This window comes from Chrysemys picta, chromosome 17, assembly GCF_011386835.1.
Source record: "Chrysemys picta bellii isolate R12L10 chromosome 17, ASM1138683v2, whole genome shotgun sequence".
NCBI lineage: Eukaryota > Metazoa > Chordata > Testudines > Emydidae > Chrysemys > Chrysemys picta.
In genome coordinates, this window is record NC_088807.1 from 21996839 (window position 1) to 22065416 (window position 68578).

The following is a 68578-nucleotide window of genomic DNA, read 5'->3' on the forward strand; positions in this document are numbered from 1 at the left end:
CGATCTGTGGGTCTGGAGGCTGCAGGGGCCAGGATCTCGGGGGGTGGAGGGGAGCATTTTGTGCAGGGGCCAGGATGGTGGAGCTGAGGGGACTCCTCCGCACATCACTGAATGGCAAGAAAGCCTCATTCAATGGAAAACAGCTCCCACCCCCTACCCCTGCAGGGGGGATTCAGAACTGCTCCACTCTGTGTCCTAGCCCCCGCACTGCTCACAGCAACTGGCGATTCCCATGTCGCCCCAGAGGCAGGGCCTGGGGGCGGGGACCAGGGCCCTTGCAGGGAAGTCCCAAGCTGGGGATTGGCTGTGGGGCTCTCTCTGTGCCCACGTTGTCCGGCCTGGGGTCCTGAGGAGGGGAACATCAGGATCACTGATCTCTCCTTTGGGCACCGCCCAGGTGTTATACCAGTAAAAACTAGCAGGATCTTATTAAAGGGGACAAGATAAAGATGTCACATTTATTATGATAACAATTTGATTTATGACCAATAACTAATATCTTAATCCTTATACACACACATTATACCTAATACCTACACACACACACACACACTAACACACACACACACACCCATCAGATGTTCTGCAGCTGCTGCATAGTTACCAGTCCTGCTTGAGTCTGTGGCTTGAGTTTGCAGCTTGGGTTTGTAGCTTGTGGCGGTAACTGGCCAGGAAAGCCGGGCACAAGGACGAGCTGGGTCTCTGTTGGGCGCACCGATTCCCTTCCATGTTGGCAGCAGAATGTTACCGTCCTCCGAAGTTTTCCATCTCACCCATCCTTTTTGTAGGCTTTAGTTTGAATCCAGAGTCTATAGGTCTTGCTGTGTCACGCTGCCTCTGGGTTTGGTGATTGATCACCCGTCAATTGCAGACATGACTTTCAGCCTGGGACCGGGCTTTGATCTTCCTTCTATTGTACCTTTTCTTTTTAGGGTGGATTCTTCTTACTTTGTTAGGGCTCTTGTCTGCCTCTTCAGCCCTTGGTGTTTGAACTCTATTTCATCAGGACAGGCTGGGGCTGGAGGTTGATTCCATCATCCATACATCCCTCATTCACACATCTAAACTAAACTAATAAGATTACAGCCGGGTTTGCAAAAATGAAGGTTGCAGCAAGCCCTTACAAAATGGAGTCAGCGTTTTAAAATGGGGTTTGAATTACAATATGGCAAACAGTGAACAGAAGTTACAATATAGACAAGTACAATGGATGGCAAACAGTGAACAGAAGTTACAATATAGACAAGTTTCAGAGTAGCGGCCGTGTTAGTCTGTATCCGCAAAAAGAACAGGAGTACTTGTGGCACCTTAGAGACTAACAAATTTATTAGAGCATAAGCATAATATAGAGAAGTACAATGGATGGCAAACAGTGAAGAGAAGTTACACTGTAGGCAAGTGTAATGAATGGTGAACAGAAGTTCCAAGACTGAAACAGTGCAAGTCTCAGTGATTTAAGCAGGAATTGGATTGATAGTGAAACGTACAAAGGCAGCTGACTGAACAGCTATGGCTCTTAACAAGCATCTTAACTGTTAATTAGCCAGTTATTTAGGGTTACCATTCGTCCGGATTCCCCCGGACATGTCCGGCTTTTTCGGGTTAAAAATAGCGTCCGGGGGGAATTTGTCAATGTCCGGACTTCCCCTCCTCCCCCCTCCCATACAGAGCGTGCGCGCGGCTTACAGAGCAGCCGGTGCTCCAACAGCCAGAGCCAGAGCCCTGCCTTCACTTCCCCCTCCTCCCTCCTGAAACTTGACACCCCCCCTCCTCTCCCTCCCTCCCTCCCTCCCTGCACTCACAGATCGGGGCTGTTCCTCTGGAGCTCCGACCCTGCTCCCCTCCCCCGCTGTCGAGCGCGCTGCTCTGCAGCACAGTAAGGGGGCCGGGGGCCAGAGAAGCGGCAGAGAGGTTCGGGGGGGGGGTAGTCAAGAGACAGGGAGCAGGGGGAGGGTTGAATGGGTCAGGGAGTTCGGGGGGGGCTGTCTGGGGGTTGGGGGTGTAAGGTTTTGGGTAGTCAGGGTACAGGTGGGGGGGTCTCAGGAGGGGGCAGTTAGGGGACAAGGAGCGGGGGGGTGTTTGGGAGTTCTGGGGGGGCTGTCTGGGGGTTGGGGGTGTAAGGTTTTGGGCAGTCAGGGTACAGGTGGGGGGGTCTTAGGAGGGGGCAGTTAGGGGACAAGGAACAGGGAGGCTTAGGTAGGGGGTGGGGTTCTGGAGGGCAGTTAGGAGCAGGGGTCCCAGGAGGGGGGGGACAGGGAGCAGAGGGGTTTAGATGGGTCAGGAGTTCTGGGGGGGGCTGTCAGGGGGTGGGGGTGTGGATAAGGGTTGGGGCAGTCAGGGGACAGGTAGGGGGTAGGGTCCTAGGGGGCCAGTTAGGATGCGGGGGGGTCTCAGGAGGGGGCAGTCAGGGGACAAGGAGCGGGGGGAGGTCGGGAGTTCGGGTGGGGCTTTCTGGGGGGGGTGTGGATAAGGTTTTGGGCAGTCAGGGTACAGGTAGGGGGTAGGGTCCTGGGGGGCAGTTAGGGAGAGGGGTCTTAGGAAGGGGCAGTTAGGGGATAAGGAACAGGGAGGCTTAGGTAGGGGGTGGGGTTCTGGAGGGCAGTTAGGAGCAGGGGTCCCAGGAGGGGGCAGTCAGGGGACAGGGAGCAGAGGGGTTTAGATGGGTCAGGAGTTCTGGGGGGGGCTGTCAGGGGGTGGGGGTGTGGATAAGGGTTGGGGCAGTCAGGGGACAGGTAGGGGGTAGGGTCCTAGGGGGCCAGTTAGGTTGTGGGGAAGGTCTGAGGAGGAGGCAGTCAGGGGACAAGAGGCAGGGAGGCTTAGGGAGGGGGTGGAGTCTTGGGGGGCAGTCAGGGGACAAGGAGTGGGGGGGAGGGTTGGGGGTTCTGAGGGGGCAGGAAGTGGGAGGGAGTGGAAGGGACAGGGGCGGGGCTAGGGTGGGGCTCCTCCCGTCCTCTTTTTTGATTGTTGAAATATGGTAACCCTACAGTTATTGGGGTAAACGGTTTTATGAATGAATGTTGTTTCATTCATAAAACTTTACTTATGAAGTTACATTAATAAAGTAAACAATTAAAAACTATTTCATTCATCAGTCCTACACAGGGATCACTCTCCCTTCGCCCCCCGGCTCACGATGATGGATCCCTCAGCCCAGCGGGGAAGGGACAGGACGACCCCATGGAGGGGATGTAAACAGCCGGCGCCAATTGGTCACAGGCATCAGACCCTTCTGCAGCTTCACCCAGAGTCAGGGTGTGAACCCCGGCGCCCTGCCCAACTGATGCCCTTCCCCAGAGGGGCTGCAACCCAGTGCTGGGTGAGGGATTCCCATATAACCAGCCCACACCCCCCACCCCATCTCCCCCAGGTGTTACACACATTCCCGGCACGGGCACAGGGAGGCTGTGGAGTGCCCAGGTTGGGCTGGTTTGTGGGTCTGTGTTTATTACAAAACTGGAGATTAATATAAACATAAACAGCCACCTCGGCACATCCCCTCCCCCTCCCAGTGCTGAGCCCCTCCGGCCCCTACATTTGGGTCTGGGTGGGGCAGGGGGACAGCAGCTCCATGGGATGGGGCTGTAGTGGGGGGAGGGCAGCGTCCCCCCTAAATCTTCCTTAGAAGCAGTTCTCAGGGCTGGCGCTGCAGGGGGGTGAGTCTGTCATGTCCCATAGCTGCGGGGGGCTCTCACTGCGGGGCCCCCTGGCTCACGTTGATCGCGGCGTACACGCTGGGCTGGGCGGGCGCGGGGGCAGGGGCTGGGTCACCCCGCTTGGCCTGCAGCGTCTGGCCGTCCAGCTCGGCGTAGGTGAGTCCATCAGCAGTGGGGTCGGGCTCCTGGGGCTGGCAGGGGAGAGAGTCACTGGGGTGTGAATCCACTAACCCCGCCCCCCCACACACACACCTGGTGATCCCATAAGCCCACCCCCCTCCCAGCAGCCCGAGCTCCACCCTAAACTACTGAGTATGCCAAGAAAGGTGTGGGGGGGGGGGGCTGTGAGGGGGCTGCTGGGGCCCATGAGAGCCAGGGTTGAGGGTCAGGCCCCATGGGGGAACAGGGGACATTTACCAGGGTCTGCAGCTCTTTCCCTTCATCGATGGAGGCGTCTGTGGAACAGAGACACCCGCTGAGCTGCACCCCTGGCTGGCCCCGAGCAGAACCCCACACCCAGCTCCGACCCCTCTGTCCAGCCAGGGGCTCAGAGCCCTGCACAGCCAGCCCCGCCCACCCCACAGCATGGGCCAGGGTCATTAGCCCCATGTTACAGAGAGGAAAACTGAGGCACAGAGACGTCTGGGGAGTTACAGCGGGGGCAGGGGTTGGGAGTCCGAACACCTGTGTTCTCGCCCTGGCTCGGGAGGGGAGTGGGGTCTAGACTAGTGGTTAGAGCAGGGGGCTGGGAGCCGGGAGTGGGTGGGGAACTAGACCTGGAAGGGACGGTGGCCCCAAGGAGCTCCTGGGAGTCCGACACTCTCAGCTGACACCAGCTACCTCTGGGATCCTCTCCTTAGTCCCACCCAGTAGCAGCTGTAAATCAGGCCCCGCCCCATATGGGTGGAGCCCCCACAAGCCCCTCCCCTCCCCAGGGGTCCTGCCCCACTATGATACCCCCTTGGGTGTGTTACTCACAGGTGGGGTCTTCCTGAGTCGGTGTCTCTAATGCCACCATAGGGCTGGTGCTAAAAGAGAAAATTCCCTTGTAAAGGTCACGATACAGACTAACACGGCTGCTACTCTGAAACCTTGTAAAGGTCATATCCCCCCAACACACCCAGAGAGCCCCCCATCCTGCCTCACACACTGAACCCAGTTCCCTAAGCCCCCCTTCCCCCAACCACCAGACCCCACCCCACCCCGCTCTAACCACTAGACCCCACTCTACTCCCAGAGGCAGATATAGAACCCAGGACTTCTGGTCACCCCCCCACACACACACCTCCCTGCTCTAACCACTTCTGGTCACACCCCCATCCCTGAGCTGGGAGAGAACCCAGGAGCCCTGTGACCCCGGCATGTCCATCGGGACGGGGGAGGAGCCGGGTTCCTACCTGCTCGGTCTCCGTGCAGCTCCTTTTCCTGCAGAGGGACACAAACCAGAATCCCCCATGAGCCGATTGGGATCCCCCGGTCCCAGCGCCCGGCCACTCACCCCCACAGGGCAGCAGGGATGGGGGAGCCTGGGGGGTCCCCTCTGCTGCTGGTGCTGAGCCTGGATCCCTGCTGGGGTGGGACGGACCAGCAGGGGGCAGCGCAACACCATAGCATGTACTGGGGGGAGGGGCAGATTAACTCGGGGGGCTTTTCCTGTCCCCAATCCTCCCTCGTTAGTGACTCATTATAACGAACCTGATCCAGGCCGGACGGCTCCTCTGTCACCCCAGGTACCTGAGAAGCACAGTGCCAGCGGCTCGTTATATGGGGACCTTTAGCCCGGCACTGAGACGCAGCCACCTCTGGGGCGGCACAGCTGTGTGTACAGGGATTACACATGGAACAGCGCCCTCTGCTGAGCCCCCCCCTTGGCTTTCCCGGCACAGTCCCCCATCCAAGCCGTGACCCCATCCAGCCCTGCTTAGCGGCAGGTTTAACCCTTCCCTCGCTGGGTGGGGCACTTACTGGCTTGGGTTATTCTGAAGCAGACGAAGGCCACAAGGAGGAGGAGGAGGACGAAGCCGGCGGCTGCCGCACTCACCCCGGCGATGATGGGGCTGGTCAGACCCGGAGGTGCCGGCGATTCCGATCCGCCTGGGAAACAGCAGCAGCTGTGAGTGCCGGGAGCGGCTGGTCTGTTCCCCCCACAGCCCCTCCCACCCCAGGTGGCACCCAAGGGGCTGGGACACCGCAGGGCGCAGGCAGCAGAAAATTCTATGGGGAGGATTTGGGGGGCCCAGGGCATCAAGTGGGGTCAGAGCCAGCAAGATTTGGGGGGTTGGGTGCACTAGAGAGTGCTGGGTTGCAGGGCGGGGGCTCGGTAGGGGGCTCTCTCCCCATCAGTCAGGGCTGGCCCCACTAGCGCAGCGCTATGGGGCGCTGTCTGATCCAGCCTGGGTGTCATTTCCAGTCCCCTCCCATATGGTGCAATGGCACCAGCCAGGCCTGACCGCACCATCTCTGGCCAATGGGCCCATCTAGCCCGGTATCCCGCCTCCCATGCTGGCTGTTCCTGGCTGCTTCGCAGGGAGCTCCAGCTCCCCACACCCTGCCTGTGGCCACTGATGGGCCCAGCTGCCCCCAGAGGAAGCCTCTGGCTGCCACATTAGTGGCGGGTTCGTGTCGGAGCAGGAGGCTTCTCTCCCCTCCCAGATCCATTGGTGGGGAGGAGTCACTGCCCTTGAGAACAGCCTCTGTCTCTCCCCCGAGCAACCACTGGGGGAAGCTGCCCCATAATCTGACTCAATAGATTCCCCCCGGCCCTGGTACCTGGCCCCGCGCTGCCTGGGCGGGTGGGATTCGGTGCCGCTTCAGGCTGTGTCGGGGCAGTTCCCCCTGCAGGAAAGAACAAGCGTCCATCAGGGCAGGGGGAGGGGCTGAAACTCCAACTCAGCGATCACCCCACCCCTACCCCGCAACTCAGCATCTATCCTCAGGGTCATTCTGGGTGGGGGGAGGGAGATTTTTATGGCCAGAGCCAGTGCTGTCTGGGCAGCCCCTGTGCCCCAACTCTCCCGTGCATCCCCAGAGCAGGGGGAGTCCGGGGGAGCCTCCCCTGGCAAAAGCCCCCTGCTCTGCAGCTCCAGATGGGGGTGGGGCTGGGAGCAGGGATACTGAGCTGGGCCCCTCACCTGAAACCACCAGCTGCCCGGGGTCGCTGGGCTGAGAGGAGACGAAGGGCTCAGATCCAGGCTGGGTTGGGTCGGTTCCCCCTGCGGGAATAGAACCAGCGATAACTCAGCATCGAAGGTCAGGGACATTCTGGGTCAGGGGAGGGACCTCTGTCCTCTGTCTGCCTCCTCCTGTTCCTGCCATCTCTGCCCCTTCTCAACGGGACTTTCTCCCTGCCAGCTCTCTACCAGCTGTTTCATCTGGGAATGCTGGGGGCGGACGGAGGAGCTGCTGGCTACTGTCCCCTGCTGTTTTCTTTCTCTCCCCACCACAAAAAAATACCACCCCAGGCTCGAGCTCCCCGCACTTCCACTGCCCGGGAATCCTTGGGGGTCTCCCCACAGCTGTTGTTTCCAGGCTGTTTCTGAGCAGCCAACGTGTGCAGCTCCCACTGCTCTTTAACCCGACAGCCCCCAGCCCAGGTGGGTATCACACAGCCAGCCCTGGAATGTTTCTCCCCACTGGGAACCCCCCAGTGACTCCGTCCCTGCTCCCCGGCCGGGTGTCCCCTCGGCTGGGCTCAGGGCAGAGCCTGGCTCTAAACTGGCTGGCTGGGGGTGGGGCTGGGAGCAGGGATACTGAGCCGGGTCCCTCACCCTGGCCACAGCAGTTTAGAGGGAACTTAGGGGCAGGCTAATCTCTCCTCCCTCCACCCCAAACCTCCAATGGCTGGCTGCTGCTCCCTCCTGGATGGGGACCCCCCAGTGACTCCGACCGGGCATCCCCTCTGCTGGGCCCAGGGCTCAGGGCAGAACTTGGCTCTGAGCATCCCATTGGTGCAGAGGGTCTGGCTGGGTGTGGGGCTGGGAGCGGGGACGTTGAGCTGGGCCCCTCACCTGCTACCACCAGCTGCACGGGGTCGCTGGGCTCTGAGGAGACGTAGGGCTCTGATCGGTTCCGGTAGCTGCAGCTGTAGTTCCCTCCGTGCTGCCGACCCACGGTGGGGATGCGGAACTCGGCCCCGTCCCCAGCAGGGTCCATCTGTCGCGGCGGGTTCAGGTCTCCAGCCTTGTGCAGGAAGAACGTCACATCCCGGCGCTGCCCCTGACACCGGATGGTGACCGTGACCGAAGTGAGGCTCAGAGAGATGGAGGGTCTGGGTAAGCTGGGATCTGCGCACAGGAGACAGGCTGTGAGAGCCAGACCCGGACACCCAGCCAGCCCCGGCCTGCCCGGCCCACCCCAGCCACGGGCAGAGATTCTCTCCCAGATCCCAGAGTTCCCCCCACCCAGAATCCTGCCCTGCAAGCTGGGCCCCCAGCCCCACAGACACCAAGCCGCGGCTCCCTAGTTCTTGGGATCCTCATATGCCCGTGTGTGGCCCCTGCCTCGTTCACTGCATCCGGCCTGCCCTGGGGGCGCGTGGGCACGGCCAAGTACCTTCAGCGCCACCGGCTGGCCACTCGAGGACAAGCCGTCCAGGGCACCAGGTGCACATGCGAGTGGCTAGTCCTGCCCGGCCACGGCTCCATTGTTATTTTCAGCTCAATCAGATCTAGCCCGGGTGCCGCACGCCGGCCCCCAGCTGCAGGGCAGACACCCGACAACAGCCCACAGCTCTAGGGGGACCCGGGGTGACGGTTCCCTGCCTCCGGCCCGGCCACAATCAGGGTCAGGCTCTTCTGGGCAGGGGACAGAACTTCCTCTGGGGCCGGGCCCAGGCTGCAGAACAAGCTCCCCCAACAGCCAAGAGCTCCCCAAACCTCCCCACCTCCAGCGCCCAGACCCTCTGCGGTGAGCACAGACCTTCCCTGGGAAGAGGACGAGGGAGAACGACCCACCCATGACAGATGGGGCCCCGTCGCTAAATGCTTGACTGGCAGGCACCTCAACACCGCTGTGACCAGGGCAGCGTCAGACCATGTGCAGGGTAGAAAGCTGGTGTCCCGTCCCCTCCCAGCTGAGACCCCCCAGTGACTCCATCCCTGCTCCCCGGCCGGGCATCCCCGCTGCTGGGCTCAGGGCAGAGCCTGGCTCTGAGTGGCCCATCGATGCGAGCCCCCGGGGATCTAGCTGGGTGTGGGGCAGGAGATGCTGGGCTGGGCCCCTCACCTGCTACAATGATCTGCACGGGGTCGCTGAGCTCCGAGTAGGTAGCTGGGTGTGTTCTGTCGCTATAAGAACAGGTGTAGCTGCCACCGTGTTGCCGTCTGGCGCTGGTGATGGGAAATTCAGCCTCAGAGCCAGCAGGGTCTGTGTAAGTCAGATAGTTCCCATTTCCAGCCTTGTAGAGGAGGAACCTCATGCCCAGGTACTGATGCCAACATCGGATGGTGATGTTTCCCCCCACGGGGATCACCCCACCGGGACTGACGGAGATGGAGGGTTTGGGGTAGGACCCCTCTGGATTCACAAACAAACAGGCAGTAAGTGGGGGTGACACAAACGGCCTCCGTCTGATTCAATCCTCTGCCCATCTGTCACTCAAGCGTTTTACCCAACGCCCATCCCTGTTGGGGTGCAGGATGGGGAGAGACACAGCGGGGAGGGGGGGGGAGAGATTTCCAATCTCGGATTCCTTCAGTTCTCCAGGGTCAATTCAGCCCTGCCCCCGCTGCAGTCAACGGTGACTCCCGATTGACCCTGTGGGGCTGAGATCAGAATCACCCTCCTTCTGTATTTCTAACATTGTAGCCAAGCTGCAGCTCTGCTGGAGTTGTGCTGAACACAGATTATTCTTTAAAATCTTCTAAAATCCATGTTTACTCCAATTGTCCGGCAATGTGCTGTATGCACAGGAGTGTGGGGTGGGGTTCGTGGGAGAAATCTTTAAGCAAGGCTCCGAAAACCACGTTTGCAAAATCCCCCGGTTGTTCAAACGTTTTCCTGCCCACCCCTGGGGCTCAAACTCTGGTTCTGCTCCGCCCCAAACCGCTCCCAGCCGCTGGGGATTTAGCTCCGCTCTGCACGGTGCCGGGGGCCCCTCTGGGGACGGGATATTCCCAAAGCTGTTCAGGGGACGTTCCGAACGCCGGGCCGGGCTGAGCCGGACCCACGAGCAAAGCAGTGACACGCGCGTGTGCAGCAAGCCGAGGGTGAGACACAACAGTGCCTTGCTCCAGTCCCTCTGCGTGTCAACGTCTTACAGCCTTGCTCTGCCTGACCCGTTCCCCGGGCTCCTGCCAGCTCCCCGGGCACAGTTCGGGGGAGCTGCGGGGTGCCTTCACTCTGTATTTCCTGGGGGCAGAGCTTTGAGTGATGGTGAATTCACCCTGTGTGGTGCCCATCCCTGTAATGAGTGGGGCGAGGTCTCAGTCCCCACCTCTGGGTGTGGAGGGGAGCAGAGGTCTGACAGGATCATGCCTTTGGGGGATCTGCGCCACTCACCCCCCACCCACGTCCCTGATGTGGAAATTCCCTCAGCTGCCCCATTCCCCACAGATACTCACGTCCGGACACCCCGCTCCGCCCGGCCAGCCAGCAGCCTGGAAAGGAGATGGGCCATTAGGGACCAGATCTCAGAACAACTGGATCCTACACCGTGGTCTCAGATCTCCCCCTCCGCCATTGGCATACGCCCCGGTCTCAAATCCCCTCCCGCCCCCATGGGCACATGCCATGGTCTCAGATCCCCCCTGCAATCCGGGAACACGATCTTGTCTCACAACCCCCACCATGGGCACACATCTGGGTCTCAGATTTCCCCCCCATGCCATGGCCGTAAGCCCTGGCTATCTCCAATACTCACCGAGGAGGAGGACAGTGCAAACAGGTGCCATGATGGGGGCAGCGAGGGGCCCCTCAGCGCTGCCGCCAGCACCCCGGTGTCCAACTCCACCGAGCCCCAAATAAGGAAGTCAGCTGCTGGCTGCAGCTACAGGAAGTCGACGTTGTCTCATATGTCCATCACACGTTGTTGCTAATCTGCAGGCGAAGTCTACTGCGGTCAAAGTAAGCAGAGGTCTTTGCAAAACCCAGGAAACCCAGGGACTGTCAGCCTGGCCAGGTGTCATGCAGCTCACAGCTTGTCTGTGTCTCTGTGGAGAGCGGGGACAGGTCACCTCAACGTACCCTGCAGCCTTGAGGAAGGTGCATCAGGCTGAGAGCCAGGCAACCACGGGGTCTGGTCTTCGACCTTCCACTGACCACGATTTCCATGAAAATTCCATCCCCTTTTCATTCTGGGTTCAAGCCCGGCTGATGACTCATGTAGGTCAAATTAATACCTGATCATGCAATTAAAGGCTGGCTTCATAATACACGTGCAAAAGGGAGTAGAGTTAAGGATGTTCGGAAAACCTTAACTGTGGCATTTCCGGTGCTGGAGGGTTTGACTCTGCAGCCTTCCCTCTCAGTCTGCCAACCTGCCCCCCTGCGACACGAGCCGTGGCACCACATGAGGAGTGGGCACGATGGGGGACGCCTGGGTTTGCTTCCCCTTGCGCCATAGCTGAGCGGTGATGATGGGTTTACACTGTAACGCCTGGTTCTAAGGGGCTTTTCTCAGTGTGTGAATTAAATAAACCAGATTCAAAAGAAAATCAGAGAAAGAGAAATTCCGTCCCAGGCCCCCCAACAGGTCACCAACCGGGAGAGACCCAGGGACCTGCTAATGCCCCTGCAGAGACCCTGCCCCCGAGCTGGAGGAGACACTGTCAGTGGTTATGTGGCCAGGCCCCTAGAGAGGGACGTGACACAGGCTTTGTTTATACGCCATTGGCTAGAGGGCAGGAGGAAGCTGGGAGTCAGGGGGCTCCATTCCCGGCTCTGGGAGGGGAGTGGGGTCTAGTGGTTAGAGCAGGGGGCTGGGAGCCAGGACCCAGGTGTGATGGCTGTGCCATCGCCCGTCCGTTCTCACCCAGCGCTGGGTAATGCCGGGGGCACCGCGACTCGGGGGCAATGCTAGAACATGGCTCAGGAGCCCGACTTCTTAAATCCCCCACCCCCCTGCTCACCAGCTGTGCCCCCAGCTGCTCTCAGCCCCACGGAGCAGGAGGGGAATGAGTAGCACCCCCAACACCACCAACCTCTGCCTTCCCCACGTCTCCCATCCTGCCCCCTGGCCTATCCCCCTTCAAATCCCCCCCGAGCCTGCCCCCCGCACACCCTGCCCCCTCCACAGCCCCTCCCTCCTCACACCCCCATCCCCTGCCCTGTTTCCCCTCAAATGCCCATCCCCTGCCCTCAGTTAAGATGGCCGCTGTGACGAAGTGGGGGGTTTCTTGTTTTCTGTGGAGTTTCAATGGTTTGCATGCGGAGGGGGTGGGACTCAGTTTCCCTGAGGGTTACCGGTTTAATGAGGAGAGGGGAGAGGAAGTTTGTTTTGTAAAGGACCGGAGAGAAGACTTGGGGACCCCACCGATGGCCTGGAGGATGGATACCCCAGCGACCGGTGACCTAGTGACCCGGAGGCCCAGCTGAGGAGACGCAGCCGGTTCTGGCCAGTGGGCGGACAATGGGCTGCAGAGTGAGGACCCAGTGTCCTAACCAGCTGGTTCCAGCCAGAGAACAGAAGCGAGGAGAGGAGGCCCCGGTTTACAACCCTGTTTACCTGGAGAGAAGACAATGGACAGAGGTGGGACTTGGGGCCGGTGATCTCAGATGCCCAGCTGGGAAGCAGGGGGGCTCTGGGCGGGAGAGAGGGAGCAGGCAGAGCCCACCTGGATGCAGAGAAACTGGGATGTGCTGGGCTGAGGGAGGCCAGGCCTGAGGCCCTGAGAGTTTCCTGTGCTGTGTTCAACTCTCAATAAATCCTCCTGTTTTATGCTGGCTGAGAGTCACTCCGGTCTAGAGAACAGGGTTGCATCAACCCCTTTGGGGGTGGAGGCCCCAGGGGTCCAGAGCGAGTGGACTCCCTGAGGGGGCCCACAGGTGCGGCTCCAGGAGGTGGAGGGGCCTGACCCCGAGAGAGAGTGGACCCCCGAGAAGGGCTGTCGCACTGAAAGGGGCACCCCCCACGGACCGCACGGGGCCAAGAGTGGGCACGATCTGTGAGTCCGTGACAGATGCCCCTTCAAAGTCATCAGACAGGTAAACGAGGTGAACTGTGTGGTGGAACTGTCCAACCGGGCACACAGCCACCGGGTGTATGATGTCAACATGATGAAGCCGTACTGGGACAGGGAGAAGTTGGTGCTGGCTGTGTGTGGGCAGTGGGAGTAGAAAGGAGAGGATCCCCGGGTGGGACACCGCCCTGTGACTGGGGCTAACCCCTCGCTGGAATCAATTCCCCTCTCAGACCAGCTAACCCCTGCCGAGCAGGCAGAGATCAGAGAGGTGCTGCATTCATACCAGCAGCTGTTCTCCAACCGGCCTGGGTCTGGCTGTCCACTGGGTGGAGACGGGAAACAACTCGCCCATCAGGTGTTCCCCATTCAGGGTCACTGGAAAAACAGCCCAGGACCTGGAGAGAGAGGTCGGGGACATGCTGGCTTTAGGGGTGATCCAGCCGTCCGCCAGCTCCTGGGCCTCACCTGTGGTGCTGGTCCCCAAGAAGGATGGGTCAATCCGGTTCTGTGTGGACTATTGGAAGCTCAATGCCATCACCCTGTCCGATGCCTACCCCATGCCTAGGACCGATGAGATCCTAGACAAGTTGGGGGGTGCCCGGTACCTCACTACCCTGGATCTTACCAAAGGCTACTGGCAGGTGCCTTTGGACCCGGAGGCCAGAGCGAAGTCCGCCTTCACCACCCCAATAGGGCTCTTCGAGTTCCTGGTCCTGCCTTTCGGCCTCAAGGGGGCATCTGCCACCTTCCAGCGCCTGGTGGATCAGTTGCTAAGGGGGATGGAGGACTTTTCTCTAGCCGCTGCGTATATTGACAATATCCGTGTCTTTAGCCAGACCTGGGAGGAACATGTGTCCCAGGTGAAGAGGGTGCTGGGTCACCTTCAGGATGCAGGACTGACCATAAAAGCTGGAAAGTGCAAGGTGGGGATGGCAGAGGTGTCATACCGGGGCCACAAGGTGGGGGGCGGCCACCTAAAGCCGGAGCCGGCCAAAGTGGAGGCAATCAAGGACTGGCCCGCTCCCCAGACTAAGAAGCAGGTCCAGGCTGTTAGCCTCAAACTGTCACAATACAAGAAGGCCCTTTTGCAAACAAACAGTAATTTTAATTCTTTCTTTTATACCTCTATAACTAGCTAAGTAATAAAAATACACCTACATTCTTAAAGTATAGGCCTTTACAAACAGGCCTCAATATCTATATCCTAACACAGGCTTTCATTGGGATGGCAGGGTACTACCGGAGGTTTGTGCCCCACTTTAGCTCCCTGGCAGCTCCCCTCACAGAGCTGTGTCGAAAGGGAAAGCCGGACAAGGTGGTCTGGACCGAGCAGTGCCAGAGGGCTCTCTGTGCGCTGAAGGGGGCACTTATCCAGGGCCCGGTGTTGGGAAACCCGGATTTTAACAAACCCTTCCGGGTGTTCACCGACGCCTCGGACACAGGGCTGGGGGCGGTACTGAGGGGAGAGACACCCCATTGTGTACCTGCCCCGGGAGCAGCAGTATGTGGCCATAGAGAAGGAATGCCTGGCCATGGGGTGGGCCTGTAGCGAGGCGGTGGGATACCCCACAGCCCCGCTGAAGGACGAGCCTCCCCTAACACCAACGTGGGCGGAGGCAGTGAATCCTGTGTCCGCCCCACAGAGGTCACGGCGCAGGACAGGAAGTAGAAAAGCCCAACTGCAGAGCTCACTTGAAAGTCAGACCGGCTCCAAGTCTCGCTCATTCGGGAGTCACCGGAGCAGAGCCGCTTGTTCCCAGACCAGCCGGGCTTTGGGGGGAGGAACCGATTCATTTCACTCTCCGGACGGACAGGCAGGGCGGCCGCTGACCCCGCTCCTAGTGTAAGTGGGGGAATGGTCCCGCTATTGTGGGGAACTTTCCTGGGTTATACACGCCCCGGTGGGATTGGCGAGTGAAAGGATCTGAGTCCTCGCTCCCACTCCCTTTACCCAGAGGCCTGCCTGACCTCGAGGGCTCCCCTTCCTCCCTGCCATGCGGCAGAGTCCTCGTAACCCCGGCCAGGCTGGGCCCCGGATCCCTGGGGGCTCGACCTAGGCCCAGCCCCTGGGGGGAGTAAGGGGCATAAGGGGGGTCACCTCACCTAGGGTGCGTCCCTCGGACGGCTGTAACAGGCCTCAGCAAGGATCAGCCCCAGGACGAGCAGGACCACGGCACCCAGCGCCAGGCGGGCGATGTTGGCGTGGGTGAAAGCCGGGCGCCCCGGGGGGGCTGATGTGGGGGAAGGGAAGAGTCACTCAGTGGCTCGGACGGGGAAATCAGCAGCTGGCGCTGCCCCGGGAGCGGAGCCCCCAACCCCCCGTCCGGCAGGTCCAGCCCAGCCCCCTCTGGGGGTCTCCCAAGTGCTGCAGCTCTGGGGCCTTCCCGGGGCCGGACCCCTCAGGGGAGGCTGCATCCTACTGCCCAGTCCTGGGTTTGCAGTGGCGCCATGGAGCCAGGCCCATGCTCAAAAGGGGCCCTGGCCTGCTCCGCTTGCATTTTGTCCTGAGACCCCGCTAGCTGCTGGCTCCCCCTCCCCCATCACCTTGCTCCTCTCGGCTAGGGTGAGCAGACAAGAAGTGTGAAAAATCGGGATGGGGGTGGGGGGTAATAAGTGCCTACATAAGACAAAGCCCCAAATATCGGGACTGTCCCTATAAAATCGGAACATCTGGTCACCCTACTCTCAGCCTGCCCACCGGCTGGCCGAGAGCTCCTCTCCGCCCCCTGCCCCCACCTGCTGGCTTCCTCTCCAACCCCTGGCTGGATCCCAGTGCACCTCCGTTTCCGGGCAGTCTCTTCCCACCACTTGTGGGGCCCCACCTGTCTCCCCAGAGATGAGCTACCTGGGACTGGTGCAGAAGCCTGGACAGTCTTGCTCAGTTTGGTGTGTGTGTGTGGTGCGGGCTTGATTGGTAGCGACACACCCTGGTCTCAGATTCCCCCCCATGAAGACACGCCCTGGTCTCACATCCCCCCCCATGGACACACACCCTGGCTATCTCCGATACTCACCGAGGAAGAGGACGGTGAGAGCAGATGCCATGAGAGGGGCAGACAGGGGCCCCTCAGCGCTGCCACCAACACCCCAGTGCCCAGCTCCGCTGAGCCCCAAATGAAGAACTCAACTGGTGGCTCCAGATACAGGAAGCCGGGGATGGCTCATCTCTTCCTGCATCCCTCACACATTGTCTCTAATCTGCCAGACAAATCTATTGGAGCCAAAATAAGCAGTGGTCCCTGCAACGTCCAGGAAATCCTGGGGCCATCAGCCTGGCCAAGTGTCACGTAGCTCACAGCTTGTCCTTGTCTCTGTGGGGAGTGGGGACAGGTCACACTCAATGTACCCTGCAGCCTTGGTGAAGGTGCACTGGGCTGGGAGCAAGGAGACCACCGGGTCTGGTCTTCAATCTTCCACTGCAGATCCCTCCCGGAACCCATTATTACATTCTGGGTTCAAGCGGCTGGGGACCCAGGTAGGTAAAAGTAATACATGATCATGCAATTAAAGGATGGCGTCATAATGCATGTGCTCAAGGGGGCAGAATTAAGGGTGTTCAGGAAACCTTAACTGGCATTTCCTGGTGCTGGAGGGTTTAACTCTGCAGCCTTCCCTCTCAGTCTGCAAAACTGCCCACGTGCGACACGCGTTGTGTCACCGTGTGAGGCTCGTCCGTTGAGAGATTCTCTTCCCTGCACAGGCTCTTGGAGGGTGCAGAGAGACGGCGGGTTAGACGGGCCCGTGTTGTCAGGGCCCAGCCCCTGGGGGGAGCAAGGGGCACAGAAGGGGGGGTCACCTCACCTAGGGCACCTCCCTCAGGAGGCTGTAATAGGCCTCAGCCAGGCTTAGCCCCAGGACGAGCAGGACCACAGTGCTCAGCCCCAGACAGGCGATGTTGGCGTGGGTGAAATCCGGGTGCCCTGGGGTGGGTGCTGCTGGGGGAAGGGAAGAGTCAATCCGCAGCTTGGACGGGGAGATCAGCTGCAGGCGCTGCCCTGGGAGCAGGAGGAGGCTGGCTCCCAGAGTCGAGGGCTGGAGTGACCGAGCAGATCACCGGCCGGATAACACCAGGGGAACGTCACAGGCTGGTTTGTGGTTCTGTGTTTATTACAAATCTGGAGATGAACAGGATACAAAATAACACAAACAGACGCCGTGGTGCATCCCCTCCCCCCTCTCGGTGCTGAGCCCTCCTGGCCCCCTACCTGTGGGGCTGGCTGGGTCAGCACCAGCTGGAGGGAGGGCTACGGAGGGGGATATAAGCCGAGCCCATTCTCTGTGGGGGGGAATCACTCTGTCACCCCCTAGTGGCTGACGATCCCTGCCGCATCGCTGTGATGGCTCCCCCTGGGTTCACGCTATGGGGGTAGGTGGGGAAGCCCCTGCACCCTGGGGCCCACATAGATAGTACAGGACAGGTTCGGGGTCAGGGACCGGCTCCCCTACTTGGCCTGCAGGGTGCAGTCCAGCTCGGCGTAGGTGTGTTCCTCGGCGCCGGGGTCAGGCTCCTGGGGCTGGGAGGGGAGAGAGACACTGTGAGTGTGTGGGTATGTGTGTGCGCATGCGCCAACACACACACACCAGACAGTTCTGATCCCAGCCAACAGGGGGCAGCGATGTCCCCTCAAAGCCCCTCCCCCATTCACAGTTGCTCTGACATGCTCTGTCCTCTCCAGCAGGGGGCTCCCGAGAGCTGCTTCTCCCCGCCCCCTCCCCCCGGGAAATCCAGCAAACCCCCCCCCCCTCCAGCCCACAGAGCCCCATGGGGCAGAGATCAGGGAAATCCTCCCTCCGCCCCCACTGGCACCTGCCCCCCATGGAATTCCGCCGACCCTTCGCAAATCTCAGACAAATGCGAACGTTTGGAGGAAGGTTTGAGGGGTCAAGGTGAGTTTGGGGGTGCAGGGTCAGGCTCTTATTTTCTGTATTCTGGGTCTCCCGCCTCTCTCAAGGGGGAGCCCGTTGTTGATCCCAAGCTCTGGTGTCTGCTCTGAGAGTACGGGGGCGGGCAGGGAGAGTCTGGGGGGCCAGTGTCAGAACATGGCTGTAGTGGGACCTGTGCAGGGCCAGATGGTGGTGGTGGTGGGGGGAGGCTGGATGTTGCATTGGTGCTGGGGGGGATCAAGGAGTGGGGGGCACTTACCAGGACATCCCGCTGCTTCCCTTCACCCAGGAGGGCGTCTGTGGAATAGAGACACCCCCCCAGTGACCGGATGGGGTCAGATCAGGGCCCCCGCCCAGCCCCTCACCCTCCCATCTGAGCCTTTCACAGACTGGCCCGTCTGCCCCCCAGCACACTAGCCCCATGGTGCAGTGAGGGAAACTGAGGCACAGAGCAGGGCCGGGGTGCCCCCAAAGGCACACAGTGAATCAAGGCTGCACCCCACATCAGCATGCCCCCCCCACAGGACACGGCCCCTTCCAGGGGACACCCACCCCTCCCCCCTGCTCCATGGCTGCCCCCTCAAGTGTGACTTACAGACTGTGGCTGCAGCCTCGGACTCCCTACGGGGAGAAAGGGAGAGAGATAGTAACAGAACCCAGGAGTCCTGGCTCCCAGCACCCCCTGTTGTAAGCAGTAGACGCCACTCCCCATCCCGAGCCAGGGAGAGAACCCAGGAGTCCTGTGTCCTGGGGCAGGTAGATCGGGGGTGGGGAGCGGAGCTGGGGTCTCACCTGCTCTGTCTTGGGGCTGGTCCTTCCCCTGCAGAGACACAAAGTAGAATCGTCCATGAGTCGACTAGGACCCCCGTGTACCAGCCCTGCCCCTCAGCCCTACAGGGCAGCTGGGATGGGGGGCTCAGGAGGGAGTTCCCCCCCCCCGCCGCTCTGCCTGGGGAGCCCCTCCCCCTCCAGCTGCTGAGCCTGGATACCCTAGAGACAAGTCCCTGCCCCCTGCAGCACAGCGCCCCCTGCTGAGCCCCCACCCCCTGCAGCCCAGCGCCCCCTAGTGCTGCCCAGGGGCTTTGGGGCCAGCTCTCACTGCCAGGGGAGAGCGCCCCCTGCTGGGCCCCTGCCCCTGCTCCTGGGTTTCCTTCCCCAGCTCCCATCCAAGCCATGACCCCTTGCCAGCCCGGCTTAGCAGCGGGTTTAACCCTTCCCTCACTGGGCGGGGCACTCACTTCCTCGGGTTCTTCTGTAGCAGAGGAAGAGCAGGAGGAGGAGCAGGAGACTGGTGGTCGCCGCGCTCACCCCGGCGATGATGGTGCGGGTCAGACCCGGTGCTGTGCTTGAGTCCGATCCCCCTGGGAAGCAGCACCAGGCCATGAGCGCCGTGAGCGGCTGGTTCGTTACCTGCTGCCCCAGCCCCTCCCCCCCCAGGGACCCACAGCAGAACATTCCATGGGGCTAGTGGGGTGGCAGGAGCAGAGGGGATTCTGGGAATAGTGGTCAGGGGGTTGACTCCCAATGGCAGAGGGCTGTACTGGGGTGGGGGCAGGGTGTGTGGGGGGGTGTACCACAGACCCCTATGAAACAAGCTGGGCCTGGATCCTGCAACACGCCCCCCGCGCCCACTTGGGTCCTGCTCCTGTCCTGGGAATTTCTCAGCAGCTTCAGCTCACTTCTGCGTAGGAATCATATGGGTGGGTGAATGGCAGTGGGAAGGGGCTCCTGGCCAGGGAGGTGCTTTCAGATCATTGGGAAAACCATCTCCCGCTGAAGTGATCAGCAGTGGAAGACGTAATGGTGCTGTCATTGCAACAGCTGGGGTGCAGGGAGATGTTGGGTTTGGGGTAGCTGGGCTCTGCAGGCAGGAGGAGACAGGCTGTGAGGCACAGACCCCGGCACAGTCACTGCGCCCCGTCCGCACAGCCCAGCCCCAGTGAGGAGGCCGATACAGGGGCCTGCAGGGAGAGTCTCCTGGATGTTTTTCCCCCGAATCCAAGATCAAGAGAGCTGGGCTAGTGACACAAGAGACACGGGGTCCCCCACCCCTCAGCAGGGCAACGGCGCAGATCCATCTGCAAGGAGCCCATGGAGGGGTGGCTGGGGAAAGGCAAGGAGAGGCTGAGGCCAATTGCATTTTATCTCCGTCAGCTGGGGAAGGAGAATCAGAGTTTGCTGGTTTAGCAGGAACTGCTGCATAGGGTCACACTGGGAACTATTGCTGACCTTGCCTGAATTGCAGCCAAGGGCCCCCCAAACCTCCCCGCCTCCGGCTCCAAGGCCAGGTGCCCTCCTCCAGCTGGCCTGCTCCGTTATCGACCCGGGGCAGCGCGGCCATTGACCCTCCCAAACTGCCCCAGACCAGACCCTCCGCGGTGGGCACAACCTCCCCCGGGGAGAGGATGTGAGAGAACGACCCGACCGTGACAGCCAGCCATGGAATGCAGTCACAGGCTGGGGGCGGGGCCAGCTGGGCAGCCCCTGGACCCCGACTCCTCTGTGCGTCCCCAGAGTGGAAAAGGCCGGGGGAGCATCCCCCTGGGAAAGGCCCCTGCTCTGCAGCTCCCCCTCAGAATGAATATGTTTATATATATATATTTTGTTATATGCATAGCAAGGTGATGTGCAGGAGTGGGGCCGAGGGGTTCAGAGTGTGTGAGGGGCTCAGGGCTGGGGCAGGTGGTTGGGGTGCAGGGGATGTGAGGGCTCTGGCTGGGGATGAGGGGTTTGGGGTGCAGGATGCCCCAGGGCTGTGGCAGGGAGAGAGGACTCCCCCCAGCCCTCTCTTGCTGCAGCAGCCCGGGGCCGGGGATGAGGTGCCTCTCCCTGGCTACAGCAGTTTAGAGGGAACTTAGGGGCAGGGATCCCCCCTCCCTCCACCCCAAACCTCCAATGGCTGGCTGTTGCTCCCTCCTGGATGGGGACCCCCCAGTGACTCCGACCGGGCATCCCCTCTGCTGGGCCCAGGGCTCAGGGCAGAGCCTGGCTCCAAGCATCCCATTGGTGCAGAGCTGGGTGTGGGGCTGGGAGCGGGGATGCTGAGCCAGGCCCCTCACCTGCTACCACCAGCTGCAGGGGGTCGCTGGGCTCAGAGGAGACGAAGGGCTCTGATCGGGGCCGGTAGCTGCAGCTGTAATTCCCTCCGTGCTGCCGGCTCTGCCAGCTGGGCTCCCAGTCCCACAGACAAGGAGCCGCAGCTCCCTAGTTCTTGGGATCCTCACATGCCCGTGTGTGGCCCCTGCCTCATTCCCTGCGTCCGGCCTGCCCTGGACACAGAGTGACTGAGCTGTTCTCTGGGGCAGCGCACGGCCGGAGAGCAGCAGCTGAGCTGACCCCTGCATCGGCTTCCCGCAGACGGAGTCAAGTGCGAGGTCTCTGTCCTGATCTCCAAGGTGCCCAAGGGCTGAGCCCAGCGTATTCCCGGCTCCGGCTGCAGGGTGCTGCGAGTGCCGGGTGCGTGGGGCCGGGCCGGCCGCTCAAGGACAAGCCGCTCAGGGTGCCTGGTGCACACGCGAGCGGCTAGTCCTGCCCGGCCACAGCTCCATTGCTATTTTCAGCTCCATCAGAGCTAGCCCAGGTGCCGCACGCCAGCCCCCAGCTGCAGGGCAGACACCCGACAACAGCCCACAGCTCTGGGGGGACCCCGGGGTGACGGCTCCCTGCCTCTGGCCCGGCCACAATCAGGGTCAGGCTCGTCTGGGCAGGGGACAGAACTTTCTCCGGGGCCGGGCCCAGGCTGCAGAACGAGCTCCCCCAACAGCCAAGAGCCCCCCAAACCTCCCCACCTCCAGCGCCCAGACCCTCTGCGGTGGGCACAGACCTTCCCTGGGGAGAGGACGAGGGAGAACGACCCATCCATGACAGATGGGGCCCCGTCGCTTAATGCTTGACTGGCAGGCGCCCCAACACCGCTGTGACCAGGGCAGCGTCAGACCATGTGCAGGGTAGAAGGCTGGTGTCCCATCCCCTCCCAGCTGAGACCCCCCCAGTGACTCCATCCCCGCTCCCCGGCCGGGCGTCCCCGCTGCTGGGCTCAGGGCAGAGCCTGGCTCTGAGTGGCCCATTGGTGCGAGCCCCCCGGGGATCTAGCTGGGTGTGGGGCAGGAGATGCTGGGCTGGGCCCCTCACCTGCTACAATGATCTGCACAGGGTCGCTGGGCTCTGAGTAGTTAGGTGGGTCTGTTCTGTGGCTATAACGACAGGTGTAGTTTCCGCTCTGTTCCCGTCTGGCGCTGGTGATGGGAAATTCAGCCTCAGAGCCAGCAGGGTCTGTGTAAGTCAGATAGTTCCCATCTCCAGCCTTGTAGAGGAGGAACCTCATGCCCAGGTGCTGATTCTGACACCGGATGGTGACGTTTCCCCCCATGGGGATCACCCCACCGGGGCTGACGGAGATGGAGGGTTTGGGGTAGGACCCCTCTGGATTCACAAACAAACAGGCAGTAAGTGGGGGTGACACAAACCGCGTCCGTCTGACTCAATCCTCTGCCCATCTGTCGCTCCAGGGTTTTACCCCACACCTGTCCCTGGGGTGCAGGCCCGGCCCTCAGCTCACAGCCGGGGAGAGACACAGGAGGGGGAAAGGAGATTTCCAGTCTCTGATTCTTTCAGTTCTCCAGGGTGAATTCAGCCCAGCCCCCGCTGCAGTCAGGGGTGACTCCAGATTGACCCCAGGGGCTGAGATCAGAATCACTCTCCTTCTATGTTTCTAACACTAACACTGTAGCCGAGCTGCAGCTCTGCTGGAGTTGTGCTGAACACAGATTATTCTTTAAAATCTTCCAAAATCCATGTTTACTCCAATTGTCCGGCAATGTGCTGTATGCACAGGAGTGTGGGGTTGGGTTCGTGGGAGAAATCTTTAAGCAAGGCTCCGAAAACCACGTTTGCAAAATCCCCCGGTTGTTCAAACGTTTTCCTGCCCACCCCTGGGGCTCAATCTCTGGCTCTGCTCCGCCCCAAACCGCTCCCAGCCGCTGGGGATTTAGCTCTGCTGTGCACGGTGCCGGGGGCCCCTCTGGGGACGGGATATTCCCAAAGCTGTTCAGGGGACGTTCCGAACGCCGGGCCGGGCTGAGCCGGACCCACGAGCAAAGCAGTGACACGCGCGTGTGCAGCAAGCCGAGGGTGAGACACAACGGTGCCTCGCTCCAGTCCCCCTGCGTCTTACGTCTTACAGCCCTGCTCTGCCTGACCCGTTCCCTGGGCTCCTGCCAGCTCCCCGGGCACAGTTCGGGGGCGCTGCGGGGTGGCTGGTGCCTTCACTCTGTATTTCCTGGGGGCAGAGCTTTGAGTGCCGGTGAATTCACCCTGTGTGGTGCCCATCCCTGTAATGAGTGGGGGGAGGTCTCAGTCCCCACCTCTGGGTGTGGGAGGGAGCAGAGATCTGACAGGATCATCCCTTTGGGGGATCTGCGCCACTCAGCCTCCACCTACATCCCTCGTCCCTGATGTGGAAATTCCCCCAGCTGCCCCATTGCCCACAGATACTCACGTCCGGACACCCCGCTCCGCCCGGCCAGCCAGCAGCCTGGAAAGGAGACGGGTCATTAGGGACCAGATCCCAGAGCAGCTGGATCCTACACAGAGGTGGATTTGCAATGAAACTCACAGTGCCGTGGCACAGGGCCCCCAACTACCAGGGGCCCCAGGGTGTAGCTAAGGGGGGGTGCAGGGGAAGCAGCCGCTTCCCCTGAGGACGTTTTCCAAAAGTTGTGCCTTTCTGCTCAGCCAGCACTGGGCTCCGGACTCGGAGTCCGAAGCCGGGTTTTGCGTGCGGCCGCCGGCTTGTTCTCAGCTCCGCACCGCCCTCCTCCCGCATCCCCAGCCCTGCTCGCTCACTCCGGGGCTGCAGGTTGCCTGGTTCCCCGGGGAGGAGGAGGAGATCCCCTTAACCCTTGGCGTTAAACAAACCTTCCTACTAGGGTGACCAGACAGCAAGTGTGAAAAATCAGGACAGAGGGTGGGGGGTAATAGGAGCCTATATAAGAAAAATCCCCAAATATCGGGACTGTCCTTATAAAATCGGGACATCTGGTCACCCTACTTCCTTCAGTCTTCCTAGGGAGGACGTATGAGAGTTTGCAGCAGCCACAGCCCAGGGAGGGAGGGGTGGCGCTCTACTGTTTAAAAATGTTGCAGACCCGTTTTCTCCCAGCAGTAATTTCAACCTGGTCTTTGGGCTGGGCTGGACTCTGGCTTTCTGGCCAGTAGGAAAACCAACTTCCTAGAGATATTTGTCCATGATGCTTCTAGGCTCTCGCTCATGAGGAGGTTTGGAAAAATTAGATTTTTTTTTCTCAAATCGGTAAATGTCAGCAATCGTAGATTTCATCACACATGCACAAACTGACCCAACCCCCCCACGGCTGATAACTGAAACTGACAGGCAAGGTAGCTTGATCACTTCTCAGGGTTTGAGTTAAGGCTCCTGACATTTTGTATAGTTTGACAGGTGATGTTGCCAATGGGTGTTTTAATGGTTTATGAAGCTTTCACTTGTTGAATGTCAGCACCGACTGTTAAATAGATATTGCCTGACCCCCCCCCCGCCCCAATTTCCTGCAACTGTGAAGATAAAAATGGTTTTAAGCATTTTTCCCCTGTCATTTTGCACAACCATGAAAACTTATTTTTACGCTTTTTTAAAATCAATTTATCTGTTGAAATAATAAAAAAATACAAATTGAGTTGTACCACTTGCCTTGTGAGTTTGCCAGTTTGCAGCATTCAGCCTTGAGCTAAATACTTAGGTGGGGGACACACATACTGACCCCCCAACCTCTTTGTAACCAGCAGAGTTGGAGGGCTAGAGGCAGGTCTCTGCCCCAAGAAGTGTAGGGCCCATCTAGCCCTGCAGCGGGGAGACTCGTATTAGCTTAAGCTGATCTAGTGTTAAGAACAGTTCTGTGGATGGTATAGCTCTGCCTAGCCACCTGAGCTTGGATCCCAGTGGGCAACCAGGGGCGCTAGCCCGAACTGCTGCCCACGCCAAACGTCTGCACCCGTTAGCTCAAGCTAAGCGAGCGTGAGTCTGTCTGCTCGGCCTGGGAGTCATGCAGTGTAGACATACCCTTAGAGTTCAGCCAGAGAGGCTGATCCAAGCCTGAGGTGGAACAGAACCAAGGTCATTGCTGGAAGGCTTCCCAGAAACAGCCTGGGCAGGGAGGAGTGGAAGATGGGGGAGCTGCAAATGAGGGAGGCAGCGCCGAGGCTGAGGGGCTGTTTGTGAAAGAAAGGGGCGAAGATGAGAATGATGCATCGGAGTAGCAATGTGTATTGATGAGGAGGAAGACTGTACAGAAATGAGAAGTAATGGAATGGATAAGAAAGAGTCTGGATCTGGAGAGGGAGAGAAACCTTTGCAATGCTTTTAATTAAATAAAATACTGCTCGGAATTGTGTGAGACTTTAACTTCCCAGATGCAGAGTGGAGGACAAGTGCTACTAATAATAGAAGGTCCCAGATTTTCCTGGATGCATCAGCTTTGTTTACCACTGAACCAACAAGAGGTGGAGCCATTTAGAATTGGCTTTGGTGAGCAGTGAGGACCTCAGAGAAGAGCTGGCTGTAGGGGACAACCTTGGCTCGAGTGATCATGAGCTAATTCTGTTTAAATTAAATGGAAGGATAAACAAAAAGACCTCTGCAACTAGGGGCCTTGATTTCAAAGGGGCAAACTTTAAAACATGAAGGGAATTAGTTAGGGATGCGCCAAGCGGACTGGACTGAAGAACTCAAGGATCTGAAGGTGGAGGTGGCTCGGAATTACTTTAAATCAAAGCTGCAGAAGCTCTTTGAAGCCTACGTCCCAACTAGGGGGAAATATTCGTGGGGAAGGGTTGCGGACCAAGCTGGATGAACAAGCATCTCAAACAGGTGATTGGAGAACGCCTGCAAGGAATGGAAGATGGGAGGGATGAGCAAGGAAAGGTATGTAAGTAGTAATTTGATGTGTCGGGTGGCACCTTTTTTTAACGTGTTCACTCCCCCTGATGTTAGAACCTGGCTACACCACTGACAGGGCCGGGCAGCCCAGCACCCCCTGCGGGGGAGAGCAGGGAGGGAGCCATTTAAGAGTCGTGCTGGAGGCGCGGCGTGCGGGGCGCTCTCCCAGCCAGTGATCCGGGCTCCTGCTGCAGGCTGGCGCTGGCGGCCCCGTGCGCCACAGGAGGCAGGCAGGGGAGGGGGTGGCTGGGGGCGCGCTGGAGGGGAGGTGGGCGCGTTCCCCTGGCGGGGCATCCACCCACACCTGTCCTGCTGCCCTCTCCTCTGGACGCCAGGCAGCGCTGGTGCAGTCCCTGGCATGCACTGCTGCTGGCGGCCCCTGAAAAAAAGGCCAGGGGAAGGGAGTGGCAGGTTAGGGCGGGTCTCAGCTCTCACTTTCTGCTGCCACCACAGGCAGGGCCATCTCTAGATATTCTGGGGCCCTACGCAGCCCGCCTGCAGGGGGGGGGGGCAGGCCTCCGCAGGGGGGGCGAGGAGCAGGCCCCAGGCCTCCACGGGGTAGCAAAAAGGAGCAGCGGCAGGGCAGGGACACATCCACCAGCCAGCCAGGTAAGGTAACCCAGCAGCCAACACCCCCCTCCCCCCCCCCACGCACTGCCCCCTACACACACACAAACACACCCAGTCCCCTGTCCTGACTCCTGCACTCCCCTTGTGCACCCCATGACCCCTGCACCCCTACACACCCTGCCCTGACTCCTGCACCCCCCATCCCCACACCCGCCCTGAGCACCAAATGGGAGCTCCTGCACCCCCATCCCCACCTGCACCCCTTGCAACAAACAGAAGCAGCCCCAGGTAAGCGCTCTGCACCCCAACCCTCTGCCCCAGCTCTGAGCCACCTCCCTCACCATAACTCCCTCACAGACCCTGCACCCCCAGCCCTGAGCCTCCTTCTGCACCCTAAGTCCTGGCCAGACCCTGCACCCCAATGTTTTTTTTTACATTTTTTAAATAAAGCGCTCTTATCCAAAGTGCTTTACAATAGTTAGCCAATGGTACAAACAATATTTGGAAAGAACATTGAGTGATCCGCCGAGACCCCCAGCGATTTTCAAGTGGTCTGTGAAAAAACAGTTAGACTACAAAAGCAATCAAGGTACTTCATTTTATTTTCATTTACTTCCTATTACTTACAATATAGGAGGAGGATGAAGAAAAAAGGAATGAAAAACAGGGATGGGGCACATAAGAGAGAATGTTCTTTTTCTTGGCTGGTCCCGGGGGGGGCCCCAAAAAATGAAGCTGAACACAAGACCCCACTAACTCTAAATCCGCCACTGATCCTACACCCTGGGCTCAGAGATCCCACATGGACATACGCCCTAATCTCAGCCCCCGCACCCCATGGGCTCATGCCCTGGCTGTCTCCAATTCATAGATTCATAGATTATAGGACTGGAAGGGACCTCGAGAGGTCATCGAGTCCAGTCCCCTGCCCTCATGGCAGGACCAAATACTGTCTAGACCATCCCTGATAGACATTTATCTAACCTACTCTTAAATATCTCCAGAGATGGAGATTCCACAACCTCCCTAGGCAATTTATTCCAGTGTTTAACCACCCTGACAGTTAGGAACTTTTTCCTAATGTCCAACCTAGACCTCCCTTGCTGCAGTTTAAGCCCATTGCTTCTTGTTCTATCCTTAGAGGCTAAAGTGAACAAGTTTTCTCCCTTCTCCTTATGACACCCTTTTAGATACCTGAAAACTGCTATCATGTCCCCTCTCAGTCTTCTCTTTTCCAAACTAAACAAACCCAATTCCTTTAGCCTTCGTTCATAGGTCATGTTCTCAAGACCTTTAATCATTCTTATTACTCTTCTCTGGACCCTCTCCAATTTCTCCACATCTTTCTTGAAATGCGGTGCCCAGAACTGGACACAATACTCCAGTTGAGGCCTAACCAGCGCAGAGTAGAGCGGAAGAATGACTTCTCGTTTCTTGCTCACAACACACCTGTTAATGCATCCCAGAATCATGTTTGCTTTTTTTGCAACAGCATCACACTGTTGACTTACATTTAGCTTGTGGTCCACTATAACCCCTAGATCCCTTTCTGCCGTACTCCTTCCTAGACAGTCTCTTCCCATTCTGTATGTGTGAAACTGATTGTTCCTTCCTAAGTGGAGCACTTTGCATTTGTCTTTGTTAAACTTCATCCTGTTTAACTCAGACCATTTCTCCAATTTGTCCAGATCGTTTTGAATTATGACCCTGTCCTCCAAAGCAGTTGCAATCCCTCCCAATTTGGTATCATCTGCAAACTTAATAAGCGTACTTTCTATGCCAATTCTAAGTCGTTGATACTCACCGAGGAGGAGGACGGTGAGAGCAGATGTCATGACGGGGCAGTGGGGGCCCCTCAGCAGGGTCACCAACACCCCAGTGCTGCACTTCACCCAACCTGAGGCCCAAGTGAGAGCGGAAAGATGAACTGCGCCGGGGGCTGCAGCCCCAGGAAGCCCGTGATGTGCTCGGCCCCTTTCTCCCCCATCAGATGGTTTCTCTGAAATCTCCAGGCCAAATCTACTGTGGTCAGAGCAAAGCCAGCTCCCTGCAACGCCCAGCAAACCACATCCCCTCACAGAGCTTCCTGGTCCCCCCACCTCCCCCCGCATCACCTCCCAGCACCACATGGGAGCTGCCCAGTCTGTGGACCAGATGGGAACAGGTGAATCTCAGGAGGCATCAAGAGGTGCCCAGGCTGACCTGACCTTTTCCAACGGGCCCATCTAGCCTCCTTGGAGCAGCAGCTCAGAGCAGAGGAGGGCTCCCCCCCGCACACACACACAGTGCCCCCCATGGAGTGACCCTCTCCCATGGAGCAAGGCAGCGGTTCCTTCCTGACCCAGCTGGGCCCAGCGCCTGTCCTGGAGCATGAGGGTGGAAGGAGCTGGCCAACCTCCTTCCCAGGTAGCATTGCTGCAGATGCTATTCTTAGCACAGTGGTGTGAGACAGAGACGGGACAGACGGGTGGGGAGGGTTGTGGTTTCCGGCCCCTGTAAAAGGACAGGGGAGAGATAAATTTAGATCCTAAGTTGCTAAAGCAACAGCCAAAAAATGCGTGAAAAGGGGAAGTGTGTCCAGAGCCGACGCTCGCTTGCTGATTCTGCTACTGCCAGTGAAACTCAGCGTAAATCTGATTCCCCAGCAGGGACCCAATAATATAATCCGGCTTTGGGACAGGTGTGGGGTCTAGTGGTTAGAACTGGAGGGCCCCCCCCGCCCCTCCCCAGAGCAATCCCATCTCCCCCAGGTGTGACACACACTTCTGGTGCAGGGACAGAGGGGCTGTGGGGTGCCTGGGGTGCTGGTTTGTGGTTCTGGGTTTATTACAAATCTGGAGGTGAACAGGATGCAAAATAACATAAAAGCTGCCTCTATGTGTCCCCTCCCCCTCCCGGTGCTGAGCACTCCCAACCCCCACACACGTGGGTCTGGGTGGGGCAGGAGGACAGCAGCTCGATGGATTGGGGCTGCAGTGTGGGGAGGACAGCGTCCCTCCTAAATCTTCCCTGGAAGCAGAGTTCTCGGAGCTGGTGCTGCAGGGGGGTGAGTCTATCACCCCCTAGGGGCCGGCACCCCATGAGCACACGCCCTGGCTGTCTCTGATAGTGAGAGCAGTGCCATGACGAGGCAGTGGGGGGGCCCCTCAGTGTTGCCACCAACGCCCCAGTGCCCAGCTCCACCGAGCCCCAGATGAGGGACTGAGCCAGGGGCTGCAAACGCAGGAAGCCAGTGATGTCTCATGTCTTCCTGAGTACCTCACACCTTGTCTCTAATCTGCCGACCAGATCTAGGGTGGTCAAAATAAGCAGAGGTCCCTGCAACAGCTAGGAAACAAAAGGGCCCTCAGCCTGGCCAAGTGTCATGTAGTTCGCAGCTTGTCCGTGTCTCTGTGTGTGGGGTGGGGAAAGGTCACCGTCAATGTACCCTGCAGCCTTGGGGAAGGTGCACCGGGCTGGGAGCCAGGAGACCACAGGGTCTGATCTTCAATCTTCAACTGACCATTGCGAATATTTCCATGCAGATCCTCCCCCGTGGTACATTCTGGTTTCAAAACCTGCTAACGACCCATGTAGGTAAAATTAATACGTGATCATGTGTAACCTGCTCTGGGAGTCGGCAGCAACCAGGGCCAGGTTTAATATCCAGGGGTTCCTCCTAACAATACAACACAGACCCGGCTCGAGCCTCCATCCAGTCATCTGGGAAAATGAAAGAGCCCCCCCGCGTGTCTGTAAGAGAGGACCCTGCCCCACGCGCAAGCCCTGTGTCTGTCCAGAGCAGAGAGAACTGGGAATAAAAAGGGGAAAGGAACCCAGCATTGATTTGGGGAAACAACCCAACCATGATTCGCTACATCCGACCATGAGCAAAACTCCCGCCCCAGAGTGCGCTGGGCAGCGTCCTTTGCCTCCGTGTCTCCCCCTGCGGGGCGAAGGTCCAACAACCAAATGTCCCTTTAGCACACCGCTCCCCTGCCCCTTCCCTGCACCCCAGTCACAGCTGCTGTCCCTGGTCAGCGGAGACCCCGAGTTCGGAGGTGCATTCGCGAGAGTTCACCTTGTTCATCCTGAGACCGCTCGCTGCACCGTGTCGTCGCCGCTGGCCCTGCGCTGTCACCATCTGCTGCCATCCGCCTCTCCACTGGGACCTCTGCTAGTCGCTTTCCTGATGCCCCCCCCAGCTCCCAGTGATTTCAGCTCCCGGTGGGGGGAGGGGCACCTCACTGCTGGGGCCGGCTGGGCCGTCTCGTCCCCAGGAGCCGCTGTCCTGCTGCAGGTCCGAGCGCTTACACCTGATTCTCACCCATTCCTGCTCTAGTGGTCACTGAACAAAACGCAGGTCGCTCAATGGAGCCGGATCAGCTCTGTCTGCAAACAGGGGAGGGGGCAGGTCAGATGGTGCCTGTAGCTCTTAGGCAGAGCCCACACCACCCGGCGGGGACACCTGCCCCCACCCTCTGTCACTCACCCCCGGGATCCGGCATCTCAGCCCCCTGCTTAGCGAGCCCAGTTCAGATGAGGGGCCCCCCTCAGTCAGGACAGGCTAAGCACAGCCCACCTGCCCCTCCCTCCTGCAATAAGGGGAACGACATTTCACTGCCCCGGCTCTCAGTACTGAAGTGATTTGCAGCGTTGCCGACTCTCGTGATTTTGTGGTAAGTCTCGGTAGATTTTCCCCCTAGCAGCGTCCGTTGGGTCGACCTGGGCCCCCCTTGGAGTCACGTCTTCATGGTGCTCAATATAGAGCCCTGCCGACCCGCCATCCCCTCAGCTGCTCCTCGCCGGCTGCTCCGACAGCAGGGCGGGAGGGTGGGTATTGGAATGGACATGAACAGCACATCTTGAAGAACAACAATTACGAGAACGTGAGTAACCATTTTTCTTCTTCGAGAGCTTGTTCACATTGATTCCCATCAGGTGACTCTCCAGCCCAAGTTCAGGTGGTGGGGTCGGCGTCGTCCACTGATTGCAGCACTGCTCGACCGAAGGCCGCGTCGTCTCTGGCCTGCTGGGGAATCGCGTAGTGCGCGGTGAAAGTGTGGATGGAGGGTCACGTCACCGCCTGCAGATTTCCTGAGCGGGGACCTGTGCCAGGAACACTTCACGAAGCCTGCGCCCTGGTGGAGTGCGCAGTGATCGGGGGTGCGGGAACCCCCGCCAGATTGTAGCACTCACGAATGCAGGACGTGATCCGTGACGAGATACATTGTGACGACACCGGCAACCTTTCATCCTGTCCGCCCCGGCACGAATAACTGGACCAATTTTCTGAATGGCTTCGTTCTCTCGATGTAAAAGGCCAGCGCCCTGCGGACATCCAGAGAGCAGAGCCTCTTCTCCCTGCCGCTTGAGTGCGGCTTAGCACAGAACCCCGGGAGGAAGATGTCCTGGTTGATGGGAAACGGCGACACGACCTTCAGGACGAAATCCGGGTGGGGCCTGAGCTGTGCCTTGTCCTCACAGAACACGGTGTCAGGGGCTCTGATGTCAGGGACCTGAGCTCAGACCCCCTCGTGGCTGAGGTTATCGCTCCCAGGAATGCCACCTTGTACGAGAGGTAGAGCAGGGAGCACGTGGAAGGTGCACTGGGCTGGGAACCAGGCAACCATGAGGTCTAGTCTTCAATCTTTCACTGACCACGATTTCCATAAAAATTCCATCCCCTTTTCATTCTGGGTTCAAGCGGCTGGTGACCAATGTAGGTAAAATTAATACATGAACATGCAATTAAAGGCTGGCATTGTAATGGACCTGCATGCTGGGGAGAGTTAAGGTCATTCAGGAAACCGTAACTGTGGCATTTCCTGGTGTGGGAGGGTTTGACTCTGCAGCCTTCCCTCTCAGCCTGCAAACCCGCACACCTGTGATATGAGCCGTGGCACCGTGTGAGGAGCGGGCGCGATGGGGGATGCCTGGGTTTGCAGCCCCTTGCGCCATAGCCAAGCAGTGATGACAAGCTTACACTGTAACGCCTGGTTCTAAGGGGCTTTTCTCAGCATGTGAATTGAATAAACCAGGTTCAAAAGAAAATTACTGAAAGAGAAATTCCATCCTGAGCCCCCAACGGGTCACCAGCCGGGAGAGACCCAGGGACCTTCTAATGCCCCCGCAGAGACCCTGCCCCCGAGCTGGAGGAGACACTGTCAGTGGTTATGTGGCCAGGCCCCTAGAGAGGGACGTGACACAGGCTTTGTTTATACGCCATTGGCTAGAGGGCAGCAGAAAGCTGGGGGTCAGGGGGCTCCATTCTTGGCTCCGAGAGGGGAGTGGGGTCTAGTGGTTAGAGCAGGGGGCTGGGAGCCAGGACCAGGGTGTGATGGTGGCGCCGTCGCCCGTCCGTTCTCACCCAGCGCTGGGTAACGCCGGGGGCATCGCAACTGGGGGCAGCATTAAAGGTGCTGCAGGAACCTGGCCAGATGGTCTCAATGGCCTTTGTAAATCCTGAAGCCCCCTGCTCACCTGCCACCGCCCAACCACTCAGGAGCCTCCCCCCATAGCTGCTCTCAGCCCCACATTCGCTGCGTAAAGAGTCACTCCCCCAGGCCTGACCCTCTGTCTCCCATCCTCCCCCAGTCTATCCCCCTTCACATCCCCCCCAGCCTGCCCCCTCACAACTTCCCCCCATCTTGGCCTGTCCCTCCTCACTTCCCCCACATCCCCCCTCACTCCCCCATCCCCTGCCCTGTTTCCCCTCAAATGCCCATCCCCCCTACCCTCAGTTAATATGGCCGCCATCTCCCAGTGTCCCCAGTGGGCTTGGTGCCAGGCTGTTCTCGGGGAAATGGGAGGGGCAGAGTGGGGGGCAGGGGAATATGGGGGGTGGGAGAACATGAGGGGAACACTGATGCCAAGGCAATCGCTGATTAACCACTGGCCCAACGGAGTCCCCACCCCATTTACCGCAGCAGGAGCGCTGGGGGGGGGGGGCTGCAGGAGAAAGGGGTGGGGAGGGGCCCCCACTTGCTCTGGCCCAGGGCCCCACAGAACCCTAGTCCGCCTCTGGGCCAGGGGGCTGAGGCTGAGGGGGCAGGAGCTGAGCGAGGGCAGGGCAGTGGCAGGGGGACAATGGAAGCTGCCCCCAATGGTTGGGGGGCGCCTGGTTTCCTCCCTCGTGAGTGTTTCAGGCTGAATTTGCCCCATGGCCATGGGGGGTTGGGGGGCATCGCCTGACCCTCGCTCCTCCCTCCAGCCGGCCAGAGGTGCCTCAGCTCAGCCAGAGTTTTGGCAGGAAATCAAATCCCCCCCCCACGCTCCATCCACCAACCCTGACTCTGTGAGAGGGGAGCCCCACACCCCTGCGCCCGTCCTGTCACGCCTCCATCCCTCGCCTGTCACATCTCCCCTCCGTCCCGTCCCCCTGTCTCCCCTCCATCCACCGCCCTTCCCATTTCCCCTCCATCCCCCGCCCTTCCCACCTCCCCTCCAACCCCCACTCCTCCCATCTTCCCTCCAGCCCCCAGCCCCCCTTCCTGTCTCCTCTCCAGCTCCTGCCCCTCCCATTTCCCCTCCATCCCCCTCCCTTCCCACCTCCCCTCCAACCCCCACTCCTCCCATCTTCCCTCCAGCCCCCAGCCCCCCTTCCTGTCTCCTCTCCAGCTCCTGCCCCTCCCATCTCCCCTCCATCCCCCTCCCTTCCCACCTCCCCTCCAACCCCCACTCCTCCCGTCTTCCCTCCAGCCCCCGTTCCTGTCTCCTCTCCAGCTCCTGCCCCTCCCATCTCCCCTCCAGCCCCCAGCCCCCACACTATCCCATCTCCTATCAAACCTGTGCCCCCTACCCCCATCCCATGTACCCTCTGACCCCCCTGTCTCGGACTCCCAGGCCCCAGGTTCTCTGAGCTCCATACGGCCCCTGGGAGACCAACAGTGTCCAGCCGGGTCTGTCCCAGTCCAGGTGGGCTCCGGCTGCTCTTTGTCCCCAGCCCAGAGCGAGCTGCTTCCAGCCGACCGTCTGATATCACCTCCCCGCAGCCCCTGCTCCGCCCTGTGTCTTCATTCTGGGCAAACAGGTCACCGGGGTCCTCTCTCCTCAGCCCTTTGTCCTCCCACTGGCCAGAACCGGCCGCTCCCAACATGGGCTGGGCCTCCGGGCCATCACTTGCTCGGTTCCACCATGACCAGGTGTTGTCCAGCATCCAGGCTGCTAGGGGAGGTCACACCTGGCCCTCTGCACCAGCAGACCCCCTCTCCCACCACCTCGTTACACACGCAGCACACGGTGGAAACTGAGGGGTAGCCGTGTTAGTCTGTATCAGCAAAAACAACGAGGAGTCCTTGTGGGACCTTGGAGACTAACACATTTATTTGGGCATAAGCTGTCGGGGGCTAAAACCCATTTCATCAGATGCCTGGAGTAGAAAATACAGTAGCAGGTATAAATACACAGCACATGAAAAGACGGGAGTTGCCTTACCAAGGGGGGGTCAGTGCTAACTTCCACCTTAATTGAATTGGCTGAGGTGGGGGACTGAGGTGTGGGGTTGGGTTGAGGGTTTACCTACAGCAGGTCCTGGTCTGCAGTGCAGCGGGGTGCAGAGGCAGCTTCCCACCTGTGCTGGCACCGCAGACCGCGCTGCGCCCCGAAGCAGCCGGCAGGTCTGGATCCTATGCAGAGGTGCGCAAGCAGCTCCTCGTGGCTCTTGCCTGCAGGCACCAATCCCAGGGCTCGCATTGGCCGGTTCCCAGCCAATGGGAGTGTGGAGCCGGTGCTTGGGGAGGGGTCAGTGCGCGGAGCCCCGTGGCCCTCCTGCCTACGAGACGGATCTGCGGCTGGGTAGGGACTACTCGTTTTAGTAGTAGTTTTACTAGTAGTTTTTACTGGCTGGCTCCCAGGGTCCCTGGGGGCTGAGCAAGGCGACCCAGTGCCTGGCATTCCACGACCCAGTACTGGATCATGACCCAAACTTTGAAAACCTCTGCACTAGGGCACAGGACCCATGCGACTGACACGCAGGACAGGGCCCAGCCCCTCCAGCAAGGGGTGGCAGGGACACACACACACAGAGTTACTCCTGGAGGAATTCTGCACATCTGCGGACACTGCGCATCTGTAGAATTCATCTGTCCCACATCATTTTGTTTTTTACCCGCGTAAAATACATTCTGCCCAAGAAGTGCTGTAGTTCCGACTTTTCCCCCCAGAGGCCGCTGTGGCACCAGAGCAGCCAGCAGCATGAACACAGTCTGCTGTCCTGGCGCCACAGCGGCCCCTGGTGAGCAAAAGGCGGAACTGCAGCACTTCTGGGGCAGAATGTATTTTCTGTGGGGAAAAAAATTCTCTGCCTGCCCCGTGGTGCAGAATTCCCCCAAGAGCAGAAGTTCATCACAGCACCTGCCGCAGAGCCAGGTTAGGGCAGAGTGGGGCACCCAGGGCTGCTGGGGGGTCACAGAATGGGGCTCAGAAACTGGTGGGGTGACAGCATTGAGTCTGGGGATGGGGGAGGAGGCTGCAGGGACACATGGGGATGGGGGTTGTGGGGACAGGAACTGATGTGCCTGATTGAATGGGGGATGTTTGAGGCCAACCAGGATCTGCATGAGGGAGACTTCCCAGCTCCCTAACTATCCCCCCCCAACAAAAAACCCAACCTTCTCCCACCTCCCACCCAACACCTTCCAGATTCACTCCCAGGCTCCTTCCCTCTCCCTCAGCTCCCCCGTTACCCCGACTCCCCCAGGCCTTTGCACTGCTTCTGACAGGTGCAGGAAATACAGTTCTGTCGTGTGATTTAAATGCATTACTCAAACTTCTGCGTTAATATGCCTAGTGAGGAAACTATTTTTTTTTTAAATTACTAGAATCTTTTTTTTGGTCTGTATTGTTACAGACACACTCGCTGACAGATATTTTGCAATAAATAACCATAATAATTTAAACTGGCATGATCATATTGTGTTATTGTGACAAATAAAATGTGCCGAATTTTCAAATATTATATGCAGAGTTTTTAATTTTTTAGTGCAGAATTTTTAAATTTTTGCGCAGAATTCCCCCAGGAGTATACAGTTGTCAAGGCTAGTGGGAAGTGAATTCAGTACTGGGGATGGTACTGGCTGGGCAGCCCTTGGGCCCCGACTCCTCTGTGTGTCCCCAGAGCTCAGGTAGCATCCCCCAGGGAAAGAACCCCTGCTCTGCAGCTCCCCCTGGGGGCAGGGATCCCCTATCCCTTAGCCCCAAATCTCCAGTGGCTGCTACTCTCCCCTGGATGGGGAACCCCCAGTGACTCCATCCCCACTCCCCGGCCAGGTGTCCCCTCTGCTGGGCCCAGGGCAGAGCTTGGCTCTGAGCATCCCACCAGGGGGAGACCCCCAGAAGGTCAGGCTGGGTGTGGGGCTGGGAACGGAGATGCTGAGCTGGGCTCCTCACCTTCTACCACCAGCTGCATGGGGTTGCTTGACTCTGAGTAGACGGGCAAGTCAGATTTGGTGCTATATTGGCAGCTGTAGCTCCCTGCATCTCTCTGGCTCATGTTGTGCCTGGGAAACTCAGCCACATCCCTCGCGGGGTCCATCGAGCGTCGTGCATCTGGGTCTCCAGCTTTACTCAGAAGGTCCCTCGCTTCCCGACACTGACACTCACACCGGACGGTCAAGGCTCCCCCAAGGGCCACCTGCTGGTTGGGGTGCAGGGAGATGGAGGGTTTGGGGTAGTAGATCTCTGCAGTGAAAGGGAGACAGGTGATGAGACTGGCCAAGGACTAAATCCAGAGCATCCTTCTATACTCATCTATGTACTTAATGGGCCCCCCGAGCCCAGTGTCCCCCCTTCCCATCCCCGATTTCCCATGGACCCATCTAGTCAGTATCTCCCCCTCCCTGGATGAGTACACAGCAGCCACCAGTAGGTGCTGCATCTCTGGGTCCCCGCCGAGCTCTGGTGAGACTGCGATTGGAATACTCTACGGCTCTGGTGTCCGTGTTTTAAAAAGGACGGTGAAAAATTGGAGGGGGGCATAAAAGAGCGACAAAAATCATGTGAGAGCTCGAGAATGTGGCTTGAAGTGAGATATTTCAGGGGCTCCATCTCATTTGGCTGTGGAAGAAGATTGAGAGGTGATTTGATTACGGTGGAGAAGGACCTTCCTGGAGAGAAAATACCGAGTCCCAAAGTGCTCTTCAATCGAGACGCGAAAGGCAGAACAAGAACCAGCGGCTGCCAGCTGAAGTCAGAGACATTCAGATTAGAAGCCAGGCACCAATTTTTGACAGTGAGGGTGAAGTGGTGGATTCTCTGTTTCCTGATGTCCTCACATCACAACTGGGTGTCTGTCTGGGAGGCGTGTTTTAGTGAAACACAAGCTATTGGGCTGAATATGGGGTTAAGTGTGTGAAACCTCCTGGCCTGTGAAATCCAGGTCAGATTAGGAGATCAAATGGTGACCACGTCAGACCTAAACATCTCTGACTCTATGAAGTGTGCGGGAGGAGGAACAGATCCTGCTGTTTTACTGTTTCGCCTGCTTGTTCCCTAGACTCACTAGTGAGCAGTGGGGTGATTTGGGGAGCAGCTGAGACACCCGAACAGGCTGGCCAGGGGCAGACACCAGCCCTGCGAGGGAGAGGTGGGCGTGGCAGTGACTTCACAAGGGCCTTGGGCAGGAACTCAGCCTATTGGGCAAAGGTGGTGAGGCGGCTGTGACCTCACAGAGCTCCCTTGACATCAGACATGCAGTACAGGGGGGCAGGGCAGGGGGAACCTCGGAGACCCCTGTGGCCTTGCTGCAGCAAACCTTCTCGCCATCTCTCCTGGGGGATTTGTGTTCACGCACCTGAGTGCTAAGGAGGAGCTTCTGTGGGAGTTTTCTCCTTTCCAGCTTGATTCTGTCGAACGCCGACACCCCGTGGAGAAGGTAAGATTCCCGGTGAGGGCTGGAACATTTCAGTCTGATCCAAACATTGCCAGCCGAGCACTGGGCTCGGAAAACACAAGGTAAGTTGGCAGGAAAATGTCCCACCTAGGAATCCGCCCCATAATAACGGGTTAACTAGTGGGTCTCAAAATGTAATTGTAAATGAGGAATCATTCTCGGACAGGTGTCTTCCTAGTAGGGTCCTGCAGGGATCGGTTCTTGGCCCTCCACGATTTAACATTTTGATCAGTGACTTGGAAGCAAATATAAAATCATCTCTGATAAAACCTGCAGATGACAGACAGATTGGGGGAGTGGTAAATAACAAACTGGCACGTCATTGATACAGAGCCACCTGGATTGTTTGGGAAGCTGAGCACAAGCGACATACGCTGTAGTTTGTCCAAATGTAAAGTTATAGGAACAAAAAATCTAGGCTATATATACAAGATGGGGGCTCTCTCCTGGGAAGCAGCGACCCTGAAAAAGACTTGGCGTCATGTTTGCTAATCAGCTGACCAGGAGCTCCCAGCAGGACACTTTGTCCAAAATGGCAAATGCGCTGTTTGGATGCCTACACAGCAGAATCTCAGCTAGAAGTGGAGAGGTGCATTTGGCACTGATGTGAGCACTACTGGAATATTGTGTCCAGTTCTGGTGTCCACAATTTGAGACGGATGCCAATAAATTGGAGAAGGTTCAGAGAAGAGCCACAAGAATGATTAAAGGATTAGAAAACATTCCTGATAATGATAGACTCAAGGAGCTCAATCTATTTATCTTAACAAAGAGACGGTTAAGGGATGAGCATAAGGGAACAAATATTGGCTAATGGGCTTTTCACTTTAGCAGACACAGGGATGAGAAGATCCAATGGCTGCAGGTTGAAGCCAGACAAATTCAGACTGGAAAGAAGGGGAACATTTTTAACTGACAGGGTTTGGACCAATTTACCCAGGGTTGTGATGGATCCTCTATAACTGGCATTTTTAAAATCAAGATGGGATGTTTTTCTAATAAATCTGCTCTAATTCAAACAGGAATTATTTTGAGAGACGTTCTATGGCCCATGCAATATAGAAGGTCGGACGAGATGATCAGAGTGGATCTTTCTGGCCTTGGAATCTATGATTCACTGGGGCCTTTGGAATTTGTCCTTTTTCACTTGCCTTTACCTCCCTTCCTCTTGTCTTTGCGTTTCTCTTCCTTGTCCCATTTCTCTCTGCTGCTCGTCTTCCTGACGAGGTTGGGGCTGTTCACCAGCTGTCCTTGTAAGGGGCCCTCACAAAGGGGGGGGGGCAGGAATCGTTTGCGGATGATGATCTCCCCCAGAATGATCTCCTATGGGGACTGATGCTGTCGTCTGCCCGTCTGTTCCCTTGCTCAGCTCCCAGCCCCGGAGAGTCTCCACACGGATGGGCTGAGCTTGGGGTTCTCACTGAGTTAACAGGGAGGAGACTCAGGTCCCTGTTGGCTGAGTGCAGCGAGGCCGAGGGCTCAGTTCAATGGCATTTCTTTGTCTGTCTGTCACACGATAATTTTTGAAGACAACGTTAAACTGATTCCAAAATGTCTGGGCATCCGTGGGAAGAACCTTGTTGGTTTTGGTGACAATTGGAAAACAGCAGCACCAGAAAAGCCTGATTTTCTGCACCACGCCCATTACATTGGTGCTGTAGGCAGAGGCGCTTTGTGACATCAGAGTTAACTCAGCCAGTCACTGGAAACTCTCTCCAGGTGATTTGCATAATTCATCCCCATTGGTTAAAATGAGTCAACCTGCGGGTTTCAATGGGGAGATGACCCAGGCAGGTGGCAGGGTGAGGATTTAAGATCAGGGTTAGTGGAGGGAGTGAGTGATGGGCGGTTGCTGAGTTGTGGTCGATGTCACAAGGTCACTGCTCAGCTCCTCTGTCTGCAGCGCCACATGGGCACCGACTGCCGAGGAGAAGTTTTTGTTGGTCTCAAACTTCTAAAACCAGAAGAACAGATGAGGAATGGCTCAGACGATTTGACAATAAACTGTAGGGTTTGGGGCATTATCCCGTGCAATTGTTACTGGTTCAGGGATGGAAACTGGGCCTACAGAAAAAAACAAGTGTCCGACCCTCTAGTTAGTCTCTTTTCAGGTCGATTAAATAATTTTCAACTAATTATTGATATGATGAATTTTGCTGCCTTCTCTCCTATAACCGAATATGAGCAGTTTAGGATTCTCTTGAATGTGGAATTTCTTCTAAAATCAGGGTGAATGAAAAGGGATTTTTCAAAAACAAAAAGCCACAAAAGGGATTTTTCAAAAATTTCAATTGGATTATTTTTATTTAAATTAAAAACAGGTTTTTGGGTTTTTTTTAAAAGAAGATTATAGGGGATTAAATTTGAAATTATGACAACCCATGTTAATGCCTAAACTTGCTGTAGTTTAGTCTGTGTTTGCTGCCCAGTTTTAATGGACGTCAAACCACTGAATTCGTGGAAGTCGTTGGCTGAGCACCTGGAACCAGAGTTTGTTGAAAGGGTAAAACCAGCTTTTGACAGCAGTCGCCTCTTCTGCAGGCACAGAAAGAATCTTTTCTTCAGTTCAGTGTATTCAGCTCGTTCAGTTCAATGACACGTTCCTTCAAATTTCCGATACTGACGGGGAGTTGAGAAAGCAGGAAAGCTTCTTTTCCTCTTTATGAATAAATACTACATGTGGGGGGATCTAAAATCTGAGAGATACGATGACCAGAAACAATCAGTTCATTTCACTATCTGCAGCTACCTCCTTACATCAGTTAGGTTCAAATGAAAAATACGTTTCGATCCACTTTTTTGTTATTATGTATTCAGCACATTTAAGGTAGTTTTATTTAATTAATAACTATATTGAAAATGCTGTTTCTGTGCATTTGAATTTCCATCCAAACAGAGCTTGGACAAATCAGAAGTAAAAAAATCATCCTCATCTAGGCAATAAATGCATCATTTGCCATTTTCCAACATCATAAAAATCTAAAAAATAGACTGAAGAAATGTAAATTACTCCGTATAACTGCTTAAATCAATGTGCATAGATACAGTTTGCCATCGTGGTTACCAAAAGAAAAAGCACCAAATTCAGTGTTAAGACTCTATTTAGTTGCAAGTCAACATTTTTAATGGTTATCAACTTAATGAGAATCAACCTATCGTTAGGAAAATAACTAAAAAGTACAACTTTAAACATGATTAAAATCAATGGTTTAAGTCAATCCACCCTGATGTCTAGTTCTGGGATTCTGAGTTTTGGAGGCCAGACTGAGACCCTCATTGACTAGGGACAGCCAGGAACCCAGGAACAAATTCTAGTCCCGTTAGCAGCCAAACCTCTAAATCCAAGGAACAACTGAAGGCAGTAGGAGACTGAGGGACACTGAGAATTTCCAGCCGTTGATTCCAAACCCAAAGATGTGACATTGGTGTTGGATGGGGGAGAAGCAGGAAATCACTAGAGATTCTTGCCCCAAACAACAATCACCCATTGTCCTTTCGAGCTCAAAGGCGACTAATGCTCATGGCCTACTCAAATCGCACTGCTGCTAGGAGTTAGAGAAGTGTCTCTGTCCCGAACAGAGGAGGTGGAAATAGAGATAAGAAGCAAGAGGTGGTTACACAGCAAGGCCAAGGCAGAGACAGAAAGAAAAGCACAAAAAAAAACATTGATCAAAAATGTTCTGCATTTAAATCTGAATTCTTAAACAAGGGAAATATTATCCGTAGTTAGTGAACTAAATTGATACCTTCTGCTCACCATGTCCTTCGAGATGTATGAACTGGTAGATTTCATCCCCTCAGACCTGGTTTTTATTCATAGATTGAAGGAAGAAAACAAGTTTGTCTCCTTGGTCAGCTCCCCAGGGGTTTCTTAAATCCAGTCAGTTTGTAATTGAACTGAACTAGTTGTATAAACTGAAATGAAGAAAATCTTCTTTCTGCACTTTCAAAGGAGGCTACTGCTGTCTAAAGCTGTTTTAGCGCTTCAATCATTCTGGTTCTAGGGGCTTTAGTCATTTGACTGTCCTTAAAACTTGGCAGTAAACATGTGCTGCTTAATGTTAGGGTTTTTTTTCCTATTCTCTTTCAATTATTTTAAGAGATTATAATAAGGTTTGTGCTTAACATAGGTTGTCAATTTCAAATTTAATTTTCAGCAGGTTTAGTTTAACAAACAAACCTGTGGTTAATTTAATTTAAAAAATCCAGTTCCTATTTTAAGAATAATCTATTTTTAATCCATCTGCCTCGGGATTGAAAGGCTCCTAGCTCATCTCCCAGTCCAGGAAGGGCTGATCCTCCTCGATCTAAGGTCTGGGGCTGGGCTCCTCACTCTGCACTGGGCTGAACTGAAAGCCCAGATGTAAATTCTAGGAATTTGGATCTGATCTTTAATGGCCCAATGCTGCACAGTGCTTACCGGGCGGCTTTTCCTGGTTAATCTCAGAGCGCTGACAATGGTGGGTCAGTGTTATAGACCCTGTGACTGATGCTCTCGAAGGGAGTGTTCCTCTAGTGCTCAGAGCAGGGGCCTGGACACAGGACTCCTGGCTCCATCCCTGGCTCTGTCACTGGCTCCCAGTGCGACCCTGAGACAGTGACTCCCCTGCCCAGGCCACAGTTTCCCATCAGCGGGGTTGGGCCCCCGCCCCTACAGCCCAGGACTTGTCAGGCGTCAGGAATGTGTGTAAGGTGCTGGCAGACCGTGAGCTGGGAGGCGCTGACTGCAGCAGGTCTGTGTTCTGGACCCCGGCTCCTGGCCTGAGTTTCTCCATCCCTTGGCAATAAAACATCGTCTTGTTTTCACAGCCACGGTCGGTCTCCCGGTTTCTACCCCCGGCCCTGTTGGCAGGGCATTGCACCGCCCAGCACAGCACCTTTCCCAGCTCACATCGCGGCGGGAAAGCGAGGAAGAGGGCCAGGGACGGACCAACTCTGAGCATCTGCCACCCAGCTGCACGCCACCTAGAGCAAGTGAGTGGTGGGGGAAATGTCCCAGCAATGGGGCTCCCGGCCTCCCCTTGTAGGAGACTCTCGGGGAGCCAGACCCTGCCAGTTGCTGAACCCCCAGAACCCCAGTCAATGAAATCAGTGAGAACTGGGGGGGCTCAGGCCTCGTGTGACTGGGACCTTGTGAACTTTAGCTGGGGGTTCCCATGACAAGTTCAGCCTCATTCCCGGGTTCTGGTCTTTCTCCAGCCTGGCAGGGAGTGTGGCCTGGCGCGGGGGCGGGGCGGGGGAGCTGCTGGTCCAAACTCACTGCAAACCCCATTGCTGTGACAGGATGAGACTCCCCCGGTGTCCCAGTGCCTCAGTGGGGAGGGGGAGCGTTGGGAGCAGGGTGTCCGGGGAGCTCCTGCCCGTGTTTGCAGTCCCTGTGCCCGGGGTGAGGCGAGCGCTGAGGGGGAGTTGCCCCAGCGGAGGGTTGGGGGGAGCAGGGAGGCCTGTTAGTGAGAGGCTGCCTTGACCCCAGACACACGGCAGCTCCCTGCTCAGTCCCAGGGTGGAGAGGTTCAGGCGGATGCTGGGGAAGAAGGCTGTGAAGGTGGCTCCAGGGCCCGTGGGAAGCCACTGCCGGCTGCCCCAGGAGGAGAGCGGCCCCTCTGGCCCCGCTGGGGGGACACAGGCTCTGGCCTGGCCAAGAGGGGGAAGTGCCTGGCGATCTGCAGGAGGGAGACACCAGCTCCCAGAGCAGGCCCTGAGGCACGTTGTGGACCATCATGGAGGTGGCCCAGGGTGCAGCTGTGCGGGAGGGACCCAGGCCAGGGCGGAGCCGGGCACGGCGGCTCTGGGGCTTCCTCTCGAGGAAGCAGAGGAGCCAGGAGCCCACCCTAGGGCCCAGCAGGGGCCGTCCCCCTGCCTGGCCCCTGGAGAGCCCCCAGCCTGCCCAGAGCAGGAGATGGGCGACCCCGGCTCCAGCACCAGCAGCTCCGCCTGCTCCCGAGGGGCCAGCAGCCGCCGCGCAGTGGAGTGTGAGTGCGCGGAGGGTGAAGGCTCCCCCAGGGCAGGTGAGGGGAGACACCGGGGAAGGGAGGAGGACGGGGGAGGGGGGGCTAGTAACACCCGGCGCACGTCGGTTCACCAAGGCGTCAGGCCTGAGCCACGTGAGCCCCCCTGACACTCAGAGGAGCTGGCAGCGTCCAGCGGGCAGAACTGGGCACTGCAGGACGGAGGTTCCTAGGGGGGTGGGTCTGGGACCGGAGATATCGGCTAGTGACATTCGGTTGCACAATCCAAGCAGCGGCTGCCCAAAGTGCTCACTCCCGGAGCTGGGAGCAGCTCACACGCCAGAGGCTGTGTGGGAACAGCCCGGAAATGGGGGTGTCATAGCAGAGCAGGGGGAGGCTGGCTCCTAGAGTCGAGGGCTGGAGTGACCGAGCAGATCACCGGTCCGGATAACACCAGGGGAACGTCACAGGCTGGTTTGTGGTTCTGTGTTTATTACAAATCTGGAGATGAACAGGATGCAAAATAACACAAACAGCCGCATCGGTGTGTCCCCTCCCCCTCCCGGTGCTGACACCCCCCCCCCTTTTCCTACCCCTGGGGCTGGGTGGGGCAGCACCAGCTGGAGGGAGGACTAAGGGGGGGGCTATAAGCCGAGCCCATTCTCTGGGGGGCGAATTACTCTGTCACCCCCTTGTGGCCAACACTCCCTGCCCCATCTCTCCAATGACTTCCCCTGGGTTCACGCAATGGGGGTGGGTCGGGCCCCCTGCTCACGTTGATGGTAGTGTACAGGACAGGCTCGGGGCCCGGGCCTGGGCCCCCCCGCTTGGCCTGCAGCACCTGGCGGTCCAGCTCAGCGTAGGTGAGTCCGTCAGTGCTGGGGTCGGGCTCCTGGGACTGGCAGGGGAGAGAGACACCGGTGTGGGTGTGGGTGTGCACATGTGCTAACACCCACACCCACACCCACCAGACAGTTCTGATCCCAGCCACCAGGGGGCAGAGATGCCCCCCACAGCCCCTTCGCCCCCCATGCACAGTTGCTCTGACATGCTCTGTCCTGTCCAGCAGGGGGCTCTGGAGAGCTGTTGCCCCCCCCCCCCCGCCCCAGGAATCTAGCAACACCCCCTTGCCCACAGAGCCCCATGGGGCAGAGATCAGGGAAATTCCCCCGGCACCTGCCCCCCATGGAATTCCGCTGACCCTCCACAAATTTCAGGCAAATGCAAACATTTGGAGGAAGGTTTGAGGGGGTCACGGTGAGTTTGGGGGGTGCAGGGTCAGGCTCTTATTCTCTGTGTCCTGGGTCTCCCGCCAGATCCCCGTTGCTGATCCCCAGCTCTGGTGTCTGCCCTGAGGGGGCACAGCGGGGCCGGCATCAGACCATGGCTCTAGTGGGTCCTGTGCAGGGCCCGATGGTCGGGGTGTGGGGGAGAGGAGGTTGGATGCTGCATTGGTGTTGGGGGGCGGTCGAGGAGTGGGGGGCACTTACCGGGACATCCAGCTGCTTCTGTTCACCCACGAGGGCGTCTGTGAAATAGAGACACCCCCGCAGTGAGGGGCTGGGTCCAGATCAGGGTCCCAGGCCCAGCCCCCCACCCCCCATCTCAGCGCTTCACAGACTGGCCCGCCTGCCCCCAGCACACTGGGGTGGGGCAGGGTCACTAGCCTCATTGTGCAGCAGGGAAAACTGAGGCAAAGAGCAGGGCGAGGCACCCCCAAAGGCACACAGTGAGTCAGGGCTGCACCCCACATCAGCATACCCCCCACAGGACATGGCACCTGCCAGGGGACACCCGCCCCTCCCCCCTGCTCCATGGCTGCCCCCTCATGTGTGACTTACAGACTGTGGCTGCAGCCTCGGACTCCCTAGGGGAGAAAGAGAGAGAGAGATAGTAACAGAACCCAGGAGTCCTGGCTCCCAGCCCCCCTGATCTAACCATTAGATCCCACTCGCCTCCCAACCCAGGGAGAGAACCCAGGAGTCCTGTGTCCTGGGGCAAGTAGATTGGGGGTGGGGAGCGGAGCTGGGGTCTCACCTGCTCTGTCTTGGGGCTGGTCCTTTCCCTGCAGAGACATGAAGCAGAATCGTCCATGAGCCGACCCAGATCCCAGTGTACCAGCCCTGCCCCTCAGCCCTATAGGGCAGCAGGGATGGGGGCCCAGGACAGAATCTCCCCACCCCCGCTCTGCCAGGGGGAGCCCTGAGCCCTCCAGCTGCTGAACATGAATACCCTAGAGACAGGTCCCCACCCCCAGCAGCACAGCGCCCACTGCTGAGACCCCAACCACAGGGTCCCCTCATGCAGCCCATGAGCTCTGGGGCCAGCCCTGACTGCCAGGGGAGATCGCCCCCTGCTGGGCCCCTGCCCCACCCCCTGGGTTTCCTTCCCCATCTCCCATCCAAGCCATGACCCCTTCCCAGCCCGGCTTAGCAGTGGGTTTAACTCTTCCCTTGCTGGGTGGGGCACTCACTTCCTCGGGTTCTTCTGTAGCAGACGAAGGTCAGAAGGAGGAGGAGGAGGACGGCGGCTGCCGCGCTCACCCCAGCGAGGATGGTGCAGGTCAGAACCGGTGCTGCTCTTGGTACCGATCCACCTGGGAAGCAGCACCAGGCCGTAAGCACCGTGAGCAGCTGGTTCGTTACCTGCTGCCCCAGCCCCTCCCCCTCGAGGACCCAGGAACCCACAGCAGAACATTCTATAGGGCTAGTGGGGGGTCAGGAGCAGAGGGGATTCTGGGTAATAGTGGTCAGGGGGTTCACTCCCAAAGGCAGAGGGCTGTACTGGGGTGGGAGCAGGGTATGTATGTGGCGGGGTGTACCTCAGGCCCCATGCCTGTGAAGCCAGCTGGGCCCGGATCCTGCAGCACCCCCACCCTCGGGTCCTGCCCCTGTCCTGGGAATTTCTCAGCAGCTTCAGCTCACTTCTGCGTAGGAATCATATGGGTGGGGGGATGGCAATGGGAGGGGACTTCTGACCGGGGAGGGCCCTTTGAGATCATTGGGAGAACCATGCCCTGCTGAAGTGATCAGCAGTGGAAGACGTAACGGTGCTGTCATCACAACAGCCATCATTAGGTTCCAGAGTCAACATCAACAATGTGTCTCTGTGAATCTGTGGGTTCAAGTGTTGTGACGAACTGGGACTGTTCTTACTGTGGTCTGTGAATGCTGACAGGGGAGTGTGGCTAGGATAGTCTGCATTGGGGGATGGGAGATTGCCCGAAGGAGAATACCTGAGCGTGTAACATGAGAACCCAGGAAGGGGTTGGAGGCCAGGTGACACCTTGGCCCGGGAAACTGAACAAAGGCTGTGGGAGGGGTCGCTGAAGGCAGAGTGTTGGAAGCGGGCTGGAGAGATGGCTGGGAGGCAGAGATGGCTCTGACCTCCCAAGGGGGGGGGGGGTTGGGATGCCCTGGGACCCCAAGATGGACCTAACTGAGGGGGGCCCTGTTGTCTGTGTCTGCAAGACCTGTCTTGGACTGTATTCCTGTCATCCAAATAAACCTTCTGCTTGACTGGCTGGCTGAGAGTCATGGTGAATCGCAGGAAGCCGGGGGTGCAGGGCCCTGAGTCCCCCAATACTCCGTGACAGTGGCTCTTTCCCGAGCTGAGCCAGCATCCCTGGGGAGAGGACGGGACCCAGGGATTCGGGCCGGCTTAGCGCCCCTGGGATCCCAGAATGGGGAGGATTGGCCCAGCGAGACCCTGGGCGCAGATACAGCCCCTGCCTGGCTCCACGGAAACCGGAACCAAAATCATTACTGAGTAGTATTAATTAACAGGTGCCCCAGTCGTGGGTCAGCTCCACCGTGTGCTTGGAGCTGTACAAACACAGGATACAGAGATGTGCCCTGTTCATGTTGCAGATGGGGAAATCAGCCACATCCCCACGGGGTCCGTGGTGTGCTGTGTGTTCAGGTCTCCAGCTTTACTCAGAAGGAACCCTGCTCCCCGACAATGACACTTACAGAGGGTGACCCCCCCACTGGGGCACAGGGAGATGTTAGGTTTGGGGTAGCTGGGCTCTGCAGGCAGGAGGAGACAGGCCGTGAGACACAGACCTCGGCACGGTCAGTGCGCTCCATCCCCACAGCCCGGCCCCAGTGACGAGGCTGATACAGGGACCTGCAGGGAGAGTCTCCTGGATGCTCTTAACCCAAATCCAAGACTGAGAGAGCTGGGCTAGTGACACAAGAGATATGGGGTCCCCCACCCCTCAGCAGGGTAATGGCGCAGATCCATCTGCAAGGAGCCCATGGAGGGGTGGCTGGGACAGGGCAAGGAGAGGCCGAGGGGAGCTAGAGGCCAATTGCGTTTTATCTCCATCAGCTGGGGAAGGAGAAATCAGTTGAGTGGGGAATGATCACAAGTGAATCAGAGTTCGCTGGTGTAGCAGGAACTGCTGGGTAGGGTCACACTGGGAACTATTGCTGAGCTCGCCTGGACAGTAACTGCCATTGGCTGAATTCAACCCACTTCCTGGGCAACAATTTACATTCCTGGAGCACCAGGATCTGGCGTTAGAACGTCCAAGGCACTAGGCCAGAACCCACCGCTCTACGGTCCCTTCGCGGCTTCTCTCTTCTTAGGCTGGTTTGTTGTGTCTTGAGCCATCCCCTTGCGCCGTCTCTGTTTGCTGCTCTGAGTTCCAGCTCAGATACCTGCAGCTATTTCTCCAGGCGATGGGTCGGCTTCTCAATCGAACAACTGTCCCTCCGCTGCTTTTTTTACAGCCCCTTTGCTCTCGGACAATTTCCTTCCTCCTGTCGCTGCCCCTGAAGGTTCTGGGCGGACGTTTTGTCCGCACTATTAGTTTTACTTTCACTACAGCTCACTTCCTCCTCATTTCTTCAGCCCGTTTCTCTTTGCTCACAGCTGGTTTCTGTCACGTTTCATTCGTGCTTTACTTCTCCTGCAGTTTTCTAACAATTGCTTTGTAACTTAGAGACTCTTTTTTCTTTGTGTTTCACAGCCTGGTTCTTCCTCTAACTTTCCCCCTCATGCCTCTGTCTTTCCTCTGTCTGCCTCCTCCTGTTCCTGCCATCTCTGTGCCTTCTCAACAGGACTTTCTTCCTGACAGCTCTGTGCCTGGCCCCTTCGATGACACAGCTCGGCCACCACGTCCTTATCCACTGGCTCCCGCTCGCTGGTGTGACGTTATTGATATAATCTGGGACCATATAGATCATTGTTGCAACCAAGGTCCTGTAGTGGCACCCAAATCTTGTATAAAGGGGGTCAAATGGGGTGTCTAGGACAAGGTTGTGGTTTACTGGTTATGATTATGCTGTCTATATGTATGTATCAGTTTTGTAGTCGAAGTTATGAATATTGGCTCTATACTGTCTGTATGGCAAACTTATGCTATGCTTCTGGGTGACATCCCAGACAAGCTGAGATTAGCTCTGCCTAGCCTGCTTGATGGCCCATTAAGGACCATCAGCTATACAATGGACCCATTGAGAGAAGGCAGATACGCCTTGTAACTCAGCAAAGTATGCAGGGACTGGCCCATGGACTCCAGACTCCATGTTGCTGTAATTTTCCACGGTAAGAACAAAGGTGTTCTTACACCTGGAAAAGACTATATAAGGCTGATGCCTCATCTCCATCTTGTCTTCAATCCTGCTTCACACCTCTGGAGGAACTTTGCTACAAGCTGAAGCTTTGAACAAAGGACTGAGGACCCATCCCAGCGGGGGATGTATTCCAGAGACTTGATTTGAACCTGCAGTTTATTCCATCGCTGCTGCAAGCCTGAACCAAGAACTTTGCCATTACTGTATGTAATTGATTCCATTTAACCAATTCTAACTCTCATCTCTATCTTTTTCCTTTTATGAATAAACCTTTAGATTTAGATTCTAAAGGATTGGCAACAGCGTGATTTGTGGGTAAGATCTGATTTGTATATTGACCTGGGTCTGGGGCTTGGTCCTTTGGGATCAGGAGAACCTTTTTCTTGTACTGGGGTATTGGTTTTCATAACCATTTGTCCCCATAACGAGTGGTACTGGTGGTAATACTGGGAAACTGGAGTGTCTAAGGAGATTGCTTGTGAGACTTGCAGTTAGCCAGTGGGGTGAGACTGAAGTCCTCTTAGTCTGGCTGGTTTGGTTTGCCTTAGAGGTGGAAAAAACCCCAGCCTTGGGCTGTAACTGCCCTATTTGAGCAATTTGTCCTGAGTTGGCACTCTCAGTTGGGTTCCACCAGAACCGCATTGTCACAGCTGGGTCCCTGCATTTCTAGTGCCGGTTGTTACCTCGCTGGCTGCTGATGTCTCTCTCCCGGTGCTGGGCAGCCTCCCTCCAAACTCTACCAGCCGTTTCCACCCGGAGTCCTGGGGGTGGGGGGAGGAGCTGCTGGCTGCTGTCCCCTGATGTTTTCTTTCTCTCCCCACCACAAAAAATTCCCCCCCAGGCTCGAGCTCCCCCCACTTCCGCTGCCCGGGAATCCTTGGGGGTCTCCCCACAGCTGTTGTTTCCAGGCTGCTTCTCAGTAGCCAACGTGTGCAGCTCCCACTGCTCTTTAACCCGACAGCCCCCAGCCCCGGTGGGCATCACACAGCCAGCCCTGGAATGCAGTCATAGGTGGGGGGCGGGGCCGGCTGGGCAACTCCTCTGAGCGTCTCTAGAGCGGGGAAGGCTGGGGTGGCATCCCCCTGGGAAAGCCCCTTGCTCTGCAGCTCCCCTGGGGCAGGGATCCCCCCTCCCTCGGCCCCAAACCTCCAGCAGCAGCAGCTGCTGCCCCCTTGCTGGGGAACCCACCTGTGATTCTGTCCCTGCCCCCGAGCCAGGCGTCCCCTCTGCTGGGCCCAGGGCTCAGGGCAGAGCCTGGCTCTGAGCGTCCCATTGGCGCAGAGACCCCCTGATCAGGGGCGTGCACAGGAAGAAAAATGTGGCCGTTTTTGGAGGAGAACTTTGTGTGCCCCCCGCAGCCAGAGGAGCTGGCTCTGCTCCCCGGAGGAGTTCTGTGCTCCAGCCCCATTGATTCACGGGCCCTGCATCTGCTTGTCCCCTTGCACATGTCCCTGCCCCAGAGTATCCAGCTGGGTGGGCGGCTGGGAGTGCGGATACTGAGCTGGGCAACTCACCTGCTACCACCAGCTCCATGGAATCACTCGGATGCGACCAGGTGAACGGGTACCATTTCTCGTGATAATAGCAGCTGTAGTTCCCTGCGTCTCTCCGGTTCACGCTGCGAATGGGAAACTCAGCCAGGTCCCCAGCAGGTTCTGCGTCCTGCAGCACATTGGGGTTTCCATCTTTGTACAGAAGGAACCTCATGTTCTGGTGCCGACCCCGACACCGGACGGTCACAGCTCCCCCCAGGGCAACACCCCCGCTGGGGTGCAGGGAGATGGAGGGTTTGCGGAAGATGAGCTCTGCAGTGAGAAGGAGACAGGCCGTGAGACAGACCCCGGCACAGTCACTGCACCCCGTCCTCACCGCACGGCCCCAGAGACGGGGACCCTGGGAGAAAACCCAGCCAGAGGAACCTCTCCGACATCCCAGAGATTCCTGGGAGCTATGACCAGGACTGCCTAAAATCCCGAGCATCCCTCTGTACCCGTCTATCTCCTTAACGGGGCCCCACAGCCTGGGAGCCAGGACTCCTGGGTTCTATCCCTGGCTCTGGGAGGGGAGTGGGGTCCAGTGGTTAGATTGGGAGAGGGCTGGGAGTCAGAGGTGCTGGGTGTTGCCAGGGCCGGCTCTAGGTTTTTTGCTGCCTCAAGCAACAACAACAACAAAAAAACCCTCCGGAACTGCCAAAGCAATAAAGAAAAAAAAAGTCCCTGAAACTGTGCGGCCCCAAGCACGTGTTTGGTTTGCTGGTGCCTAGAGCCGGCCCTGGGTGCTGCACAGACACAGTGAGAAAAAGTCCCTACCCTAAAGCCAAGTCCTGACGATCTAACCAGACACAAGGTGCAGGAGGGACGATTATCCCCCATTCAGACAAGGGGAAATGGAGGCACAGGCAGGTTAAGTGACACCCAAGGAGTGTCCCATCTGCCCAGAGACCCCCATGATGGTCTGGCTGGGTGTGGGGCTGGGAGTGGGAACACCGAGCCAGGCCCCTCACCTGCTACAATGATCCGTACAATGTCACTGGGATCCGACCAGTTGGGTGGCTCTGATCTGGAGCGAGATTGGCACATGTAGACCCCTCCGTCTGCCCATCTGGCGCTGGGGATGGTGAATTCACCCCCGTCCCCCGCAGCATCCAGCTCCCGGATTTGGATTTTATCTTTATACAGAAATAACCACCTGGCCTCGCACCGACACTGACAGCTGATGGTGACGGCTCTCCCCAGGGCGATCACCCCACTGGGGCTGACAGAGATGGAGGGTCTGGGCGCAGGGAGCTCTGCATTCACACACAAACAGGAGTGAGATGGGGAGACACAAACCCCTCCCCGTGTGTCTGTCACCTGCCCTTAGCGCCCAGCCCCAGGGACAGTGCCAGGGTTAACAGACACCTCATTGCATCTACAGGGAACCTGTGGGCCTGGTTCTGATCTCAGCCCCCCAGGGTCAATCCGGAGTCACCCGTGACTGCACTGGGGGCAGGGCTGGGCTCTGATCTCAGCCTACCAGTAGGGTGACCATATTTCCCTATGCTGAATATGGGACACCTGGTAAACTTACTCGTATTCAAGCGAGTTCAACGGCAATCAATCAGAACTGTGCAGTACAAACCTTCACATTCACATCAAGTGACTGAGCCCCTGTTAAAAAGAAACTCTGCATAGCTGGATTCTTTTTATTGACCTTCCTATCTTTAAGGTTTAGAGTTAACATGGGGAGGGGTCACAAACACACCCCTATCCCCCCCATGGGGAGAGGTTACACACACACACCCCTCTCTCACACAGGGGGATGACTGACTGACCCGAACCTCCATGCCCTGCTCTCTCCGCCCTCCATGCCTGGCTAGGGCCCTGGGGATGGACCCGCCTCTCATGATACCTTGCGCCATGTCTTCCCGAGGCAACACGTGTGGGGGGGGGAGACACAGGGTCACATGTCCCCCCCCAGATTTCTTCAGGGGTTCACACTCTCGGCCCTGTGCAGGAGGGAAGGGATGGGAGCTGCTTCCAGCCACCAGGAAGGAGCGAGGTGGGGGAGGCAGGGCCAGCTCCAGGCACCAGGCACCCAAGCACATGCTTGGGGCGGCCCCTGGTAAGGGGCAGCGGGGGGAGCGCGGCGCGGCATTCCGCGAGGGGGGGCGCTCCAGCGGCGCGGCGCTCGGCGGGGGCGGGCTCCGGCGGCGCTCGGTGGCGGGGCGGGCTCCGGTGCGTGGCACTCGCCGGGGGGGGGCGGGGCGGGCACGGTGCTGGAGGGGGGTTCTGGCAGCGCTCGGCAGGGGGCGGGGGCGGGCTCCGGCGGCGCGGCACTCAGCGGGGTGGGGCGGCGCGGGGCTCGGAGCTCGGGGGGGGTCTGGCGGCGCTCGGCGCAGGGGGGGGGCGGGCTCCGGCGCGCGGTGCTCGGCGGGGGAGCTCGGGGGGCGGCGCTTTTTTTGAGTTTAGGTCGTTCAGGCAGCAAAAAAGCTAGAGCCAGCCCTGCGGGGAGGGATGATCTGGCCTGTGTCTTTGCAGAGCTCATCTCTCCACCTCTCCCCCAGGGATGGAAGCAGCTTGTCCCTTCCTGCCCGCACAGTGTGGAAAGGCAGCGAACACCCCCAGGCTGCTGCTGGCCACCCACATAACCCAGCCGCCTCCTGTCCCCCAGCTACAGTGTGGGCAGGAAGGGGTTAAGCCCTAAGGCTGCATTGTACCCCAGGGCCCAGGGAACCTGACTGCAGGGGCCTCAGTGACCCCAGCCAGAGAGGGGGCTCAGCAGGGGATGTGCCTAGGGGACGGACCCAGGGGAAGAGGGTGGGGGGCGAAGGGGGTGCTAAGCCCCTGCCCAGGGGCTGCTGTGGGTATGAATAGGCTTGAAATCACTTCCCCTGACCTAACCGTCCTGAACACTAAAATTTCCCCTGCCCCACAGATACTCACGTCCAGACACCCGGCTATGCCCAGCCAGCCAGCAGCCTGGAAAGGAGACGGCTCGTTAGGGACCAGATCCCAGAGCGACTCAGATCAGAGAAACTGGATCCTACACCCTAGTCTCAGATCCCCCCTATGCACACCCCATGGGAACACACCCGGGTCTCAGATCCCGCCTCCCCTCAGTGGGCACACACCCTCATCTCAAATCCCCCCAATGGGCACATGCCCTGGCTGTCTCCGATACTCACCGAAGAAGAGGACGGTGAGAGCAGACACCATAATGGGGGGCAGCGAGGGGCCCCTCAGTGCTGCCGCCAACACCCCAGTGCCCAGCTCCACCGAGTCCCAAATAAGAAACTCAGCTGGTGGCTCCACCTACAGGAAGTCGACGCTGTCTTGTGTCTTCCTGCGTCCATCACACCTTGTCTCTAATCTGCAGGCGAAATCTAGTGCGGTCGAAGTAAGCAGAGGGCTTTGCAAAACCCAAGAAATCCGGGGACTGTCAGCCTGGCCAAGCATCATGCAGCTCACAGCTTGTCTGTGTCTCTCTGGAGGGGGGGAATAGGTCCCCTCAACGTACCCTGCAGCCGTGAGGAAGGTGCATCAGGCTGAGATCCAGGTGACCATGGGGTCTGGTCTTCAATCGTACACTGACCACGATTTCCATGAAAATTCCATCCCCTTTTCATTCTGGGCTCAAACCCAGCTGATGACCCATGTAGGTAAAGTTAATATGTGATCATGCAACTAAAAGCTAGGGTTGTAATGGCCCTGCATGATGGGGAGAGTTTAGGTCGTTCAGGAAACCAAAACTGTGGCATTTCCTGGTGCTGGAAGTTTGACCCAGCAGTGTTCCCTTTCAGCCTGCAAACCAGCCCACCTGTGACATGAGCCGTGGCACCGTGTGAGGAGCGGGCACGATGGGGGACGCCTGGGTTTGCTGCCCCTTGCGCCATAGGTGAGCGGTGATGGTGGCTTTACACCGTAACGCCTGGTTCTAAGAGGCTTGTCTCAATATGTGAATTAAATCAACCAGGTTCAAAAGGAAACGTGAGGAAGAGAAATTCCATCCCATGCCCCCAACGGGTCACCAACTGGGAGAGACCCAGAGACCTTCTAATGCCCCCACAGAGACCCTGCCCCCGAGCTGGAGGAGACACTGTCAGTGGTTATGTGGCCAGGCCCCTGGAGAGGGACGTGACACAGGCTTTGTTTATACGCCATTGGCTAGAGGGCAGCAGAAAGCTGGGGATCAGGGGGCTCTATTCCCGGCTCCAGGAGGGGAGTGGGGTCTAGTGGTTAGAGCGGGGGGATGGGAGGGCTGGGAGCCAGGACCCAGGTGTGATGGTGGCGCCGTCGCCCGTCCGTTCTCACCCAGCGCTGGGTAACGCCAGAGGCACCGCGACTCGGGGGCAGCATTAAAGGTGCTGCAGGAGCCTGGTCCGATGGTTCCAATGGGCCTTTAATCCCCCAACCCCCTGCTCACCTGCCACCCCACAACCGCCCGGGAGCCTCCCCACATAGCTGCTCTTGGCCCCACGGAGCAGGAGGGGGATGAGCAGCAGATTTGCCCACGACTAACACCCCTCAAACTCTCCCCCCCATCTCCCAACCTGCCCCCTGGTCTATCCCCCTTAAAATACCCCCCAGCCTGGCCCCTTCACACCCCCCACATGTCCCCTTCCCACTCCTGTCCCCTGCCCTGTTTCCCCTCAAATTCCCATCCCCCAGCCTCAGTTAAGATGGCCGCCATCTCTCATTGTCCCCAGTGGGCTTGGCACCAGGCTGCCAGGCACCAGGAGCTGGGGGGTGGGCCGGGCAGTGCCAGGGAAGGGGGTACAATGGAAGCTGCCCCCCCAGTATTTGGGGGGCACCTGGGTTCCCCCTCGTCAGCGTTTCAGGGTGAATGTGCCCCATGGTCATGGGGAACTGGGAGGCGTCGCCTGCCCCTTGCTCTCCTTGCCCCTCCTCCACCCGGCCAGAGGTGCCCCAGCTCAACTTGAGTTTTGGCAGGAAAACAAATCATGCCCCCAACCTTGGCCATCTCAACCTCATCCTCACTCCAACCCTCCTTCCCCTGTTTCGTGTCCTCTCAAACAGCCCGTCCTGCCCCCCGACCTTGGCCTGTCCCCCCAAACTCCCGTTCCCTGCTGCTTTTTGCAGAGGGTCTCACAGACCCAGAGGGCTCAGGGGGGTTAGAAACTCTCTCCCTCACCAGCGTTACACAGGCGAGAGGCTGGGGCTCATTTCAAACCGAGCCCCTGGTTCTACTCGTCTCCTGGGCAAACCCCCAGCAGCAGCTGTTCAAAGGCAAAGCTTTCGGGTTAAACCCACGGACAAGGAATCAAACCCGGCCTGTCTATTGAAATGGGAGCCCAGCTCAGGAGTCACAGCCGGTTCTGGCCAGTGGGAGGACAATGGGCTGTGAAGAGAGGACCCCGGTGACCTGACCAGCTGGTTCTAGCCAGAGGACAGAAGAGGGGAGAGGAGGCCCAGGCGACCCTGTCTCCCTGAAGAGAAGACAATGGACAGAGGCGGGGCCTGGGGCCGGTGATATCAGATGTCCAGTTGGGAAGCAGGGGGGCTCTGGGCTGGAGAGAGGGAACAGGCAACCTGTTTTACGCTGGCTGAGAGTCACTCCGGTCTAGAGAACAGGGTGGCATTATTCCCTCTGGGAGTGGAGGCCCCGGGGGTCCAGAGACAGGCATGCCAAGGCTCAGAGAGGTGCGGCTCCAGAAGGTGGAGGGGCCTAACCCCTGAGAGAGAGTGGACCCCTGAGAATGGCTGTCTCACTGAAGGGGGTTCCCCCCAGGGACCGTACGGGGCCAAGAATGGGCACAATCTGTGAGTCCATGACACCAACTCCCATGATTTTGTTGTGAGTCTCATGAGAAAAAACAGTTACTGAACTTGTCGTAATGGTTGTTGCCTCCGGCTGCCCCGTTAGCGGCGGGTTCGTGTCTGAGCAGGAGGCTTCTCTTCCCTTCCAAATCCATCGCTGGGGGGGGAGTCACTGCCCCTGAGAACAGCCTCTCCCCGGGCAACCACTGGGGGAAGCTGCCCCATAATCTGTAACTCAATAGATTCCCTCCCAGTGCCCAGGTACATGGGAGCTGGCACCGCTCCAGGTTGGGCCGGGTCGGTTCCCCGTGCGGATATAGAACGAACTTCTGTCAGTGGTGGGGGGGAGGGGCTGAAACAGTGACTCAGCTTCCCCCCCGCTTAAGATTCAGCATCAATTCTCAGGGTCCTTCCCAGGTGTGTGTGTGGGGGGGGGGGATTTATGTAGCTGGGACGGTGCCGGCTGGGCAGCCCCTGGGCCTCGACTCCTCTGTGCTTCCCCGGAATGGGGGCAGCCTGGGGGAGCAGCCCCAGGGAAAGGCCCCTGCTCTGCTGCTCCTCCTGAGGGTAGAGTTCGCCCCTCTCTCAGCCCCGAAACTCCAGGGGCTGCTGCTCATCCCTGGCTGGGGACTCCCAGTGACTCTGTTCCAACTCCCCAGGCGGGTGCCCCTCTACCAGGCCCAGGGCAGAGCCTGGCTCTGAGCGTCCCATCGGCGCAGAGCTCCCCCAAGGGGCCGGCTGAGTGTGGGGCTCTAGACACCGGGCCCAGGCCCCTCACTTGGTACCATCAGCTCCACGGGGTCGCTGGGCTCCGACCAGGTGAAGGGATCTGTTGCGTAGTGATAATAGCAGGTGTAGCTCCCTCTGTCTCCCCATCTCGCGCTGCGGATGAGAAATTCCCCCCCAGCCCCAGCAGGCTCCGCGCGTCCCAGCGGGGTCCGATCCCCGACCTAAACAGAGAGAACCTGGCATCCCGGTGATCAGCCCGACACCGAACGGTAACATCCTGCCCCAGGGCAGTCACCCCGCCGGGGCTCAGGGAGATGCTGGGTTTGGGGTACCTCTCTATACTCAGAAGGAGACAGAGGGGGAGACACGGAACCCAACCCAGTCCCTGGGGTCTCACAGCTTCCCCCCGCCGGAATCCCACAGTTTGCACCGAGCTCCTGTATCCCGGCCCCCCGGAACTGGGCTACCCAGAGCAACCCATCCCCTCCAGCCAGGAGGGCTGCACCCTGCTCCCCTGACTGCCCCAGCCTGGGAGTGCTCCCCACCTACCTCTCCCCCACCCCAGGAAGCGCTGATCTCTCCCCACCGAATGTCCTAGGGGTGAGATCTCACCACAGCTGGTCCAAACAGAACCACGACCAGAGCAGAGATCTACGTGACCCGTAAGTACCGATCAGCTGATGTACCCGACCCAGCGCTGGGGATGATGAAAATTCAGGAGCTCCTTGACCTCGACTCCTCTCTGCATCCCCAAAGAGGGGGCAGCCTGGGGAGTTTCCTACTGGGAGTCTCCCTCACAGACCTTGGGAGACAGGCCAGTCCTCGCTTCCAGACAGCCCCACAACCTGAAGCAAATACTCACCAGCAACCACACACCACAAATTACCAGAATCTTTTTTTTTTTGGTCTGTATTGTTACAGACACACTTGCTGACAGATATTTTGAAATAAATGACAAAAATAATTGAAACTGGCACGATTATATTGTGTTATTTTGACAAATAAAATATGCAGAATTTTGCAGAATTTCAAATATGGTGTCCAAAATTTTTATTTTTTTGGTGCAGAATTCCCCCAGGAGTATACAGTTGTCCAGGCTGCTGGGAAGTGAATTCAGTACTGGGGGCGGGGCCGGCTGGGCAGCCCCTGGGCCCCGACTCCTCTGTGCATCCCCAGAGCCGGGGCAGCTGGGGGAGCATCCCCCTGGGAAAGGCCCCTGCTCTGCAGTTCCCCCTGGGGGCAGGGATCCCCCCCTCCCTCAGCCCGGAACCTCCAGGAGCTGCTGCTCCCCCCCTGGCTGGGCAACCCACAGTGACTCCGTTCCTGTTCCCCGGCAGCGCATCCCCTCTGCTGCGCCCAGGGTAGAGCCTGGCTCTGAGCATCCCACCAGGGCGAGACCGCATAAGGGTCCAGTTGGGTGTGGGGCTGGGAACATGGACGCAGAGCCGGGCCCCTCACCTGATACCTCCAACTCCGTGGATGCAAATCTGACATCAGGAATCATATTGGCAGCTGTAGCTCCCTGCGTCTCTCCGGCTCACGTTGCAGATGGGAAACTCAGCCATGTCCCCAGCAGGCTCCATGTCCTGCCGCACGTTCGGGTTTCCAACATAGTACAAAAAGAACCTCATGTTCTGGTGCCAACCCTGACACCAGACGGTCACGGCTCCCCCCAGGGCCATTCCCCCTCCCCCCACTGGGGCTCAGGGAGTTGGAGGGTTTGGGGCAGTGGGTCTCTGCAGTGAGAAGGAGACAGGCCGTGAGACAGACCCCGGCACAGTGACTGTGCGCCCCATCCTCACCCTACAGAGACGGGGCCCCTGGGAGAAAACCCAGCCAGAGGAGCCTCTCTGAGATCCCAGATTCCTGGGAGCTACGCCCGAAACTGCCCGAGGACCTAAATCCAGAGCACCCCTCTGTACCCGTCTATCTACTTAATGGGCTCCCCAGCCCAGTGTCCCCATCCCCGACCCTCCATGGGCCCATCTAGCCAGTATCTCCCCCCAGATGAGTACACAGGAGCCACCAGTAGCTACTGCGTCTCTGGGTCCCCGTAGCACTGGTGAGACTGCGACTGGAATACTCTGTACAGTTCTGTTGCCGGCTTAAAAGGCCCGAGGGGGCAACAGGGTGTTCGTTGCCCGGTGTACTTTGCACCAATGAAGACACCGAGGTGGAGAAACAAAGCAACTTTATTCGAGATCTCTGAATAGGCACTAGGAGACCAGCATGTCTCAAATCAAGCGCAGCAAATACAAACAAGTTTCCCATTTTATACTCCAAGCTGTTTCTGTGTATTAGCCTTTGTTCTGTTACTCCCTCTTACCCCTTCTACCCCTCCCTTCTCGAGCAGTTACAGCAGACACACATTGTGGCTTATTAGAACAGTTCCCATTCGGCTGCTTATCTTCGGCCTTCGCAGACTAAGACGTAGAGGCTTCTCCCTCCCCCTTCCCCCGTCCTTATCTTTACTGTGTTTCTGAGTGACACTGCAGCTGTCTGCTAGAAAAGCTGACCCTTACATTTCTGCTACAGCATGTCAGCAGTTAGCATGGAGGTAGGTGAAAGTTCACAAGATGGAGTTCTGTGGTTCACTAAGCCTTGGCTACACTCGCGGATTCACAGCGCTGCCGCGGCAGCTCTGTGACGCGTGAGTGTAGTCGCGCCGCCAGCGCTGCGAGAGCTCTCTCACAGCGCTGCAAGTACTGCACCTCTCCGAGGGGAGCGAGCGTGCAGCGCTGCAGACGCTGATTACACTGGCGCTTTACAGCGCTGCACTCGCTGCACTCGGGGTGTGTGGTTTTTTCACACCCCTGAGTGCAGCAAGTGCAGCGCTGTGAATTGCCAGCATAGCCAAGGCCTTAGACCCAGAGCAAGAGAGCTTCATCGGCACTTATGGCCTTCCACTCTCCCGAGTTACCTGGTAGCTTTGCCTAGTGACACCAACAGTTCTGGTGTCTGTGTTTTAAAAAGGTCGGTGAAAAATTGGAGGGGGGCATAAAAGAGCCATAAAAATCATGTGAGAGCTCGAGAATGTGGCTTAAAGTGAGATATTTCAGGGGCTCCATCTCATTTGGCTGTGGAAGAAGATTGAGAGGTGATTTGATTACGGTGGAGAAGGACCTTCCTGGAGAGAAAATACCGAGTCCCAAAGTGCTCTTCAATCGAGCCGCAAAAGGCAGAACAAGAACCAGCGGCTGCCAGCTGAAGCCAGAGACATTCAAACGAGAAGCCCGGCACCAATTTTTGACAGTGAGGGAGATTAACCACTCGAACAAATTACCCAAGGGAAGTGGTGGATTCTCTGCTTCCTGATGTCCTCACATCACAACCGGGTGTCTGTCTGGGAGGCATGTTCTAGTGAAACACAAGTTATTGGGCTTAATATGGGGGTAAGTGTGTGAAACTTCCTGGCCTGTGAAATCCAGGTCAGATTAGGAGATCAAATGGTGGCCACGTCAGGCCTAAACATCTCTGACTCTATGAAGTGTGCGGGGGGAGGAACAGATCCTGCTGTTTTACTGTTTCACCTGCTTGTTCCCTAGAATCACTAGTGAGCAGTGGGGTGATTTGGGGAGCAGCTGAGACACCCGAACAGGCTGGCCAGGGGCAGACACCAGCCCTGCGAGGGAGAGGTGGGCGTGGCAGTGACTTCACAAGGGCCTTGGGCAGGAACTCAGCCTATTGGACAAAGGTGGTGAGGCGGCTGTGACCTCACAGAGCTCCCTTGACATCAGACAGGCAGTACAGGGGGGCAGGGCAGGGACCCCTCAGAGACCCCTGTGGCCTTGCTGCAGCAAACCTCCTTCTCGCCGTCTCTCCTGGGGGATTTGTGTTCACGCACCTGAGTGCTAAGGAGGAGCTTCTGTGGGAGTTTTCTCCTTTCCAGCTTGATTCTGTAGAACGCCGACACCCCGTGGAGAAGGTAAGATTCTCAGTGAGGGCTGGAACATTTCAGTCTGATCCAAATATTGCCATCTGTCACGGAGTAACAGATTGTGCCCACTCCTGGCCCCATGCAGTCTGTGGGGGGTGCCCCTGTTAGTGAGACAGCCCTTCTCGGGGGTCCACTCTCTCTCAGGGTCAGGCCCCTCCACCTCCTGGAGCTGCACTTCTCGGAGCCTTAGCACGTCTGTCTCTCGCCGTGGGCCCCCTCAGGGAGTCCACTCGCTCTGGACCCCTGTGCCTCCACCCCCATAGGGGTTGATGCAACCCTGTTCTCTAGACCGGAGTGACTCTCAGCCAGCATGAAACAGGAGGGTTTATTGAGAGTTGAACACAGCAGGGGAAACTCTCAGGGCCTCAGGCCTGGCCTCCCTCAGCCCAGCACATCCCAGTCTCTCTGCATCCAGGTGGGCTCTGCCTGCTTCCCCTCTCCAGCCCAGAGCCCCCTTGTTTCCCAGCTGGGCATCTGAGATCACCGGCCCCAGGCCCTGCCTCTGTCCATTGTCTTCTCTCCAGGGAAACAGGGTTGTAAACTGGGGCCTCCTCTCCTCGCTTCTGTCCTCTGGCTGGAACCAGCTGGTTAGGTCACTGGGTCCTCACTCTGCAGCCCATTGTCCGCCCACTGGCCAGAACCGGCTGCATCTCCTCAGCTGGGCCTCCGGGTCACCAGGTCACCGGTCGCTGGGGTATCCATCCTCCTGGCCATTGGCTGGGTCCCCAAGTCCTCTCTCCGGTCCTCTGCAAAACACACTCCCTCTCCCCTCACCTCGTTAAACCAGTAACACCCAGGGAAACTGAGTCCCACCCCCTCCGCATGCAAACCATTGAAACTCCACAGAAAACAAGAAAACCCCCCACTTCGTCACACCATCCGAGTGCTGGGCTCGGAAAACACAAGGTAAGTTGGCAGGAAAATGTCCCACCTAGGAATCCGCCCCTTAATACCAGGGTAACTAATGGGCCTCAAAATGTAATTGTAAATGAGGAATCATTATTGGACAGGTGTATTTCTAGTAGGGTCCTGCAGGGACCGGTCCTTGGCTGTACACGATGTAACATTTTGATCAGTGACTTGGAAGCAAATATAAAATCATCTCTGATAAAACCTGCAGATGACAGACAGATTGGGGGAGTGGTAAATAACAAACAGGACACGTCATTGATACAGAGCCACCTGGATTGTTTGGGAAGCTGAGCACAAGCGACATACCTGTTAATTTGTCCAAATGTAAAGTTATAGGAACAAAAAATCTAGGCTACATGTACAAGATGGGGGCTCTCTCCTGGGAAGCAGAGCCCTTGAAAAAGACTTGGGGTCATGTTCGCTAATCAACTGACCAGGAGCTCCCACTGGGACACTTTAGCTGAAATAGCAAATGCGCTGTTTGGATGCCTACACAGCAGAATCTCAGCTAGAAGTGGAGAGGTGCATTTGGCACTGGTGTGACCACTACTGGAATACTGTGTCCAGTTCTGGTGTCCACAATTTGAGACGGATGCCAATAAATTGGAGAAGGTTCAGAGAAGAGCCACAAGAATGATTAAAGGATTAGAAAACCTGCCTGATAATTATTTACTCAAGGAGCTTAATCTATTTAGCTGAACAAAGAGACGGTTAAGGGATGAGCATAAGGGAACAATATTTGCTAATGGGCTCTTCACTTTAGCAGACACAGGGATAAGAAGATCCAATGGCTGCAAGTTGAAACTAGACAAATTCAGACTGGAAAGAAGGGGAACATTTTTAACTGACAGGGTTTGGACCAATTTACCCAGGGTTGTGATGGATCCTCTATAACTGGCATTTTTAAAATCAAGATGGGATGTTTTTCTAATAAATCTGCTCTAATTCAAACAGGAATTATTTTGAGAGACATTCCACGGCCCATGTAATACAGAAGGTCGGACAAGGTGATCAGAGTGGATCTTTCTGGCCTTGGAATCTATGATTCACTGGGGCCTTTGGAATTTGTCCTTTTTCGCTTGCCTTTACCTCCCTTCCTCTTGTCTTCTCTTTTCTTTTCTCTTTTCTCATCCCATTTCTCTCTGCTGCTCGTCTTCCTGACGAGGGTGGGGCTGTTCACCAGCTGTCCTTGTAAGAGGCCCTCACAAAGGGGTGGGGCGGGAATCATGTGCAGATGATGATCTCCCCCAGAATGATCTCCTATGGGGACTGATGCGGTCGTCTGCCCGTCTGTTCCCTTGCTCAGCTCCCAGCCCCGGAGAGTCTCCACACGGATGGGCTGAGCTTGGGGTTCTCACTGAGTTAACAGGGAGGAGACTCAGGTCCCTGTTGGCTGAGTGCAGCGAGGCCGAAGGCTCAGTTCAATGGCATTTCTTCGTCTGTCTGTCACACGACAATTTTTGAAGACAACGTTAAACTGATTCCAAAATTTCTCAGCATCGGTGGGAAGAACCTTGTTGGTTTTGGTGACAATTGGAAAACAGCAGCACCAGAAAAGCCTGATTTTCTGCACCACACCCATTACATTGGTGCTGTAGGCAGAGGTGCTTTGTGACATCAGAGTTAACTCAGCCAGTCAGTGCTAACTCTCTCCAGGAGATTTGCATAATTCAACCCCATTGGTTAAAATGAGTCAACCTGCGGGTTTCAATGGGGAGATGACCCAGGCAGGTGGCAGGGTGAGGATTTAAGATCAGGGTTAGTGGAGGGAGTGAGTGATGGGCGGGTGCTGAGTTGTGGTCGATGTCACAAGGTTACTGCTCAGCTCCTCTGTCTGCAGCGCCACATGGGCACCGACTGCCGAGGGGAAGCTTTTGTTGATCTCAAACTTATAAAGCCAGAAGAACAGACGAGGAATGGCTCAGACAATTTGACAATAAAATGTAGGGTTTGGGGCATTATCCCGTGCAATTGTTACTGGTTCAGGGATGGAAACTGGGCCTACAGAAACAAACAAGTGTCCGACCCTCTAGTTAGTCTCTTAAGAAAAAGTAAATAATTTTCAAAGAATGATTGATATGATGAATTTTGCTGCCTTCTCTCCTATAACCGAATATGAGCAGTTGATGATTAACTTGAATGCGGAAGTTCTTTAAAATCAGGGTGAATAAAAATGATTTTTTTCCAAAACAAAAAGCCATAAAAGGAATTTAAAAACAAATTCAATTGATTTATTTTCATTTAAATTAAAAGCAGTGGTTTTTTTTGAAAAATTGGAAATTCTGACAACCCATGTTAATGCCTAAACTTGCTATAGTTTAGTCCGTATTTGCTGCCCAGTTTTAATGGACGTCAAACCACTGAATTCGTGGAAGTCGTTGGCCGAGCACCTGGAACCAGAGTTTGCTGAAAGGGTAAAACAGCTTTTGACAGCAGTCGCCTCTTCTGCAGGCACAGAAAGAATCTTTTCTTCATTTCAGTGTATTCAGCTCGTTCAGTTCAATGACACGTTCATTCAAATTTCAGATACAGACGGGGAGTTGAGAAAGCAGGAAAGCTTCTTTTCCTCTTCCAATCTATGAATAAATACTACACATGTGGGGGTTCAAATCTGAGAAATACGATTGATACCTGCAGATACCTCCTTACATCAGTTAGGTTCAAATGAAAAATACGTTTCGGTACACATTTTTGTTATTATGTATTCAGCACATTTAAGGTTGTTTTATTTAATTAATAAACATATTGAAAATGCTGTTTCTGTGCATTTTTGAGTGCATTTGATTTTCCATCCCAACAGAGCTTGGACAAATCAGAAGTAAAAAAAATCGTCATCTAGGAAATAAATGCATCATTTGCCATTTTCCAACATCATAAATATGTCAAAATTAGACTGAAGAAATGTAAATGACTCCATATAACTGCTTCAATCAATGTACATAGATATAGTTTACCATCATGGTTAGCAAAAGAAAAAGCACCAAATTCAGTGTTAAGACTATATTTAGTTGCAAATCAACATTTTTAATGGTTATCAACTAACGAGAATCAACCTATCACTAGGAAAATAACTAAAAAATACAACATGATTAAAATCAATGGTTTAAATCAATCCACCCTGATGTCTAGTTCTGGGATTGTGAATTTTGGAGGCCAGACTGAGACCCTCATTGACTAGGAACAGCCAGGAACCCAGTAACAAAGTCTAGTCCTGCTAGCAGCCAAGCCTCTAAATCCAAGGAACAATTGAAGGCAGTAGGAGACTGAGGGACACTGAGAATTTCCAGCCGTTGATTCCAAACCCAAAGATGTGATACTGGCGTTGGATGGGGGAGAAGCAGGAAGTCACTACGGATTCTGCCCCAAACAACAATCACCCATTGTCCTTTTGAGCCCAAAGGCGACTAATGCTCATGACCTACTCAAATCGCACTACAGCTAGGAGTTAGAGAAGTGTCTTTGTCCTGAACAGAGGAGGTGGAAATAGAGGTAAGGAACAAGAGGTGGTTACACAGCAAGGCCGTGGCAGAGACAGAAAGAAAAGCATAAAAAAAAACATTGATCAAAAATGTTCTGCATTTAAATCTGAGTTCTTAAACAAAGGAAATATTATCTGTAGTTAGTGAACTGAATTGATACCTTCTGCTCACCATGTCCTTCGAGATGTATGAACTGGTAGATTTCATCCCCTCAGACCTGGTTTTTATTCATAGATTGAAGGAAGGAAACAAGTTTGTCTCCTTGGTCAGCTCCCCAGGGGTTTCTTAAATCCAGTCAGTTTGTCATTGAACTGAACTAGTTGTATAAACTGAAATGAAGAAAATCTTCTTTCTGCACTTTCAAAGGAGGCTACTGATGTCTAAAGCTGTTTTAGCTCTTCAATCATTCTGGTTCTAGGGGCTTTAGTCATTTGACTGTCCTTAAAACTTGGCAGTAAACATGTGCTGCTTAATGTTAGGGTTTTTTTTCCTATTCTCTTTCAATTATTTTAAGAGATTATAATAAGGTTTGTGCTTAACATAGGTTGTCAATTTCAAATTTAATTTTCAGCAGGTTTAGTTTAACAAACAAACCTGTGGTTAATTTAATTTAAAAAATCCAGTTCCTATTTTAAAAATAATCTATTTTTAATCCATCTGCCTCGGGATTGAAAGGCTCCTAGCTCATCTCCCAGTCCAGGAAGGGCTGATCCTCCTCGATCTAAGGTCTGGGGCTGGGCTCCTCACTCTGCACTGGGCTGAACTGAAAGCCCAGATGTAAATTCTAGGAATTTGGATCTGATCTTTAATGGCCCAGTGCTGCACAGCGCTTACCGGGCGGCTTTTCCTGGTTAGATCTCAGAGCGCTGACAATGGTGGGTCAGTGTTATAGACCCTGTGACTGATGCTCTCGAAGGGAGTGTTCCTCTAGTGCTCAGTGCAGGGGCCTGGACACAGGACTCCTGGCTCCATCCCTGGCTCTGTCACTGGCTCCCAGTGCGACCCTGAGGCAGTGACTCCCCTGCCCAGGCCACAGTTTTCCATCAGGGGGGTTGGGGTCCCGCCCCTACAGCCCAGGACTTGTCAGGTGTCAGGAATGTGTGTGAGGTGCTGGCAGACCGTGAGCTGGGAGGCGCTGCCTGCAGCAGGTCCGTGTTCTGGACCCCGGCTGCTGGCCTGAGTTTCTCCATCTCTTGGCAATAAAACATCGTCTTGTTTTCACAGCCACAGTCGGTCTCCCGGTTTCTACCCCCGGCCCTGTTGGCAGGGCATTGCACCGCCCAGCACAGCACCTTTCCCAGCTCACATCGCGGCGGGAAAGCGAGGAAGAGGGCCAGGGACGGACCAACTCTGAGCACCTGCCACCCAGCTCCACGCCACCTAGAGCAAGTGAGTGGTGGGGGAAATGTCCCAGCAATGGGGCTCCCGGCCTCCCCCTGTAGGAGACAGTTTCCCCGGCTGAGTCTCTGGGGGAGCCAGACCCTGCTGCTGAACCCCCAGAACCCCAGTCAATGAAATCAGTGAGAACTGGGGGGGCTCAGGCCTCATGTGACTGGGACCTTGTGAACTTTAGCTGGGGGTTCCCAGGACAAGCTCAGCCTCCTTCCCAGGTTCTGGTCTTTCTCCAGCCTGGCAGGGAGTGTGGCCTGGGGCGGGGGTGGGGGTGGGTGGAGCTACTGGTCCAAACTCACTGCAAACCCCACTGCTGTGACAGGATGAGACTCCCCCGGTGTCCCAGTGCCTCAGTGGGGAGGGGGAGCGTTGGGAGCAGCCTGTCCTGGGAGCTCCTGCCCGTGTGTGCAGATTGCAGTCCCTGTGCCCGGGGTGGGGCGAGCGCTGAGGGGGAGTTGCCCCAGCAGAGGGGAGGTGGGGGGGGAGCAGGGAGGCCTGTTAGTGAGAGGCTGCCTTGACCCCAGACTCACGGCTGCTCCCTGCTCAGTCCCAGGGTGGAGAGGCTCAGGCGGATGCTGGGGAAGGAGGCTGTGAAGGTGGCTCCAGGGCCCGTGGGAAGCCGCTGCCGGCTGCCCCAGGAGGAGAGCGGCCCCTCTGGCCCTGCTGGGGGGACGCAGGCTCTGGCCTGGCCAAGAGGGGGAAGTGCCTGGCGATCTGCAGGAGGGAGACACCAGCTCCCAGAGCAGGCCCTGAGGCACGTTGTGGACCATCATGGAGGTGGCCCAGGGTGCAGCTGTGCGGGAGGGACCCAGGCCAGGGCGGAGCCGGGCACGGCGGCTCTGGGGCTTCCTTTCCAGGAAGCAGAGGAGCCAGGAGCCCAGCCCCGGGGCCCAGCAGGGGCCGTCCCCCTGCCTGGCCCCTGGAGAGCCCCCAGCCTGCCCAGAGCAGGAGATGGGCGACCCCGGCTCCAGCACCAGCAGCTCCACCTGCTCCCGAGGGGCCAGCAGCCGCCGCGCAGTGCAGTGTGAGCGCGCGGAGGGTGAAGGCTCCCCCAGGGCAGGTGAGGGGAGACACCGGGGAAGGGAGGAGGACGGGGGCGGCTAGTAACACCCGGCGCACGTCGGTTCACCAAGGCGACAGGTCTGAGCCACGTGAGCCCCACAGACACTCAGAGGAACTGGCAGCGTCCAGCGGGCAGAACTGGGCACTGCCGGATGGAGGTTCCTAGGGGGGTGTCTGGGACTGGAGATATCGGCTAGTGACAGTCGGTTGCACAATCCAAGCAGCGACTGCC

The 68578-nt window shown here is 57.1% G+C and overlaps 3 protein-coding genes and 1 long non-coding RNA gene across 5 annotated transcripts in view; all 4 read right to left on the minus strand.

Moving 5' to 3' along the window:
* Window positions 1-1803: 1803 nt before the first annotated feature.
* On the minus strand, window positions 1804-7023 carry LOC135976384 (uncharacterized). Its single transcript, XR_010593526.1, has 6 exons — window positions 6785-7023; window positions 6423-6488; window positions 5619-5747; window positions 5051-5078; window positions 4632-4681; window positions 1804-3844 (listed from the first exon to the last, which is right to left on the minus strand). It is a non-coding gene; the product is annotated as an uncharacterized LOC135976384 (long non-coding RNA).
* Window positions 7024-16642: 9619 nt separating this feature from the next.
* On the minus strand, window positions 16643-23700 carry LOC135976383 (V-set and transmembrane domain-containing protein 1-like). Of its 2 annotated transcripts, XM_065571722.1 has the most exons (7): window positions 23154-23698; window positions 21788-22078; window positions 18895-19017; window positions 18449-18476; window positions 18252-18277; window positions 17916-17953; window positions 16650-17286 (listed from the first exon to the last, which is right to left on the minus strand). In XM_065571722.1, exons 2-7 carry the CDS (start codon window positions 22023-22025, stop codon window positions 17215-17217), a joined length of 525 nt encoding a protein of 174 aa, XP_065427794.1. In that variant the 5' UTR covers window positions 22026-22078; window positions 23154-23698; the 3' UTR covers window positions 16650-17214. The 2 variants fall into 2 exon arrangements, with proteins under 2 accessions (XP_065427795.1, XP_065427794.1); XM_065571723.1 differs by lacking the exon at window positions 17916-17953 and having other exon boundaries at window positions 16643-17286; window positions 23154-23700.
* Window positions 23701-50818: 27118 nt separating this feature from the next.
* On the minus strand, window positions 50819-59195 carry LOC135976397 (immunoglobulin superfamily member 1-like). Its single transcript, XM_065571809.1, has 3 exons — window positions 59078-59195; window positions 52080-52364; window positions 50819-51381 (listed from the first exon to the last, which is right to left on the minus strand). The coding sequence occupies exons 1-3, from the start codon at window positions 59193-59195 to the stop codon at window positions 50819-50821; spliced, it is 966 nt and encodes a 321-aa protein (XP_065427881.1).
* A 9288-nt stretch (window positions 59196-68483) lies between these two features.
* The window catches only part of LOC122172818 (immunoglobulin superfamily member 1-like), a 7973-nt gene continuing 7878 nt past the window's right edge, over window positions 68484-68578 (minus strand). Inside the window, exon 10 of the mRNA XM_065571720.1 lies at window positions 68484-68578. This exon is cut by the window's right edge and continues 628 nt beyond it. The gene's annotated coding sequence lies outside the window, so the exon portion shown is untranslated.

Excerpts from the sequence above, each read along its gene's own strand:
- LOC135976383 (XM_065571722.1), bottom strand. The coding sequence starts at position 22,025 with ATGGGGGGAAACGTCACCATCCGGTGTCAGAATCAGCACCTGGGCATG. Across the intron at positions 18,278-18,448 it reads CCAGCCCCAAGACAGAGCAG|GGAGTCCGAGGCTGCAGCCA; the intron begins GTGAGACCCCAG and ends TTCTCCCCGTAG. Across the intron at positions 17,287-17,915 it reads GGAAGCAGCGGGATGTCCTG|CCCCAGGAGCCTGACCCCGG; the intron begins GTAAGTGCCCCC and ends CTCCCCTCCCAG.
- LOC135976397 (XM_065571809.1), bottom strand. The coding sequence starts at position 59,195 with ATGAGGTTCTTTTTGTACTATGTTGGAAACCCGAACGTGCGGCAGGAC. Across the intron at positions 52,365-59,077 it reads GAGAGACGCAGGGAGCTACA|AGCTCCCTGCGCCCAGACCC; the intron begins GCTGCCAATATG and ends GTGTGAATGCAG. Across the intron at positions 51,382-52,079 it reads TGTACGGATCATTGTAGCAG|AGCTCATCTTCCGCAAACCC; the intron begins GTGAGGGGCCTG and ends TTCTCACTGCAG.